Consider the following 72,089-nt stretch of genomic DNA (forward strand, 5'->3'; position numbering starts at 1 on the left):
ATGAAAATATAACTTTGTACTAAAAATTGTTTACAATTGTCATTATAGTATTATATTTACAACTTTCTGATCATGCTGATATACCATGAATTGTAGATGTAAAAATTTTTATTCAGGGGATCTTTGAGATCTGAAAATGATTTATAGGATTAATACAGGGAAACAGAGCTCTTTGTCAATTATACTACTCAGTTCATGGCATGAGATCACTATTGTTCCAAATCCATTTTTGAAATAATTTACATGTCTCTTCCTCAGTCGCCAATAGAATTCCTCCTCTCACCAAATAAAACTAGCATATTCTGGAAGATGATATTCACCAGACCTACTCTAAAAAAGCTTATAGTCTAATAAAGAAGAAAAATATTAAATAATAACATCACAAATAAATGATTATACCTTGTGGTAGCAACTATAGGGAAAGGAATCTTCCTTTCAGAATAGATTACAGAAGTTCTGTTTGACATGCAAGTGTCAGAGAAGGTTCAGGGAAGTCCAAAAAGTGGCTTTTCAGTAAAGATCTGCAGAATGAATAGGAGTGCGTGGGAAAATTTTGGATGGAAGGGTTTTTAGTGTAGAAAATGCCCGGTGGAATAAAAACACTTTATGCATTAGAGAAATTTGAGAGAAGAGTGGCATTCCCAGAGAATATTTGTCCTATATACAAATATTTGTTGAGACCTTGTCATTTTTGTTGTTTGGGAAAGAAATATTTCTCATCATAATGAAGCTTATGATGAAGGTGGACTAGAAGATTAGAGATGGCAAGGGAGAAAATATAAAATTAGTGAAGTGGTTATAGCAATTGTCTCGATAAAAGACAATCTTGAATTATGAGTGTATAGGCAGTAGAAAAGGAGAGGAATGGATGAATTTGAGATATATTTTATAAGCTCAGTTTGATATTTTTTATATTTAAGATAAAAGAAGTGAAAATGTAACAGAGAAGAAAAATGTTTTGGGTGAAATACAGGTCACAGGCTTAAATAACTTAAACAATACATATGCCAAGCTGGTTACCAGAGAAGGATGTTCAGTTTGGGGCTTTTTAAGGTTGATATAGCTAAAGGTAGTCAAGAGTGAAGCTTAAGCAGGTATTAGGTTATAAATCCTTGATCTCTGAAGAAAGATTTAGATCATATTTTTAAATTTAGAATTGCCGAAATAGGGAATTTAGTTAAAGCCATTTGAATGAGTGGGTTTTGCAAATGAAAAGTGTATAAAGAGTGAGAAAAGAAGAAAGTCCAAGACACAACTTTGAAGAACAGATGTAACGGTTTGGTTAGAGAAATAAATTGACAAAACTCAAGTAGCCAGAGAGTAAGAAGAAGCCAGAACTGTGTGTTGTCATTAAATAACGAGAAGAAAGAGAGCATGTGTTATTCAGAATGCTGTTGAAAGACTTAAAGCAGAACTAAAATTAAACATTGTAAAGATCAGTGTGAAGATCGCGTTGGCAGTGTAAAGACAATGGTAAACTTAGCAAGAAAAATGTTGAAATACTCAAGTACAGAATCCCAACAGAAGTGAATGGAATAAAGTAGCAGATATGAACATTTTGTTTCTCCGTTCCTCCATAACCACCTTATTTTGTGTTAAGTAGCTATTTCCTAAGGTATCTTTTCTATTCTCTTGTCATTTTTTTTGAACTACATATTTTGAATTTGTTTCTTCGTGGTTTCTCTGGGGATTATTACAGTAAACTATTTGATACATAATAATCTATCTTATATTAGTAACAACTTAATTACAAAAACATAAAAATATTTGTTTCTACATAATTCCACTCCTCTTTATGCTGTTATATTCACAAATTACATATTTATACATTGTGTGCCCATTAACATATATTCACAAGCATTTCTTTATGCAGTTTTCTTTAAATAAGATAGAAAATAACAAAAAAGTACAGTCATACTATCTTTTATTTTTACATATGTAGTTACCTATACTAAAGTTCCTTATTTTTTTCATAGTTTCAAGTTACTGCCTAATTTCTTAGCATTTTTTGTACAGTAGGTAAGCTGGCAATAAAATATCCCTTTTAAAAAAAATCTCAGAATGTCTTAATTCCTCCCGCATTTTGAAAGATATTTTTTACAAATATAGAATTTAGGTTTTGTGGTTTTTACTTTTCTTTAAGCAGTGAATATGTCTTCTCTTTGACATCTGGCCTTCATGATTTCTCATGAGAAATCAGGTGTAATTTAATAAAATCAAATCTTACTATGGATCCCCTAGCATGTGAGTAGTCACTTCTTCCTTGCTGCTTTCAAGATTCCCTCATTGTTTTAGCTTTCATCAGTTGATGACTCATCTCCAAATACAATAATTCTTTCTTCTGCATGCTTACAGAATATTAGTCCCTCTAGTGGATTTTTTCATTTCAGTTGTATTTTTCAGCTCAACTATTTGTGTTCAATTTCTCTTTAAAATTTATATCTCTTTATTAATATTCTTTATTTAATGAGGCAACAGTTTAATGCATTCTATTAGTACTTTTAACAAGGTTTCTTTTAGCTCTTTGCACATACTAAAAATAGCTGAGTTTGTCAAGTAAATATAATGTCTGTGGTTCCTCAGATTGTTTTGATCACTGCTATTTTTGTGTATGTGTCACAACACCAGTTTCTTTGTTTGCCTCATAATTTTTGGTTAAATTTTGGACATTTTGAATATTATAATGTGGCAACTCTGGAAATCAGAGTTTCCTTCCTCTGCATAGTTTGTTGTTGCTGCTTGTTGTATTTGTTGGTTGTTTGTTTGTTTAATGAATTCTCTGAAATAATTTTATAAATTGTATATTCTTTCTCATATATAGCCACTGAAGTCTCTCCTTTGTTAGCTTATTGTCTAATGATTTAGCAGAGTACTCCTCAAATGCTTTAAACCAAAAATTCTCCCAGTTCTGTGTGTGGGTTTGCAGAGGGGTTCTGTGTTTGTTAGGGCACACATTTAAGACTCGGCCAAGAAGTTTATAACTTTACCTTAACCTTCAAAATCTGCATGTGCAGAGTCTTAAGGCCAAACAGATGTGAGAGGTCAGGGGTTTTTTAGGCCTTTCCCAAGCATGTGCACAGCCCTGGACATGTGTATGTCCTTCTAGTTGCCCAAGAATATGTCAAGCCTTTTCAGAGGCCTTATTCCCCAAGGAATCTCACTCTCCAGCCTTTCCTTCCAAGCTTTTTGGCTGGTTTAGTATCTGCCTCTACTACTAACCATTGACTCAGCAGCAGTGACTAAAACATTTTTCTCTAAGCATTTTGAACAAATGTCCCTAGGCAGCAGCTTTAAAAAAGGAAAGTTCTGGTTTGGTGAAATAAAGACAAGCCTTTTGAGTGGGTTTTCCAGGAAATCACCAGACATATCAAATAAGGACAATTTGTGAATGAGTTTCATTCTTCTCTTACATGTCCCAGTTCTGGGAATATGGTCTGTTATTTTCAAGGTTACCACTGAACTGAGGAGCAGAACAGGAATCTAGGGTTCATTAAAACACCACAAAGCTCACTGTTCTTAAAGATATTCAATGTTTTGTTTTGTTCCAAAAGAAGTGCTCCCCACAAGCTTTTGATTAGTTTCCAAGGTTCTAATCATGTTGATTAAGACAGTTTTGCCAGGTTTTTAAAATTACTTTTGTATATGAGCTGGCTTTTGGATTTCTTACTCAGAAATAGGGCTATCAACAAAAATCACATGATCATCTCAATAGATGCAAAAAATACATTTGATAAAATTCAACATCCATTCATGATAAAAACTCTTACCAAAGCAATATAGAGGGAACATATCTCAACAATAAAAGCTATTTATGACAAGCCCCCTGCCAACATAATACTCAAGGGTAAAAAACTGAAAGCCTTCCCACTAAGATCTGGAACAAGACAAGGATGCCTACTGTCACCACTTCTATTCAACATAGTATTGAAAGCCCTAGCCACAGCAATCAGAATATATCCAAATTGGAAGAGATAAAAGAGATAAGAGATAAAAACCTACAAAAACTACCAAAACTACTAGAACTGATAAACGAATTTAACAAGGTAACAGGATACACGATTACCATACAGAAATCTGTTGCATATCTTTACACTAACGATGAAATATCAGAAAGGGAAAGTGAAAAACCCCTTTTACAATCGCATCCCCACAAAAACAAATTACTTAAGAATAAACCTGACCAAGCAGGTTTATAAAACATTTATCAAGGAAACTGAAGATGATTCAAAGAAATGGAAAGATATCCCATGCTCTTGGATTGGAAGAATTAATATTGTTAAAATGGTCATACTATTCAAAGCAATCTACAGATTTAATGTGATCCCTATCAAATTACCTATGACATTTTACACAGAGCTAGAAAAAATACTCCTAAAATTTATATGGAACCATAAAAGACCCAGGATCACCAAAGCACTCTTGAGGAAAAAGAACAAATCTAGAGGCATAACCCTCTCCCACTTCAGACAATACTACAAGCCTACAGGAATCAAAACTTCATGGTATTGGCACAAAAACAGACATATGGTTCAATGGAACAGAATAGAGAGAGCAGAAATAAGCCCACACATCTACAGTCTATTAATTGTTGACAAAGGAGGCAAGAATATACAATGGAGAAAACAAAGTCTCTTCAGCAAGTGGTGTTGGAGAATTTGAACAGCTGCATGTAAATCAATGAAGTTAGAACACACCCTCTCACAATACACAAAAATAAACTCAAAATGGCTTAAATACTTAAATATAGGACATGACCCCATAAAACTCCTAGAAAAGAACATAGGCAAAACATTTTCTGACATAAATCATACCATTGTTTTCTTAGGTCAATCTCCCAAGGCAATAGAAATAAAAACAACAATAAACAAATGAGACCTTATCAAACTAGTAAACTTTTGCAAAACAAAGGAAACCATAAACAAAACAAAAAGACAATCTATGGACTGGGAGAAAATATCTGCAAACAATGTGACTGACAAGGGCTTAATTTCCAAAATATACAAACAGCTCATACAATTCAATAACAAAAAAATGAACAACCTAATCAAAAAATGGACAGAAGATCTAAATAGACATTTCTTCAAAGAAGACATACAGATGGCCAACAGGCACATGAAAAAATGCTCAACATCACTAATTATTAGAGAAATAAAAATCAAAACTACAATGAGGTATCAACTCACAACAGTCAAAATAGTCATTAGTGAAAGGTCTACAAACAACAAATGTTGGAGAGAGTGTAGAGAAATGGAACCCTCCTACACCGTTGGTGAGAATGTAAATTGGTGCAGCCACTATGGAAAACGGTATGGAGGTTCCTTAAAAAACCAAAAATAGAGCTACCATATGATCCAGCAATCCCATTCCTGGGCATATATCTGGAGAAAACTTTAATTCGAAAAGATACATGCAACCCAATGTTCATAACAGCACTATTCATAGTAGCCAAGACATGGAAGCAACCTAAAAGTCCATCAACAGATGAATGGATAAAGAAGATGTTGTATGTTTATGCAATGGAATATTACTCAGCCATAAAAAAGAATGAAATAATGCCATTTGTAGCAACATGAATGAACCTAGAGATTATCATACTAAGTGAAGTAAGTCAGAAAGAGAAAGATACCATATGATATCACTTATATGTGGAATCTAAAATATGACACAAATGAACTTATTTATGAAGCAGAAACAGACCCACAGAAATAGGAAACAAACTTATGGTTACCAAAGGGGAAAGAGGGTGAGGGAGGGATAAATTAGGAGCTTGGGGTTAGCAGATACAAACTACTCTATATAAAATAGATAAATGATATGGTCCTAACTTTTTTTTAAAAAATAGGGACATCACTGACATCACTCTATTAATACATTTGTGTTAAAGAAACCTTAAAGATGAGTACTATAGAGGATTTTTATTATTATTATTATTTCTACTAATCTTTTATTTTTTTCCACACAGAAACAATCTTACTGAAATAAATTACACAGAGCATCTTAACCATTCTTTTTTTTTTTTTTTTTTTTGGCCATACCACATGAACTGTGGAATCTTAGTTCCCCTACCAGGGATTGAACCCAGGCTACATCAGTGAAAGTGCCAAATCCTAACCACTGGACCGCCAGGGAATTCCCTTAACTATTCTTGAAATAAGTGTTATTATTATTTATGATTGAGCATTTAAATGGTTGGCTACTATCATAGTTTATGAGCTAAACCGACCTTTCATCTTTTCTTTTCTTTTCTTTTAACTTTCATAACTTATTTTCAAACTGGTTTGGGGACAGAGACAGGTTTACCATAGTTAGGCTGTGAAAACTGGACTCGTGATAACTGTACTGCGATCTTAAAAGCCATACTGGTGTTATTGGCAGCCATGTACTGCATTTATATGGATGGTTCCACTCCAAATAACTCTGAGCCCAATTTGGGGAAATTATGTAAAATTGATGATAAAATTATGAAAAGTTATATGTATAGACATAACACATTATTATATTTTCATCAAGAAATCATTCTTACAAGGTGTGTGAGAGAATTCAATTCACGCTACAATATTTTTATTTTATGTTTTTAAAATAATTAGATTCCATGTTTTTACCAAAATTGTGTAGAGTTTCAGGAAGAATGAATCATCATATATTTAACAGAAGACAAAATACAATGATTCTTTTAAACTTTTAATACAATAGCCACAAGTTATAAGAAATTTTAATGGTTATTTCTTTTTTTATTTTTATTTTTATTTTTTGCAGTATGCGGGCCTCTCACCGTTGTGCCCTCTCCTGTTGCGGAGCACAGGCTCTGGACACACAGGCTCAGCGGCCATGGCTCATGGGCCTAGCCACTCCATGGCATGTGGGATCTTCCCGGACAGGGGCACGAACCCGTATCCCCTTCATCAGCAGGCAGACTCTCAACCACTGTGCCACCAGGGAAGCCCTAATGGTTATTTCTTGAAGGTAATTTATCAGTTACTATAAAATATATTGCTTCCTTTATCATCATCATTATTAATCATATTCATCATCATCATAATTTACATATGTAATAAGTTTGGTTTCAATCTGTATTCTTTTTATTCTGTTTGTTTTCCTAAAAACCTGTTGACAGTGGCAAGGAAATCAAATCAATAACTTGGTTACTATTTCAAATCAAGATTTTAAAATGCTAAATACTTACTTAGCGTTACATTACTAAAAAATTTTAAAGACAACACTAGAAATTTGTTTCCTGAAACCTTCATCCAAGATTCACTTTAATGCACTACACGGCACTGATATTCCTAAATTTTGTATTGCACTGAAAAACGGTGCATATGAACATCAATTCATGGACTGAATTATACAGAAAAGGAGAATGAAGTATTTACTGATTAGAACATGAATAAGTCTACAAAATGCTGGACGATTCTCAGTAAAACGTGAACTTTTACTTATCTAATCTCATTCTCTTACCAATATTTCCAGCTGTGAAATGGATGTACCTGTTTCTGACTGTGAAAATATTTTCCCTGAGAACAGTATTTTCCCATTTATTTTTAATTGCCTTTAGAGACTCTGATGAGATGCAGTATAGAAAGAGCTATATTATCGTTTCAGGAGATGTTATCACACTTTCTTAACACTGAAACTTCACAACTTACTACTATGTAGAAATGGATATTTATAATGCACTTTGGTGATGATAAAAGGCATCATATCCAATAGAAATAGAAAGAGATGTTAAAAAGATTCTCAAGAATACTACAAAGAGGAAAACTATTATAATATAATAAATTAAAATAAAAATACATTCTTGTTCTTTATGTACATTTCCTACTAAAATATTATTTAACATAAACTTGAGACTGTTGAGAGCATTAAAGGGAAAATATGTATAATGAAAACATTAGTTATTTTTTTCCTTTATATTTTTTAATGGTAATAAATATTTCCTGACTCAGTTCAGAAAATTTGGTTAACTCAAAAATCAAAATGCTTGGAGAATAAAAATGTCCAAATGTAGTTTAAACAGGGAGCTTCATGTGGAAAGAGATGGTCTATTGACAGTATTTTAGGTTGACATACTGCTATTCACACACATTTCTACTGAAAAGTAGTAGAATTAGCTATGTTGTCAGTGGAAAAACAGCTGCCACGTTTTAACTTATTCTATTAAAAAAATAAGGAAAGTCAAAAATAAGCAAGCTGCCCTAGTGAAAAAAAATCTTATCACATTTATTGCTTTAAAATGACAGATAAGAGTAAAGGTCTATTTTCTCTGTTCACAGATAAGTGAACTTCTGTTGATTCAAGGGTGAAAACTCTAAAGTTTGATAAGAAAAACTACCATATATGGTAATTCCTATAGGTTTCTGGCACTTGTGTTGCTAATATAAAAAGATGCTGATTCAGCACCAAACAATATCTATGTTTGCTGACTTATCAGAAAGCAGCATTGCATAGTGCTTACCAATGCAGGGTGCCTAGGCTGGGAATTCAGCTCTGCCACCCACTGGTTACATATAACTTGAGAACAGTTTTAATAACATCTGTGTCTCAGTTTCTTCACTTGTATAATGAAAAAATAAACTATTTCATAAGATTGTGATACAAATTAAATTAGTTAGTACATGTTAATTGTTTAGAACAATGCTTATAAGTCAGGATAGTTATTTGAAACCCTATAGACTATAGTAGCTTGAAATTGTATTTTACTTCTTTTATGTATGTAATTCTTATTTCACCAACTCCTAAGTCTTGAGGTATGGCTTTTAGTCAGAATCACATTTTTGTTGTTGTTGTTTAAATTTTATTTTATTTATTTTTGTACAGTGGGTTCTTATTAGTTATCTATTTTACACATATTAGTGTATACATGTCAATCCCCATCTCCTAATTCATCCCACCACCACCACCCCACTGCTTTCCCCCCTTGGTGTCCATACATTTGTTCTCTACATCTGCATCTCTATTTCTGCCTTGCAAACCGGTTCATCTGTACCTTTTTTCTAGACAGAATCACATTTTATGTAAGAAAAATAAATGGCTGCCTTAAGGATTTAATGTCCAGGAAACCTGAAGGTCTGAAATACACAATATTTAACAACTTTCCCTTCAATGGAAATATATTAGTTAGAGAAAAAGTACTGTCGATTTTCTTTTTTCTTTTTTTTTAATTTTTGAATTTTATTTTATTTATTTTTTTAATACAGCAGGTTCTTATTAGTTATCCATTTTATACATATTAGCATATATCAATTTTCTAATTCATAGAATTCAGTATTAAATATTCATTTCTTTTTAAGATGTTTTTCTTCTCTGATAAAATGCAAATATTTCAGGAAGCTATTGAGTCAAGCATGCTTTAATGTAAATAAACATATCACCTCCTGTTTATATATGAGAATTTATGTATTTATCTATTTATTATTTATTCAATTGTATTTAGAGAGAGATTCTCTTTTTTCTTCTTTTCTTTTCCATTTTCTTTGTGGACAATAAAGTCCTAAGATCACTAGATTTGGGACTACACAAGGTTGGCTCATTTCTGGTAGTGAATAGGGAAAATAGTGTTTCCCAGAGTAGAGTATCAGAGCCCCTGCAGGATAAGGAAGGCATCCAGTTAATTTTTCAAGGAGATGAGGCAACGTGTTGGCAGTTTACTACCAATAGTAATGATTTTACTTAGTTATTCATGGGAGTTTATGGAATAAGAGTGAAGAAATATGAAAAGTGAAGATATGAATTAGAAAACAAATTTTAAAATTTTATTAATTCATATACTGTTGCCCATCTTTCTATTTCTTTATTCCACATAACTTGGACTTCTATGTCTTATAGATTGACTACTCAATGTTAATAATCAATATGTACATACAATGCATAGATTATATTGTCTAACATCATCCTCTCCAATAATTGAAAGATCAGTATTATTTTCCAAAAGTTAAAAAAAAATCAAGCTTAGAAAAATGGGGGAATGCCAGAAAATACTGATTTCTGACCTGAACACTTTCTGTCACACCGTTTGGCCTTATGTCACTATTTAAATCACCCTTATATAGTACAATAAATAGGCACAAGGATTTAAATAATACCTCATGATATGATAAAGACATTATTTAAGAAATCACTTCAGTATGTCACATTATTGACCCATTTAAGATGAAAGGGTAATATTTATAAATTTGTGATCTGAAGTAAACCTACCTGAATTTACATTTCAATTCTAATGTTTTCTCATTGTACAATTTGGGATGATAAATTTAAACTTTCTAAGACTCAGTCATTACATCTGTAAAAGGAAAATAATAGTAGTATTTCATTCATAGGATTGTGGTAAGGATCAAATAAGTTAATACAGTTAACAAATTTAGCTCAAAATCCAGCAAATGGTATATGCCAAAAAATATAGAAATTAGTATCATTATTAATGTTATAATTAAGATAGACATTTATGTAATAATAACTGTTGGTGTATTTCTTGTAAAGTGAGTTATTCCAAAGGAGAAACACTATGAGGGAATTAATAAGTGGACTGATATAGAGGGGAAATTTGAAAAAGTAATTATATGCTTGCCTCTGCATAAATGAGAACAGAATGAGTAACATAACCAAATTTTAAGATTAATTTGTAATTTAGACTGTCTAGATTTCAATTACTTAAACTTTTATTATATTTCAGGAACAGAAATGAATTTAAATGTAGTACATTCATAAATTTTCAATAAAATTCTATAGGTGCAGCTTCTAATCATTCTTGAGAATTCTTTCATAGTAAAACTTTATAAAATTATTATTGTATCAGTAATTTTTCATACATTTAAAGCTTCTTTAATGTTTTGACTGTAGCATTATTGACATGGTGACTTAAGAAACAGTAAAAGCACACAAAAAAATTATTCTCACCAAGAAGCTACACTACGTTATGAGAACCACATTCAAATGCAATGAGAGTTTGAGATATATCTCATAGAGAAAAGGCCATTGAAAGAGAAATTAACCCAAATTTGTACAAAGATGCTAATAATTGGGTGAAGAATCAAGAGATACATTTCTATGGTGGTATCATGGCTACTAGAAACCAGATCAAAACGTAGAGAAAACTGAGATGAGTGTTTTTGTTAGTTCTGTAAAAATCTTTGATGACATACTATAGGAAACATTGTTACTGTATGGGACTATAGAATCAAAAGTAGGCTGAATTAAGCTCTTCCATGCATCTGTGCTGCTCTATGGACCTTAATTTTCTCTACTTATGTACGAACAAGAACTCTAGCACTATCTAGTTAGTAAAAGAATAGTTCACTTTCTTTCCGGCTCAGGGAATTTATGTGTTTTATCTTTCCTAAATTTATCTTTACTGGGTCTTTTACTCTAATTGTGTAATGGCGTATTTTGTAACCTGATAAAGAATTATCAGGCATCTTTGAACAGAGTGGAGTGGATATTTCCTGGTCAGAAGCCAAATATCAAACTATTATTTTAGGAATAAAAAGAAAAAGAGAACCTAGGAAATTTGATTTTTATTTCTGTTTCTTCCATTGCATCACCCTGCTAGACTCTAGTGATTCATTCTATAATATGTAATTCTAATACTCAAAACAAACTCAATATACAAAACATATTGGTAATATAAAGTATTTCATAATTATTCTAAAGAAAGACCCAGATATGGTATATTTATATGATGTGTAGATAGATTTAAGGGATACTAATTTAAAAACAGATAAATACCAAGAAAGTTGTTGAAAATTAATTAATTTAACATTGCTGTAAAAAACTAAATAGTCATTTTAAAGAAAATAATTAAAATCACACATTTTGAAGTTACCTACTAAATATAGTTATCATTTATTTTATTTATAAAAAAAAATCAGCCATACTCAAAATTTGCTACAAATAAGATCACTTTAGTTTGATTTTTTAAAAAAGATTGGAGCATAATAACAAAAGGATTTCAGTAGTTCAGGAAAAATTCTCTTCTGGAAAACAATAAACACAGAATATTAAAAAATACATTAAACATAGCATGAATATTTATTTCAATCTGGATAACTTTAATGCTATTTTTCTATATTAATAATATACATTGTATATTTTTATACTTACATTTTAAACCACTTTATACTTTGCAGTATTTTAAACACCAAAATATGGGAGGAGGTGTATTTTGTGACCATCATGATAGACAACATTGATTTTTCAAATAAAATTATCTATGGACCAACAAATGCTTTGGGGGTTGAAAAATTTTAAAAAGAACTTGTACATTTACTCACAATCTTCCCCCAAAATTTTCCTTTAATACATTACTTTTAAAGTAAATTGATAAGGTAGAAATTGTTCATGTTTTTAAGTTTGGTGCTTGGTGCTTTTTGCATGTAGATTATCCTTAATTTTTGTGAGTTTAAATCCATTTTATCAGACATAGGTAGTAACTGACACCAAGTAAATGGAACTTTATCCCCACCCAACACTTTGGAAACAATGTAAATTTTTCAGTGTCCAAAACTCTACAATAAGACTCTTTATGTAGTTTTGAAAATACCTCACCAAATCAGCAAGGCTGAGGACAGAGCAAAATGCCAGCCCTTGTCAGGCCTGACTGGCTGGGCAGCCAGTTAGAATCACTCTTCACAGTCTGCTGGTTTCCATCCCTGAAGATCAAAGGAAAATGAGATTCTAGCCACAGCTGAATTCAGAGTAACCTGTTTATACCATCTAAAGATCACTGAAATGTGTTAGCCTGACAAATAGCTAAGTACGTCAAGACTGTCTTGCTCATTTCCTTAGTCTCAACACAAATTTCAAACCCTCACTCTCCACTCTGATCATCTTATCCTCTCTCTGGTCATCACCAATTATTTTACTCTTCCCTTTTCTTTGACTAAAATTCTTAGTCTCTCTCTCTCTCCAACATGCCCTCTTAAGCTTCTTATTAAATAAACATAAACTCACTTCCCTAAGCTTTCGCTGCTCAAAATGAAATCTAGGTTTCACTAAGGACTTTGTTTCCCTAAGAGCTTCCACCAAAGGAGGCTGCCCTTTGACCACACAAAAAATAGCTCAAGTTTACCACACAAATGTATCTCAGGTTCTTGTGATGAGTTCTGTGTCATTCAGTCACCCTTCCCCTTGCTCCAAGACCCCAGGCTGGCAATTTGATAACTATTTTCTTTCAAAACAAAATAAAATAATAATCAAGAAGAATTATGATGTTGGGCTTGTTTCATTTAGTTTACTATTCTCTACTTTTAAAACTTATTTTGTTATCTACCAATAATCTCTTCAAATCTACCAATAACATTAATTAAAGGTCTTGAAATCTGAATCACAATGTCTCTCTTTCTCCACCTCCAAACTATAGACTTGATTTGTATGAATGACCAATCCCTTAACAACGATGATCATTTCCTAGATCTGCTTATTTCTTCTATTCTACATCTACCTGCCATGCCCACAGTCACCACTCCAAACTGCTAAACTTCTAAAAGTTTCAATAAGTTCTGCAGTCTTTTAATGTTATTACATTTTCTTTTCCCATCTGTCAACTGCCTTTTGGCTTGATGTTCCACTCTCTGCAGTTTGAAGTCCCTGGTCAATCTACTAACTCTCATTTGACTAAGACACCTATCATTTCACTGGGATTCTCATAGTATTCTTATATTTCAAACAAAATCCTTCTATAAATAAGCTAGGATTCCAGACTACTTGACACTTCTGCAGAGGATCAATGAAAGTAGTGGACTGATTTTATTATAATGCATACCAATCTACCATATATAATGTACATCACTGTATACTTTTCAATAAGTCTACTTTTGCCTATTCAGCTCTTTTAATTTTCTACAACTCTTTCAATTATCTTACACTTTACTTAAAAGTTTGATTTTCCAACTCCCAGCTAATTCTAAGGCTATGATTACATTGTCAAAGTAAACAGAGAACAAAAGAAACTTTCAAATGATAAATTTCTCAACATCTAGCCGCTAAATCTATAAACTACATATATCCATAAACATCCTTTTTTTCCATCCTCTTATTAAAATGGGAGTATGGTTCTTCTTTCTGATGTCATCTCTCTAGCAGTGCTCTGCAAGTAACAATTTTTCATATTCCCAGATATCTTAACATATCCTCCCTTTCTTTTCATCCTTTTCCAGTCTATTGGTACCATTTCAGTAACATTTTGTTTATTATCTTAAAAACATAATCATTAATATCAACAAAAACCTTGGCTACATATTCATTTACTAAAAAAAAAATATTTGGTAGTTATTATTTGTCAAAAAATAATCTACATCATGGAGCTACAGCAGTAGACACAGTAAATAACAATCTCTGCCTTCTTTGAAAAAGAAGCAAAATAAAAAATTGTGTAGCAATTTAGAAGGTGATGAATTAGGTTTTTTTTAAGGAACCTCCATACTGTTCTCCATAGTGGCTGTACCGATTAATTGTACCAGTGAGTTCCCACCAATAGTGTAGGAGGATTCCCTTTTCTCCACACTCTCTCTGGTATTTGTTGTTTGTAGATTTTTTGATGATGGCCATTTTGACTGGTGTGAGGTGATACCTCATTGCACTTTTGATTTGCATTTCACTAATAATTAGTCATGTTGAGCATTTTTTCATGTGCCTATTGGCCATTTGTATGTCTTCTTTGGAGAAACGTCTATTTGGTCTTCTGCCCATTTTTTTATTGGGTTGTTTGTTTTTTTGATATTGAGCTGTTTGTATATTTTGGAGATTAATCCCTTGTCAGTTGCTTCATTTGCAAATATTTTCTCCCATTCTGAGGGTTGTCTTTTAATTTTGTTTATGGTTTCCTTTGCTGTGCAAATGCTTTTAAGTTTCATTAGGTCCCATTTGTTTATTTTTGTTTTTATTTTCATTATTCTAGATGGTGGATCATAAAAGATCTTGCTGTGATTATGTCAAAGAGTGTTCTGCCTATGTTTTCCTCTAAGAATTTTATAGTATCCAGCCTTACATTTAGGTAAAAATAGAGCTACCATATGACCCAGCAATCCCACTGATGGACATATATCTGGGGAAAACCATAATTCTAAAGGATGCATGCATGCCGGTGTTCATTGCAACACTGTTTACAATAGCCAGGACATAGAAGCAACCTAAATGTCCATCGACAGAGGAATGGATAAAGAAGATGTGGTACATATATACTATGGAATATTACTGAGCCATAAAAAGGACCAAAATAATATCATTTGCAGCAACTTGGGTGGACCTAGAGATTGTCCTACAGAGTTAAGTAAGTCTGAAAGAGAAAGACAAAATCATATAATATTGCTTATCTGTGGAATCTACAAAAATGGTACAGATGAACTTATTTGTAAAGGAGAAATAGAGTCACAGATGTAGAAAACAAACTTATGGTTACCAAGGGGGGAAGTGGGGGATGGGATGGATTGGAAGATTGGGATTGACATATATACACTAATATGTGTAAAATAGATAACTAATAGGAACCTGCTGTATAAAAAAATAAAATAAAATTCAAAAAAAAAGTTCATAGTCCAAGGAAAAATTTTGAATATATGAAATTTCAATTTACATATTTTTAAATAAAGTGGTGTGATAGAGTGGTCAGCAAATGACAAGCAAAAAATGTATATATTATATGAGGATTAAATACTGCAGGTTAGAAGAATATAATTAGGAGTTCATACTGTACATAATATCACCTGGCATTTTTTAGTTAACAATCACCTTATTTCATGCCAATACTTTTTCATTTTCCAATACCTAATTCATATTCACATTTCCCCATTGTCCTCAAAATATTCTTAACAGCTATTTTTTGTGCCAAACGGGATGCAATTCAACATCATATTTTATATTTTTAGGTTTGTTTAAGTCTCCAGCAAATACACCTCCTCAAATAAGATTGTCAGGTACAATTAGGATACCTACTTAAATTTTAATTTCCAGTGAACAATGATTATTATTTTGAGAGTATAAGTGTGTCCCAAACATAAAAAATAGATTATGAAAGCATTTAGAAGGTTAGGTTTTTGGTTTTGTTTTTGTTATCATTTGTGACTATCATTATTACTACGATTATTTTGCTGCTTAATAAGTACAGAAAGCATGCTTATATCTGTTTTACATCTCTTAGCTCAAAATTGTGTTATTTATATTTCCAAAATAATTATATTTTATACCCAGGCCCCACAATTGTTTTCTCTCTTTAGTACTTAAATGTATTAAATGCCAATACTAGTCAATTTAATAAGGTCCCCCATTTCCATACTTTTTGTTACGATTCCCCTCTAGTTATGCTGGATTTTGTTATTAACATCCTTTTTTAAATTAAAATCAAGATTCACTCAAGGCTGACATATTTCCTAAATTCTTACATGATTTAAAATTTCCATCAGTTGCTTTTATGACCTTTTACTTGGATGACTATTTGATTGGGCACCAAAGTCATGTGTCATGTTTGTTCTCCCTCAAAATTTTGTAGAATTTGCTTGACAATTTTCTGGACTTGAATGTGCTCTGGGATGTTTTGCCATTTATTTAATAACAAATATCTCCAGGATTCTTTCCTTTACATCAAAATTCAGTAAATACTCTAGGTGTTTATTTGTTGCTTACAGGTTAAGTCATAAGTATCCATCAAAGAAAGTAATCAATGTGTAGTGGGTGGAGGAGACCAGAGTAGTCTGAAACTTCACCAGTTTTAATTTTCTGCCCTACCTACTACGGACCCCATCCATTATATCCTCCATTCCAGATCATCTTCCCTCATTTTCCTCTCTTTCATTAGGTCAATATAATTCACAGAAAAAAACCTTTGTTCTGAATTCTCAATATTGTGTTGTGATCAATGCTTTCTCTTCCTTCTATACTGCCTTCAGATAAGAGAAATGTCAATATACTCAGAGTGTTTTCTTCCTAGACAATGAAAGCCAGCTGGTCTTTCAGGTTCCCTCTTGCAATTCAGCTGTGGGATATTTTGCATCTCTATGAGAACAGTCTCTCTCTCTCTCTTTTTTTTTTTTCTTTCTGTTCCCTAGGTCATTCACCTGAAAATTACATTATGAGAAAGTTTGCATCATCTCTCAGTTTTCACCCAAGATTTGGTCCAAACTTTCTAGGTTTTAGAAAAAAATTTTTGTTAGTAGGGGTCATTTCAATTTTTAATTGAAGTAAGTATTTCTAGACCTTTAAAATATTCTTGTAAGAATATTTGCAATGATTTTTAAAGAAATAAAATGGTGTAAAATATCTTCATACCAAATTTTCACTACAAGTTCTTTTTGTATTATTATTATTGTTGCTGTTGTTGTTCTTAATTATACAAGCAATGCAGGCTAGTTTGACAAGATAAATAAATGTTGTGTAAAAATGAATAATCTTATCTTCAATCCAGTTCTTCTGACCCACCATCACCACTATTTCCTTTTTCATATAAACCAAAATTAAAGTTTGGTTCTTTTCTATACCTATAATTCTTAATACTCATACACATTCAAAACACATATACATACAAATATTTTTCACGTATTTTTAAAAGAAAGGTCAGAATTTAGAGACTACTCTGTAAGTTACACATTATAATTGCACACACACATGCACACATACAAATACATATATTGTCATATCTCTTTGTTACTATATATCATATGTCTAATTATTTCAATAGGTTTAGAATATGTCATTGTAGGATTGTTAGACTTTGGGACAAAAGCAAATAACCACCGAATCTCTGTGTCTTACAACAACAAAATCTTATTTCTGACTCACTTTATATGAAAGCTACAGTCAACTGAAATTCTGCTCCAGGCTGTAGGTCACTTGGCATTTAGTGTCCATGTGTACTTATTCTGTGACCTAGGCTGACTGCTGAGTCCCTGTGCTACACTGTCCTCATATATGAGCAAAGGGCACATCGTAAGTCACTGAGCCATATCGCAGGTGGTCAAGCCCAACAATGGGGCACATGTGAATACAGCATAATTACTCTAACCATTTCTCTATTATCATGCATTCAAGTTGCTTTTGAGTTTTGTCCTTTCTCTCCTTCTCACTCTCTCTCTCTCTCTTCATTTTATTTGTCTTTTTTTTTTTATCAATACAGACTGCAGTAAAAATCCTTAAATATATCTCTTATGGAGACATATTTAATTCCAAATAGATTCTCAAGAGCGTAATTACTTGGTCAAAGTCTTTAGCAAGCATAAAATTGAATAGAAACTTCCAAATTCCAAAAAAGTTGTAGAAATTCCAGTCTTTAATGTTGTCAATCTAATTAAAGATAATTTTCTTGGTTCTATGTTTCCTTATCTCTTAATTGCATTCTTACATGCCCTTTGCTCACTTTTCCAAGATTTTTTTCTTAATGATTTGTAAGGACTCTAAAAGTTGACACATAAGTAATAAGATTAACAAGTATTAAACATTTACCATCTGCCATGCATAATACTGATATACAATTTCAAACAGAGCTGTAAGTTATATATATGTAAATTATTATCCTCATTCTCAAATGAGAAACCTGACAGGCTAATTAACTTGTACATATCACAAAACAAATAAATTGAATCATTATATAAACTTATGCAGCCAATCCTAGAGTCTGTTCTTTTAAATTCAATGTTATCCTATATGTTAGTATATAACTTTAATGGTAAAGCAATCCAATTTCAGACATAAATTTTCTCCCACCTTAGAGGGGATTTTTTGTTTTAACTTATTGAATGTTTACTTTCCAGAAAATATACTATTTTCTTAAAAAGTGTACAACCTACACATCTTGATTTTACACAGTTCTTATATTTATTGAATAGATCGTTAGTTTACACTAAAATTGTTAACAATTTTAAATTTACTTTAGTACTTTTGTGGTTATGTTCTATGTTTTATTTCAGATATATATGCAATTAGTCCAAGGCATTTTTATATATGATCTCATTTTTCAATTAAATTGAAAGGTAATTTTTGTCATTTGTTATAATTTTTAATATTTATTGAGTTATTTCATGATATAGTTTAATGAATTAGGTCATGCTTTTCATTTTTCACTCTATTTAAATACTTTTCATAGAAATAAGCATGTTCCTTCATATGAACTATAAACTATTTGGCACTTTCTTGTCATATTTTCTCAAAATTTTGTGCAAACACACTTATGTTAATTTGAGGAAACTAGACATTTTTATGAAATGAAGTAATGTGATTCAAGAACATGATGTATTTCTGAATTTATTCATATCTTTTTATCTGTCTCTCAGTATAATGGTTTAGGGTGATTTTAATTTATTTGTGTATTTTTTTACAAATCATGTCTTGGTATTTTATAAACTGTAGAAAAAAACTAGGAATTTAACCACCATTAACATACTCTATAGAAATTTCTGCAACAACAAGAAAAAATATGATTAATTAGTTCGGTTTGCCTTTCTATATTTGGTCAGAAGAATGTAGTTTATTATCTATAAATCCTTCTTTATTCACTACTAATTCTTTTTTATTTTAATTGGAGTATAATTGCTTTACAATGTTGTGTTAGTTTCTGCTGTACAATAAAGTGAACCAGCTACATGTATACATATATCCCCTCCCTCTTGGACCTCCCTCCCCCCATGCCACCCATCTAGGTCATCACAGAGCACTGAGCTGAGCTCCCTGTGCTATACAGCATGTTCCCACTAGCTATCTATTTTACACATGGTAGTGTATTGTATCACACTTTTAATCATCCAGTACCACAGCTGCTTAGAGTTTTTGAACTGTAACTTGAAAAACTGAGTATTTTGGAAATTACTCAAATATTTTGAGAAATACTGTGACTATAATTATTTATTTCATTTTTATATTTGGTAATTTTTGTTAATTAATACAAATAGATTTGTACATATATGTGATTCATTATTACTTACATTTTCAATTTTAATTGATAGCAGTTGCAAGCAGTAATGTACTTTCTTTGTAAGTAAAGCATATTCAATTTAAAAACAGAATCAACTTTGTTCCTAAGCAGTATTTTTCTATGACTGTTGGAATTCTTACAAACAGATTATATTTTTTCTATACAATGAAGGTAAACTGTGGTCCTGGCCTTCCCAGGCAGTAATGAAGAGACAAGCGAGAAGAGGGATTTAGAAGAGAAGTTTTGAGTAGAGTAGATACAACATTTTTCTTCCTTTTTCTTTTTTCTAATCAATTTTTAAAAAATTACACAGTTTGATTCTTTGCATATCTCAGAGAATGCTGTTGACGACAGTGCTGACCAAACTGCTTCTTCTCAAAGGAAAACAAATCATAAAAATGCAGGAATACACTAAGTAGTACAAAATAAGGTGGATCAGCAGTGGGGAAACTGGGAAACAGGATTGGGCTAAAGTAATTAAATTCACTGGGTATGCATTATTTTTTTTTTAACCTGAGAGAGAAGGATAACAATTTTGCCAAAGTATTTTTTTCTTTTATTTTCTTGAGCAGTTTATGAAATAAAAATACAGGAATAGATTAGACACTCAGAAATCTGATTTTATTTTCAGTTATTTTTTTTCAGTTAATCAAAGAAGAAAAAGATTATTTCAATTTTCAGGCACCTTTGTGAATTATTTAATTGTATATTTTATATAGGTACTCCAAAAATATAAAAATATCAAGATAAACAATTTCCTCTACTTTTCCTCAATAAATATTCATATGTCACGTCTATATTCCTGTTATTTGAATTTTAATAAGAAGTTTTATTATAACCTCATTTCTCATTTGAGTTGTGTTTTCTAAGCGACAATGCATATATACAAACACACACATGTGCACAAACACATACAAAAATATGGTGTTGTCAAATGTGGATGATCTCCATTAATAAGCCATTAAATTACTTTATCTATACTAAATTAACCAAAAACTACAGACTATTCTGATTATTAGCTTTGATCTAGATTACAATACTAAATGTATACAGTTCAAACAAAGTAGTGCAGTTTTGAATGGGAAACCGCATGTGATAAAGTTTACTATAAAGTACATTTATTTTAAATTATCCAGTGACCTAATAGTGAGTTCATGTACTTCAGATGGTTTAGTTTAGCTTTTGCATCATTTACACAGTTAAATATGGGTGGCCTTAGGGCTTCTCTGGTGGTGCAGTGGTTGAGAGTCCACCTGCCGATGCAGGGGACATGGGTTCGTGTCCCTGTCCAGGAGGATCACACATGCCATGGAGCGGCTGGGCCCGTGAGTCATGGCCACTCGGTCTGTGCATCCAGAGCCTGAGCTCCGCAACGGGAGAGGCCACAGCAGTGAAAGACCTGCGTACTGAAAAAAAAATATATATATATGGGTAGCCTTGGATAAGATTTGAAGAGAACATATGTTTATATAGAAATTTAACATTATTATAAATGAATAAGAAAGTTGCATTATATGCATCTAGCTATTGAATGAGAGACAGTTAGTTGTTACTATAATAACTGATAAAATTTTACTATTTTTGACTCAGTGAGGCCACCAAGAAAAGCGATGATACAAAAGAATGTGAACAGTTTAGTTTTTATATTCATTTATTCTACTTATGTCTATAGATAGAAATCTATTACTTCCTCCCTATTTAAACAAGGTGATGTGAAAATTAAGTGCCATGATTAATAAGCTCTGATTTAAAAGTAAATGATAGGATGGTATGAAATTCTATTGATGTAGAATTTCTTTTCAAATTTATTTCGGTTGTTAAGTAACTTTCTATAGTAAGTTGCTTTTATTTAGAAAATAACTCTATAAAAAATTTGCAGTTCTTCACAGTGTTGTAAAATTGTTTCATTTACTTTTAAACAGCAAGTGATCCCTTTTCTGTTTGTCATTAAAATACTTCTCTGAATTCCCTAACATATCTCTGAGTTATCTTGGATATAGTTAAAATTGCTTTTAACACTTTTAAATTGTTTGATTGATATTTCAAAAATGTGTTCCAATACTCTGTAGTTGTATTGTTTTTAATAAGTGCAAGTTTTTCCATGATTTCTGGTCTGGATATTTTTGATGGCTGTGCTGCTGGATATACATCCTTTAATTAATGCAGCCTGTGTTCCCCATTTCAAAATGTTTAACATTAGTAATCTGCTTTAATGTGAATTATCTGTATTGCACCTCAAATTTTAACCCTACAGACAATTTTAGAACAGATATAATTTGAATTTAATAATTTGAAATGATTGATTATTCTGACCTTTGAAAATTGACCATACCAAAATTTATTCATAAGCATTGTTTTTCATTATATCAAGATGGCACCAGTTACTAGTGATTTTATGTATTTGTTAACTCCAAGGATGGACATTGATCAATGATGAATTTCTTTTATGTTGTTTCTTACAGCAATTATTAAATTCCAAAACTATCAGTAAGTCTGCAGTTTGTTGTACAGCTTAAAAGCATAGTAATATCGATAAATGATGATTTGTTTTTGTTGTTTCACATTCCGTTTATTACATTTCTAAAGCTTCCTCTAAAATAGCATGGTAAACATCCTATAATAATGTTTTAGATGATTTTTAGATGTTTAATAAGCAGTGATTTTTTTTTCAGACAGTGATTGTTTTTGAAAAACATCCTGAATATGTTTTTAGTTTAAAGCTATTTTTAAGAATGCTTTTGTTTGGCAAAAAATAGAGCTTTCAAGATGGTTTTGTGTTTACAAAATTAAAACATATGTATGCCCATATTGTTTTTGTGGCATGAGCTTTGTCCACCTGGTCACCACAGCTGACTCTGCCAAGGAATCTATTTTCACTAAATAGACTCTTCGTGAAACTGAGGGCACTTGTGTATGTTTCTTATCTGGGTCTGAGCCTCTGTCCATATCCGAAATGCATTTAAGTTTGTCTCTATCTTCATCCTTATTTTTTATTACCCTGAAAGTTGTATTATTTCAACATATCAAGATTAAATATGGAAGGCACTTAACTAAGATACTAGAAATGAATGGCTTTAAAATGGAATCCCACCTCACTATCATTGGCAAAAAATTGCCCATTCGGTAAAATGAATCTAGATTTTTAAAGATTTTTGTCAAGATTAAAATCTAGAAAAATATACAAGGTAATTAATAAATGGATCCTTTAGAAATTGAATAAGGTGGGACTTCCCTGGTGGTCCAGTGGTTAAGACATTGTGCTCCCAATGTAGGGGTCAGGGGTTTGACCCCTGGTCAGGGGAGTTCCCCGACCCCATGCCATGGAGCATGGCCAAAGGAAAAAAAAAATGAACAAGGCAAGGAAACAAATTCTCCCCTAGAACATCTAGAAGGAACAAATCTGGATTCGTAAGTTCAGGATGCCATAACAAACCATAGACTGAGTGGCTTAAACAACAGAATTTCTTCTTTCACAATCTGGAGGCTGGGAAGTCCCAGATCAAGATTTATTTTAGCCCAGTGAGACCTATTTTAGATTTGTGACCTTCAGAATTATAAAATAATAAATTTGTGTTATTGTTATCCACTGTAAATAAATAAATAAATAAAATTGATAAATGTTCTAAGATAAGAGAAATCTAGTAGTGCACAAACTTTACTAGACTAGACCGAAATTAGTCATTCATATTTAATAACATAATATTAAATAAGAGATACTATTGCTTATTAAGTTATATTGAAGAAAATGTGGAACACGTATTTTAAATTATAACATGAATGTAATTTGTAATATAATAGGTGAGGAGCACAAATTCATGAGAGCATAATCTTTTGTATAATTGTTCAATATATAATAAAAATAAAATATCATAATTTTACACTAAAATCACAATAAGAGTTAACATCTCAAGGCTTACTGTGTTCCCTTCAGTTTGTAAAGATTAACTATTTTATTCTGAAATAACATTATGAGATAGGTATTAATGTCATTCTCTTACAAATGAAGAAATAGTGAAACAACAAATGCTAAGTAACTTGTTGGAGCCAACCTATTAAATATTGGAAGTAGGAGCTGAAATGAGGCAGTTTTTCTCCAGTATAGAACCTCTTAACCATATGAAGATGGGTGCTGAAAATTAAAAATGATGATGATGCTGAAAAAAATACATAAACTAATTTCAAATTAAATAAAATTTATATTAATTGATTCAAGTGAGCAGTCTGGATGACATGTGGAATTTTAAAATACTTGTTGACATTTTACGACTAGACTGGTCAATCAGATATGTCCTTGGGTCCAGAAAGGGTCAATTCAGCCTGTTTGTAAAGTTAACACAAAGTAAGAAACATGAGGGCTGACATCTGGGTTGCAGCAGGAATACTCAACAATCTGTAAATTTAGAGAGACAGAATACAATTAAATTTCAAAGCCATGATCAAGATTTAGATCTTAATTCCATACTCTGAAAAAGCTGAGATGAAAAAGTAAATCATATTACAGAGCATTGCCAGGTTTCCAGTACTTATTTTTATTTTAAACAAATAAGGTCTTAATTTTCCTCACTGACTATTTCACCCGGCAGAAAGGAGAAATAATTGTGGGCTTCACTATGTTAGTAAACAAAGAGAATTCTTGACCAAGAAGAGCTGTTGGGGACTAGACAAAAACCATCTGTTATTTTAGAATTTCTAATGGCCAGAGAGAGATCTGGGCAGACCAGATACAATCCTCCCTCAATATCCTCAGAAGATTGGTTCCAGGACTCACCACCTCCACACACACCTGGTACAGATACCAAAATCCACAGATGCTCAAGTCCCTTATGTACAGTGGCATAGTACTCGCATAGAACCTAAGCACATCCTCCCATATACTTTGTCATTTCTAGATTACTTATAATACCTAATACAGTGTAAATGCTATGTAAATAGTTGGTGGTGCACAGCAAATTCAAGTTTGGCTTTTGGAACTTTCTAGAATTTTTTTTCCTAATATTTTCAATCCTTACTTGGTTGAATTTGAGGATACAGAACCCGCAGATGTGAAACCTGTGGATGTGGAGGGCCCACTGTATGTAGACTTTTATAAGTCTTGGTGGGATAAAGTTTATCCTAATGAGAGAGGTGTCATTCCATGGTTGATGGAGTGCTCTGACTAAAGTGGTGAGAGACTGTCATTAAAGGCATAAAGGGATTTTCTGCAAATTTGAATATATAAGTCTTAGGTAAATGAAATAGTCAAATTTCAACCTATTCTGGTTCCCAGTAATAGCAGTTGCAGGTTGAACTGGTTCAAATTTCCTACTGCAAACAAGGATGAACGATCAGTAAAATAGCTTTTAAAGAATCTTAAAAGCATTGAAGATTGGAAAACTAATTTCCTCATGAACACTTGTAACCAGAGATAAGTTTTATATACATACAAGAACTTGACAAATGCCCTGAGGGGCATGTGCCGATATTAATTAGGAGTAGGGCCTAAATCTTCCTTCAGTTTCATATTCTGGCCTCTTAGGCTTAAGGAAGAAAATTCAATGCCCAGATTGAGGAAATGGGCGCTCTTCTAAGGGATCCCCTGATATCTGTAACAGGGCCCTGCTCCCCTCTGCAGGCCCCCGGGCAGCTGGCCTGTGCACCAAGCTGATCTCCAGCCTCTGCTACCTCTGTATCCCTATGAGCTCCCTTGCTGACCCCCAGGCTTTCCAAAGCCTCTGTGGCCCACACCAGTTGCTGACTGGCAGCTACCCTTTTGAATTCCAGAGAATTAACTACATTCGTAGGAATCACTTACTGTTATTATATTAAATTTTATTCCTCTTCCTGTACGTATACTTTAAAACTTTTTTTTTTTTTGTACTGGAAATTTCTCTTCAGTTTGTGAATAGGTTAAACTGTTTTTCATTCTAAACAAGCTCTTCCATTATCCATTAATCCACTTAATCTACCTTCTATCACTTTTCCATTTCTCATGTAAACTTCTTGTCACTAGTTATTTTTTCTCACTTACTTGTCAATACACTTAGATCTGATTTTTACCTGCTAAATTTAGTTCTAATAAGATCACTAATGGTCTCCTGTTTTTCAGAATCCAATGGGGCATTTAAAATTCCTTTTTTTTTTTTTTTTTTTTTTTTTTTTTTTTTTTTTTTTGCTGTACGCGGGCCTCTCACTGTTGCGGCCTCTCCCGTTGCGGAGCACAGGCTCCGGACGCGCAGGCTCAGCGGCCATGGCTCACGGGCCCAGCCGCTCCGCGGCACATGGGATCCTCCCAGACCGGGGCACGAACCCGTATCCCCTGCATCGGCAGGCGGACTCTCAACCACTGCGCCACCAGGGAGGCCCTAAAATTCCTTATTTTAATTAATCTTTTGGCCAATTTTAAGTCTCTTTATCACATCGTTTTGAAATGTTTTATTCTGTTTGGTTTTTTGAAACTGTATTATGCTCCTGGTTGCTTTGGTAATATTTTTTCATGTTCCAAAAGCTTATTTCTTGTCCAGACTCTGTTAATAAACTGCTCTAAAGTAATTTTTAAAAGTCTGTCTTCTTTAAATCCATTTCCAAGTTTGTGGTCATATTTTCCCATATCAAAGACAAATATAAAAATTTAGGACCATTGCTTTAAAGCCTTTAATAACCTGGCTCAGGTATTAATGTTCTCTTTATCAATGATCGTTTATTATTTATTCATCAGAGTAAAATAAGTTGGAAAACATTGTCGCAACAGAATTTTACTGGCAACTTGAATTTTATTTCTTCTCAAACAAAAAGTAATGGTCTTACCTCCAGGACATGGTAAAAAGAAGAAATTTCAAAGTAATATGGTCAACATAGTTGACGTTTCTCCTACTCCTGCATGCGTAGGACAGCAGCACTTTGCTTTCATCAAAACCTTGTTCTGTGGATTAACAAAAAATGAAAATCAATGAGTATGAGAGAACACAGAGCTGGGGAAGTGTTTGCTATATTTGGTGTATTCGTTTTGTTTTCTCTTTTTTTAAAACTTTTATTGGAGTACAGTTGATTTACAATGTTATGTCAGGTTCAGGGGTACAGCAAAGTGACTCAGTTATACATATACATATATCCACTCTTTTTTAGATCCTTTTCCTCTATAGGTCATTACAGAGTGTTGAGTAGAGTTCCCTATGCTCTACCGTAGGTCGTTATTATTGGATTGGTGAAAAGATTCGTTCGTTTTTTTTTCTGTAAGATGGCTCTAGTAGTGCTTAGTTGTCTTTAATTCATTCAAAACAATTTTGTTAGATTGTATTGTGACAGCTGTCATATCAGTGTGTATTTTTAAAAAAACTTATCAAAATTGGTGAATTTTTGTGTAGCCATTTTAATATTGAAGATGGAAGAAAAAGAGCAACATTTTTGGCATATTATGTTTTATTATTTCAAGAACAGTAAAACACAACTGAAAAGCAAAAAAAAAAAAGATTTGTGCAGTGTATGGAGAAGGTGCTGTGATGGATCAAACATGGCAAAAGTGGCTTGTGAAGTTTTGTGTTGGAGATTTCTCGCTGGACAATGCTCCATGGTCGGGTAGACCAGTTGAAGTTGATAGTGATCAAATCGAGATATTAATTGAGAACAATCAAAGTTATACCACTTGGGATATAGCCGACATACTTAAAATATCCAAATCAAGTTTGAAAATCATTTGCACCAGCTTGGTTATGTTCATCGCTTTGATGTTTGAGTTCCACATAAGTTAAGCAAAAAAAAAAGCCTTCTTAACAGTATTTCCGCATGTGATTCTCTGTTGAAACGTAATGAAAACATTCAGTTTTTAAAACAAATTGTGACATACAATGAAAAGTGGATACTGTACAATAACATGGAATGGAAGACCTCATGGGGCAAGTGAAATGAACTACTGCCAACCACACCAAAGGCTGGTCTTCATCCAAAGAAGGTGATGTATATATGGTAGGATTGGAAGGGAGTCCTCTATTAGGGGCTCTGTCCCAAAAACCAAATGATTAATTCTAAGAAGTACTGCTCCCAATTAGACCAACTGAAAGCAGCACTCGACTAAAAGTGTCTGGAATTAGTCAACAGAAAACGCATAATCTTCCATCAGGATAAAGCAAGACTGCATGCTTCTTCTTTTTTTTTTTTCTTTTCTTATTGGAGTATAGTTGCTTTACAATGTTGTATCAGTTTCTACTGTACAGCAAAGTGAATCAGCTATATGTATACATATACCTCCTCTGTTTTGGATTTCCTTCCCATTTAGGTCACCACAGAGCACTGAGTAGAGTTCCCTGTGCTATACACTATGTTCTCATTAGTTATCTATTTTATACATAGTATCAGTAGTGTATATATGTTAATCCCAATCTCCCAATTCATCCCACCACCAGCCTTTCTCCCTTGGTATCCATACGCTTGTTCTCTACATCTGTGTCTCTATTTCTGCTTTGTAAATAAGATTGTCTATACCAATTTTTTCAGATTCCACATATATGCGTTAATATATGATATTTGTTTTTCTCTTTCTGACTTACGTCACTCTGTATAACAGTCTCTAGGTCCATCCACGTCTCTACAATTGACCCAATTTTGTTCCTTTTTATGGCTGAATAATATTTATCCATTCTTCTGTTGATGGACATTGATTACCAGGCAAAAACTTTTACAGCTTGGCTGGGAAGTTCTGATTCACCAGATATCGCACCTTCAGATTTCCATTTATTTCAGTCTTTACAAAATTATCTTAATGGAAATATTTCAATTCCCTGGAATACTGTAAAAGGCGCCTGGAACAGTTCTTTGCTCAAAAAGATAAAACGTTTTGGGAAGATGGAACTATGAAGTTGCCTGAAAAAATAGCAGAAAGTAGTGGAACAAAACAATGAATACATTGTTCAATATAGTTCTTGGTGAAAATGAAAATGTGTCTTTTATTTTTACTTAAACACAAAAGGAACTTTTTGGCCAACCCAATAATTATCTATTATATATATATAGTAGTGTATACATATCAATCCCAGTCTCCCAATGTATCCCTCCCGCCTCCCCATTTCCCCCGTGGTAACCATAAGTTTGTTTTTTACATCTGTGACTCTAGTTCTGTTTTGTAAATAAGTTCATTTGTATCATTCCTTTAGATTCTACATATAAGCAAAATCATATGATATTTGTCTTTCACTGCCTGACTTATTTCACTCAGTATGACAATCTCTAGGTCCCACTGTAACAAGTTGCACAGCCTTAGCAGTGTAAAGCAGCACCCCCTGTCATCTCACAGTTGCATGGGTTAGAAATCTGAGCACAGCGTAGCTCAGTTAGTTCTGAGAGAGTCTCCCAAGGCGGACATCAGGGTGCTGGCAGGGCTGCATTCCTTTCTGGAAACTGAGGGGAAGAACCTGCTCTCAAGGTGACTGAAGAGGTTGGCAGAATTTACTACAATGAGGTTGTCAGACTGAGTTTCTTGTATCCCTTTCTTACTATCAACCAGGGGATCATTCCAGCTTCTGGAGATGGACTGCATTCCTTGGTCATGGCTCCTCTTCTGCCTTCCTATTCTGTTTTTAGGGGTTCATGTGATTGTTTTGTACTTACTCAGATAATCCAAGATAATATCTCAACTTTTAAGTCAGCTAATTAGCAACATGAATTGCACCAAAGTTCCTTTGTCGTAGTACCTAGATCAAGAGACAGAAATTTGAGGGGATAGCATTAAAATTCTGCTTACCATATCTGGTCAAATTCCACTCTTCTAAGAGCAGAAGTGGAAGGAGGGAGTTTCACAAAATGGAAATAATAAAAGCAGAGGAGTCCTGGGAACTCATCTCATTCCTTTTTGGATTTATGTTTCCAGAGTACAGATTTAATTTGCCTAAATTTATTTTCCAATAAAAAGAAGGACTCGGTTTGCATAACATAAAAATATTCCTCAAAACTTTTTAAAATGCTTTCAAAAATGTTTATAGAACATTTATTTATAGAAAATAGCTATAGAAAAGAACTGGTTTGACTACGTAAGGGTATCATATTAAAGAAGGACATGAATTACATATGAATCGCCTCAGCCTCCAAAAGCTGTGTTCTAATCAACTTTTAAACTATATTCTAGATAGCACCTTCTGCAAAAAGGTGCTCATTTTCCACCCCATGCCCCAGATTCCATTAATTACCTCATCAGACTACTTCTATAGTTCCTTGTACATACCCCTCTTGATATAGAGTGCTTTTCAAGCTGTTATTTGTGCAATTTTGTTGCCCATCAGAATAATACCTACTTGAGACCATAGCTTTATCTCTTAATTACTCATTGTTTAAATAAGTGCATCAAGTACTGCAGAAAATATGAATGGTAGAGATATAAAAATCTGGATCTCGTCTTTTATTCATTGCCTTCATTTCCTAAGAACATATAAATAAATGGTCTTTATATTCAATGGTGAGTGCAAGGAAATGGATGAAAGTATATGAAATCTGAGGTTTTTAACTGATGTTCTTATAGATTTTTGACATCAAAATCTGTTAGCATGAGACTGTGATAATAATGGTGCATTATTGTCACATATATCAATCACTGCCATATCCAACTCCTACTAAAAAGTCTAGTTATTATTCACTATTTCAGAAACTGTAAGACTATTAGAGGAGATAAAATATGATCAGAGATTGAATATTATGTATGTGTGTGACAGATCCCTTTAAATATCAGCTAATAAAAGATTATTTCAAACATCTTTATAATGCTGCAGACTGCAAGTTCGTGGTGAAATCATAAAAAAAACCAAGCCATCAAAAAGAAGAAGACAATATATAAAAAACAACAACCAGAAGAAGGTGTCTATGAACATTGTAGAAACTGAGAAATTTGCAAAAACCTTCCCACCCTACCTCCTTACAACCTTTTGGTGTCTTCTTGCCAGCCAGGGCTTACAACTTCTGTCACATGCAGTTGCTATTTTATTAAAAAAAAATCATCTCGCTTTATTCTCTGTTTCCCCTAGCTATCAGTATTCCTCTCGTTCATTCCTGAGTGGGCTGTGATAGGATGAATCAAGGCTGTGCACAGGATTAGCACCTCACAAATGTCAGTTACAGATTTGGGACAGCTGGTCAAGGACCAACTTGTCTGGACCTTGGATGGCAACGTGGAGGAAAAAGTTACACTTTTCTGCTTCATTCCAGGCACTTAGCTCCTCAAAGCAGAGGTTAGAGTTGGGAACTACCTGACTATGAGCCTTGGATTTTCTATGTAACAGAGAAGAGGCTTTGAGCCCAAGAGAAGCTGAATTACATAGATGTACTTTCTGTGATGCCAGGGTAACCAGTGGATGGCTATAGGAGCTGCTGATTGTTGGCTTTTATCACAAGCTATTAGAAGCACAAGTAAAGGTGTTCATCACTAGCAGAGTGAACTGAGTCTGAATGAGGTCAGTAAATGTTTGCAATATTTTATTTTATGCAATTGGAACCTAATGTGTTATGTCTATTTGCATAATTCTCGTGTCATACATAATGTGTTCCTGAAAATATGTATGAAATTATGTGTTGATTTCAAACTAGAGAGAAATTTATCATAATATTAGCTCTTTCACCTCTATAATTCTACTTACAAATGAAGTTAGTATCTTGGATAATATTGGCACCAATTTGGGGGGATAGAGGAAGAGACATGGAATAATCGAGATCTTAGATGAGTGAATTAGAATCCCCAAAAGATTTTGTCATATTGGGGTGACATAATGGGCCATATAAGATGAAATTTAGCTAGACTGCGAAGTCATTTAGAAACTTTAAGCTCCAGGCTACTCTATAATCTAAAAAAGAAGAAGGAGAAGGAAGGGAAGGGGAAGAAGAAGAAGGGAAGGAAGGAGGAAGGAAGGAAGGGAGGGAAGGAAGGAAGAAAAATAATAAATTATAGATATTAAATATTTAATTTATTATAGTATTAAAATAAGATGGGATCTAGAATAAAAACACTTAGAACACTTATCTATAGCAATTTTCAGAGTTACAGCAGTATTGCAATCGCACCTCTGGGCCACAATTGGTAGCAATAATTATTGAATTCTGAGGGAAGGAACTAACATAATGAATATACTTAACACTTCTCTCACAAATTATCTTTGTAAAAGAACTGTGATTAAGATGTGAAGAAGTTCTTATCATTCAATTTAAAATTGGTTAGATGTCCACTAGCTAGGATAGTTTTTTAAATCATATTATGATTTAAAATAAAAGACTAAATGAACTTTGGAACATATTATAATTCTGATAATAAAAGTATTATTCATTCATTACTTAACTCAGATATACAGATGTTTTGTGAGAATACAGTTATTTTCATTCATTCATTCATTTATTTATTTGACAGTTATTATTGGGAACTTACTCTGAGTATGTGCTGTTCCAATCCCAGCAAATACCAGAGTAAATAAAAGAGTCAAGGAATCTCTTGTTGAGCTAATGTTCTAGTTGAGGAAGACATAAATGCAAAATATTTATATAATAAGGTAATTCCAAATAGTGATTAGTGCCACAAAGGGAAAGATCTGCATAAAATAACAAGTATTTGTCTGTATGTTGGAGAAGGTAACTAATTCAAATAGCATTTTTGGTGAAGGTTTCCTGAGGTGAAGAAACTTGAAGGATGCCAGCAAAGTGAAGTTACTAGCAAAGAGTTACTAATAGAAAGAAGAGCAAGTGATACTAAGCCCTGAGATGAAAGTTAACTTAGTGTCTTTATGGAAAAATCAGACATAAGTTTGTGAATGGAACTTAGTTAAGGAGTTGGTTATGAGACAAGGTCAGAAGAATCCAATCATACAGCACCTTGTAAGCTATGATTAGGAATTCAGGTTTTCTTCAAGTGAATTAGAAAGCTGTTAGAGAATTTCAAGCTGGGGCATACTATGAATTGAATTATAAGTTAGAGGACATTGCTTTATAGAGGATGGATTGTAGAAAGCCAAGAATGTCAAATAACAAATTGGTAGACTGGGAGAGGAAAGTTGTTGAGATAAGGGTGACAGCATTGAAGATGCAGTAAAATGAATGAATCTGGGGTAATTGTGGAAGCAGAAATTACAAGGCTTTCCGAGGTCTGTATGTGAGTGACAGGGGAAAGAGTTAAGGGAGAGATAGCTAAGAAGTCATGACTGGCAATCCACTGAAGGATAAATTTAAACACAAGACTTCTCTGTGACCGTGCTGTAACAGGAAATGAAAAAAGGGGGAAGGAAAATATAAATAATCTGATTAACCTTATTGCAGGCTGTACAACTGGTATTATAAGAGATTCTAAGATAGAGTCAAGACTTCTTAAATGCCTATATATATAGTGAGAGAAAGAATAGAAAATTATGAAATCCATGCCACTAGGCATGGTATCCAGAAGGCAACAATGAGGCATTACCTGTCAGCATTCAAGTTTCTTGAGTTATCTGATGCATCCACTGTGAGACTGAGGTTAGCAAGACATCATTCTGATGTCATTATCTGATCATGTGTAAAAGTCATACATTTGTTGTTTATTTCACTCATCAGTGCATGTTAACTTTCTATATTAGTTAATAATTTTAAACAAACATAAAAGAATCACCTATTTCTTTTCTGATTAGTGACATTTAGAGAATCTAAGTGTGAAATCTTTACTTGTTATCATAAAATCTGAAATGACTTATAAATTGGTAGAAACCATATTCTTATTTAGATATCTAAATTCTGTATAGAATACTGTTTTTAAGCACATTTCTTGGATTTCTTCCTTTTTGTAACTTCTTTAAAATGTACTTGCTTGTTTTTCATTTAAGAATGTGAGTTATGGATTAATATATTTTCATTTAATAAAGCACTCTTCAAAGTTACTAAACTGTGTATTTAAAAAAAATAATTCTTCCACTGTAGTGGTGCTTGCCATGATTTTCTTAATTTACTACTTTTTTTTTTTAAATCCACAAAGTCACTTTACAGGCTTCCAAATTAAAACTTGTCATTCAGTGTTTCTTGTAGCAACTCCTTAACCCTGAGGGCTTTCTGTTAGGAGATGACAATAAACCGATAACTGCACCACTGTCTTTTCTTTGTTCATGGATCCACCGATATGCCTTACCTCCCTTGTGAAGTAATTGTTCCCTTAAGTTCTTTTAAAAGCTAAACTCATGACTCTATGTACCTGGAAGTCGCCCATATTCTCTTGTGCCTGTTTTCAACTTCTGTTCGTACTTAATGGCCATTTCCCAACAATGGTTTGATAGCAGTCTCTCAGGACATGGATAACATCTTGATAAGAACAGATAATGGAATTGTAATCTTCTCTTACCCTCTGGAATTACTAAAAACAACTCTTGAGGGACCTTCAAGATGGCGAAGAAGTAGAACAGGGAGATCACCTTCCTCCCCACAAATACATCAAAAATACTTCTACATGTGGAACAACTCCTACAGAACACCTACTGAATGCTGGTAGAAGACCTCAGACTTCCCCAAAGGCAAGAAACTCCCCACGTACCTGGGTATGGCAAAAGAAAAAAACATAGACAAAAGAATAGGGACGGGACCTGTACCTCTGGGAGGGAGCTGTGAAGGAGGAAAGGTCCCCACACACTGGGAAGCCCCTTCACTGGCAGAGATGGGGGATGGGAGGGGGGAAGCTTCGGAGTCATGGAGGAGAGCACAGCAACAGGGGTGCAGACAGAAAAGCGGAGGGATTCCCACACAGAGGATCAGTGCCGACTAGCACTCACCAGCCTGAAAGGTTGTCTGCTCACCTGCTGGGGGTGGGGGGGGAACTGAGGCACGGACTTCGGAGGTCAGATCCCAGGGAGAAGATTGGTGTTGACTGCGTGAACACAGCAATAAGGGGACTACTGCACCACAGCTAGCTGGAAGGGAGTCCAGGAAACTGTCTGGAACTGCCTAAGAGGCAGGTGACCATTGTTTCAGGTGTGCGAGGAGAGGGGATTCAGAGCAAAACTTAAGCAAGTTTCAGAGATGGGCACGAGGTGCAGCTATCAACATAGACACCAGAGACGGGCATGGAACTCTAAGGCTGCTGCTGCAGCCACCAAGAAGCCTGTGTGCAAGCACAGGTCACTATTCACAACTCCCCTCCCAGGAGCCTGTGCAGCCCACCACTGCCAGGGTCCTATGATCCAGAGAAAACTTCTCCGGGAGAACACATAGCATGCCTCAGGCTGTTGCAATGTCATGCTGGCCTCTGCCACCGCAGGCTTGCCCTGCATTCCATACCCCTCACTCCCCACAGTCAGAGTGAGCCAGAGCCCCCTAATCAGCTGCTACTTTAACTCTGTCTTGTCTGGGCAGGGAACAGATGCCCTCAGGCAACCTACATACAGAGGCAGGGCCAAATCCAAAGCTGAACCCCAGGGACTGTGCGAACAAAAAAGAGAAAGGGAAATTTATCCCAGCAGCCTCAGGAGCAGCGGATTAAAACTCCACAATCAGCGTGATGTACCCACCATCTGTGGAATACCTGAATAGACAACGAATCAACACAAAATTGAGGCAGTGGACTATGGGAGCAACTGTAGACTTTGGGGTTTACTTTCTGCATCTAATTTGTTTCTGGTTTTATGTTTATCTTAGTTTAGTATTTAGAGCTTATTGTCATTGGTAGATTCATTTATTGATTTGGTTGTTCTCTTCCTTTTTTATTTTTATGTGTATAGATATATTTTTTTTCCTTTTTCTATTTTGGTGAGGGTGTATATGTGTGCTTCTCTGTGTGATTTTTTTCTGAATAGCTTTGCATTTAGCATTTGTCTTAAGGTTCTTTCTGTCAGGGTTTTATTTTTTTAGTAATTTTCAGCACTTGTTATCATTGGTGGATTTGATTTTTGGTTTGGATGCTCTCTTCTTTCTTTCTTTCTTTTTTATTACTTTTTATTTTTAATATTTTTTATTATTTATTTTAATAACTTTATTTTATTTATTTATACATTCTTCTTTCTTTCTTTCATTTTCTTTCTCCCCCTTTTTTTTGAGCCATGTAGCTAACAGTGTCTTGATGCTCTGGCTCAGTGTCAGGCCTGAGCCTCTAAGGTGAGAGACCCGAGTTCAGGCCATTGGTCTACCAGAGACCTCCCAGCCCCATGTACTATCAAACAGCCAAAGCTCTCCCAGAGATCTCCATACCAACCTTAAGACCCAGCTCCACTCAATGACCAGCAAGCTACAGTGCTAGACACCCTATGCCAAGCAACAAGCAAGAAAGTAACACAACCCCAACAATTAGCAGAGTGTTTGCCTAAAATCATGATAAATTCACAGACAACCCAAAACACGCCAGCAGACATGGTCCTGTCTACCAGAAACACAAGATCCAGCCTCATCTGCCAGAACACAGGGACCAGTCCCCTCCACAAGGAAGTCTATACAACACTCTGAGCCAAGCTTACCTACAGGGGGAAGACACCAAAAACAACAGAAACAACAAACTTGCAGCCTGTGAACAGGAGAGCCCAAACACAGTAAGTTAAGCAAAATGAGAAGACAAAGAAATACACAGCAGATGAAGGAGCAAGGTAAAAACCCAGCAGACCAAACAAATAAAGAGGAAATAGGCAATCTATCTGAAAAAGAATTCAGAGTAATGATAGTAAAGATGATCCAAAATCTTGGAAATACAATGGAGAAAATACAAGAAACGTTTAACAAAGAACTAGAAGAACTAAAGAGCAAACAGTGATGTACAACACAATAAATGAAATAAAAAATTATCTAGCAGGAATCAATTGCAGAAAAACTGAGACAGAAGAATGGATAAGTAACCTGGAAGATCAAGTAGTGGAAATAACTACCACAGAGCAGAATAGAGAAAAAAGAAGGAAAAGAATTGAGGACAGTCTCAGAGAACTCTGGGACAACAATAAATGTACCAACATTAGAATTATAGGGGTCCCAGAACAAAAAGGGAAAAAGAAAGGGGCTGAGAAAGTATTTGAACAGATTATGTTGAAAACTTCCTTAATATGGGAAAGGAGGCAGTCAATCAAGTCCAGAAAGCACACAGAGTCCCATACAGGATAAATCCAAGGAGAAACGTGCCAAGACACATATTAATCAAACTATCAAAAATTAAATACACAGAAAAAATATTAAAAGCAGCAAGGGAAAAGCAACAAATAATATACAAGGGAATCCCCATAAGCTAACAGCTGATCTTTCAGCAGAAAGTCTGCAAGCCAGAAGGGAGGGGCAGGACATATTTAAAGTGATGAAAGGGAAAAACCAACAACCAAGATTACTCTACCCAGCAAGGATCTCATCCAGTTTTGATGGAGAATTTAAAACCTTTACAGACAAGCAAAAGCTAAGAGAATTCAGCACCACCAAACCAGCTTTACAACAAATGCTAAAGGAACTTCTCTAGGCAGGAAACAGAAGAAAAGGAAAAGATCTACAATAACAAACCCAAAACAATTAGGAAAATGGTAATAGGAACATACATATTGATAATTACCTTAAATGTAAATGGATAAAGTACTCCAACCAAAAGATATAAACTGGCTGAATGGATACAAAAACAAGACCTATATATATGCTGTATACAAGAGACCCACTTCAGACCTAGGGACACATACAGACTGAAAGTGAGGGATGCAAAAAGATATACCATGCAAATGGAAATCAAAAGAAAGCTGAAGTAGCAATTCTCATATCAGACAAAATAGACTTTAAAATAAAGGCTATTAGAAGAGACAAAGAGAGACACTACAAAATCATCAAGGGATCAACCCAAGAAGAAGATAAAATAATTGTAAATATTTATACACCCAACATAGGAACACCTCAATACATAAGGCAAATGCTAACAGCCATAAAAGGGGAAATCAACAGTAACACAAACATAGTAGGGGACTTTAACACCCCACTTTCACCAATGGACAGATCATCCAAAATGAAAATAAATAAGAAAACACAAGCTTTAAATTATACATTAAACAAGATGGACTTAATTGATATTTATAGGACATTCCATCCAAAAACAAGAGAATACACATTCTTCTCAAGTGCTCATGGAACATTCTCCAGGATAGATCATATCTTGGGTCACAAATCAAGCCTTGGTAAATTTAAGAAAATTGAAATTGTATCAAGTATCTTTTCTGACCACAATGCTATGAGACTAGATATCAATTACAGGAAAAGATCTGTAAAAAATATAAACACATGGAGGCTAAACAATGCACTACTTAAAACCAAGAGATGACTGAAGAAATCAAAAAGGAAATAAAAAAATACCTAGAAACAAATGGCAATGAAAACATGGTGACCCAAAACCTATGGGATGCAGCAAAAGCAGTTCTAAGAGGGAAATTTATAGCAATACAATCCTACCTCAAGAAACAAGAAACATCTCGAATAAACAACCTAACCTTACACCTAAAGCAATTAGAGAAAAAAGAACAAAAAGACCCCAAAGTTAGCAGAAGGAAAGAAATCATAAAGATCAGATGAGAAATAAATGAAAAATAAATGAAGGAAATGACAGCAAAGATCAATAAAACTAAAAGCTGGTTCTTTGAGAAAATAAACAAAATTGATAAACCATTCACCAGACTCATCAAGAAAAAAGGGAGAAGACTCAAATCAATAGAATTCTAAGTGAAAAAGAAGTAAAAACTGACACTTCAGAAATACAAAGGATCATGAGAGATGACTACAAGCAACTATATGCCAATAAACTGGACAACCTGGAAGAAATGGACAAATACTTTAAAAAAGCACAATCTTCTGAGACTGAATCAGGAAGAAATAGAAAATATAGACAGACCAATCACAATCACTGAAATTGAGAGTGTGATTAAAAATCTTCCAACAAATGCTTCCCTGGTGGCGCAGTGCTTGAGAGTCCGCCTGCCGATGCAGGGTACATGGGCTCATGTCCCAATCCAGGAAGATCCCACATGCTGCAGAGCAGCTGGGCCTGTGAGACATGGACGCTGAGCCTGCGTGTCCGGAGCCTGTGCTCCACAATGGGAGAGGCCACAACAGTGAGAGGCCCGCATAGCGCAAAAAAAAAAAAAAATCTTCCAACAAACAAAAGCCCAGGACCAGATGGCTTCACAGGCGAATTCTATCAAACATTTAGAGAAGAACTAACACCTATCCTTCTCAAACCCTTCCAAAATGTAGGAGAGGGAGGAACACTCCCAAACTCATTCTACGAGGCCACCATCACCCTGATACCAAAACCAGACAAATATGTGGCAAAAAAAAGAAAACTATAGGCTTATATAACTGATGAACATAGATGCAAAAATCCTCAACAAAATACTAACAAATAGAATCCAACAGCACATTAAAAGGTTCATACACCATGATCAAGTGGGATTTATCCCAGGTATGCAAGGATTCTTCAATATATACAAATCAATCTATGTGATACACCATATTAACAAATTGAAAGAGAAAAACCATATGATCATTTCAGTAGATGCAGAAAAAGCTTTTGACAAAATTCAACACCCATTTATGATAAAAACCCTCCAGAAACTAGGCATAGAGGGAACTTACCTCAACATAATAAAGGCCATATGTGACAAACCCACAGCCAACATCGTTCTCAATGGTGAAAAACTGAAATCATTTCCACTAAGCTCATGAACAAGACAAGGTTGCCCACTCTCACCACTATTATTCAGCATAGTTTTGAAAGTTTTAGCCATGGCAATCAGAGAAGAAAAAGAAATAAAAGGAATCCAAATTGGAAAAGAAGTAAAACTGTCACTGTTTTCAGATGACATGATACTGTACATGGAGAATACTAAAGATGCTACCAGAAAACTACTAAAGCTAATCAATGAACTTGGTAAAGTAGCAGGATACAAAATTAATGCAAAGAAATCTCTTGCATTCCTATACACTAATGATGAAAAATCTAAAAGAGAAATTAAGGGAACACCCCCATTTACCACTGCAACAAAAAGAATGAAATACGTAGGGATAAACCTACCTAAGGAGACAAAAGACCTGTATGCAGAAAACTATAAGACACGGATGAAAGAAATTAAAGATGATACAAACAGATGGAGAGATACACCATGTTCTTGAATTGGAAGAATCGACATTTTGAAAATGACTCTACTACCCAAAGCAATCTACAGATTCAGTGCAGTCCCTATCAAATTACCAATGACATTTTTCACAGAATTAGAACAAAAAATTTCACAATTTGTATGGAAACACAAAAGACCCCAAATAGCCAAAGCAATCTTGAGAAAGATAAATGGAGCTGGAGGAATCAGCCTCCATGACTTCAGACTATACTACAAAGCTACAGTAATCAGACAGTATGATGCTGGTACAACAACAGAAATATAGATCAATGGAACAGGATAGAAAGCCCAGAGATAAACCCACGCACATATGGTCACCTTATTTTTGATACAGGAGACAAGAATATACAATGGAGAAAAGATATCCTCTTCAATAAGTGGTCCTGGGAAAACTGGGCAGCTGCATAAAAAAGAATGAAATTAGAACACTTCCTAACACCATACACAAATATAAACTCAAAATGGATTAAAGACCTAAATGTAAGACTATAAAACTCTTAGAGGAAAACATAGGAAGGACACTCTTTGACATAAATCACAGAAAGATCCTTTATGACCCACCTCCTTGAGAAATGGAAATAAAAACAAAAATAAACAAATGGGACCTAATGAAACTTAAAACCTTTTGCACAGCAAAGGAAACCATAAATAAAACAAAAAGACAACCCTCAGAATGGGAGAAAACATTTGCCAATGAAGCAATTTACAGAGGACTAATCTCCAAATTTGACAAGGAGCTCATGCAGCTCAATATCAAAAAAACAAACAACCTAATACAAAAATGGGCAAAAGACCTAAATAGACATTTCTCCAATGAAGATATAGATTGCCAACAAACATATGAAAGGATGCTCAACATCACTAATCATTAGAGAAATGAAAATCAAAACTACAATGAGGTATCACCTCATGCCAGTCAGAATGGCCATCATCAAAAAATCTACAAACAATAAATGCTGGAGAGTGTGTGGAGAAAAGGGAACCCTCTTGCACTGTTGGTGGGAATATCAATTGATACTGCCACTATGGAGAACAGTATGGAAGTTCCTTAGAAAACTAAAAATAGAACTACCATATGACCCAGCAATCCCACTACTGGACATTTAACCTGAGAAAACCATAGTTCAAAGAGTCATGTACCACAATGTTCATTGCAGCTCTATTTACAATAACCAGGAAGCAACCTAAGTGTCCATTGAGAGATGAATGGATAAAGATGATGTGGCACATATATACAATGGAATATTACTTATACTAAAAAGAAACAAAATTGAGTTTTTTGTAGTGAGGTGGATGGACTTAGAGACTGTCATACAGAGTGAAGTAAGTCAGAAAGAGAAAAACAAATACCATATGCTAAAAAATATATATAGAATCTAAAAAAAAAAGAAAAATGGTTCTGATGAACCTAGAGGCAGGACAGGAATAAAGACACAGATATAGCGAATGGACTTGAGGACACGGGGAGGAGGAAGAGTAAGCTGGGATGAAGTGAGAGAATGGCATGGACATATATCCACAATCTAATGTAAAACAGATAGCTAGTGGGAAGCGGCCGCATAGCACAGGGAGATCAGTTCGGTGCTTTGTGTCCACCTAGAGGGATGGGATAGGGAGGGTGGGAGGGAGATTCAAGAGAGAGGAGATATGGAGATATATATATATATATATATATATATATATATATATATATATATATATATATATATATGTATCAATAGCTGATTCACTTTGTTATACAGCAGAAACTAACACACCATTGTAAAGCTATTATACTCCGATAAAGATGTTAAAAAAAACAGTCTTTCAGGCAGAGGAGGCACACTTTCAACTTCTTGATAGAGGCAAAACTCCCTCTTTGCTTATTCAGTAGAGTCTCTACAAGTGGTCACAAATCCATCAGCACAGTCAGCTTGCACAATTGTAGAACAAGTGAACTTATTTTACAGTAGTCTTTGGTTATTTTTGAAGCAATCTGTCCACCAAACGCAAGAAATTTTACACATCCGAAATTGTAGATTGCCTATTTCATCACAAATTTCATAGTAAATGTCTAAAGAGATAAAGGAAAGGTATATAAAAATGGAATTTTTATTCCTAAAACAAATTGAAATATACATCTTTCTATGTAATTTAATTACTTTTCATTTAAATTCATTTTTGAGGGTACATTTGTAATAAATAACAATCTTAGTAACAATCTTGCAGAGTTAGGCTTTATTAAAGGTGTTTTCCCTTGGTGACACAATTCAAGCTAATGTGCCACACAAAATGTAGACTAATTAGTACAAATGAAGGAAAAGAGTTAATTAGCCAAGAGGGAATAATGAGCAAAGGGAACTGTTATGTAAATCTAGATTATCCTGAAAACTTCCAGTCGGGAAGCAGACAGCTAGATGTAATCACCTGTTATTCAAAACACACCTTGGAAAATGAGGGTTCTAATTCATCCTTAGCTTGACTTTAACTTGCTGATATTTACTCAGGATTATGAGCTTGAGTTGATATTTTTATTAGTAACTGGTATGATCTATAGGCCACACAGATTTTTAGTAGAGATATGTTATGCATATTATCACAATTTTCATTAAATATGTGATTAAAAACACTACAGTATTCTAAAGGGTATTAGCAAAAAATTAAGACTGAAAATGCGTAACACAACAGAAACGTATTATTTATCATACTGTGATCTATATTTAAAGAAAACAGAACAAATATATTTAGTTTACCTCATCTGACATTTCTTGAAAAATCTCTGATATTAGCTCTTCAAAACAATATATTTGAATGATACATGATACATGCAATATATTCAATATATTTGAATAAAGGCTTCCCTGTTAGTCTTTTTAGTCACAGTTGATGATTTTGGAATTTTGGAATTTTTCAATTCCTCTGCAATCTAGAGGAATATTTGGAGGCAAGCATAGAGAATGAGAAAGGTAGAAATATTTGTCTGTGTTTTTCCACTACCCAATAGGAAATTATGATGTTCTGTGAATGAGATATCAAGGGATATCAAAGAGATGAGACACCAGGACAAAATAGACACTGGAAACCTCCAGTGCAACTTGTTATTATAGTATTAGGAGAAGGTGGAATTGGGGAGAGTATTTACAATACACTTGAGGTCTATAAAATCTGAGAAGTGTTCATGAAGCCTGGCTCAGATTAGGGCGTTGGTTGACTCACACTTGGTGAATGTCACACTTGCTGAATGTCACACAGCCAATGCATTTCTAGGACTTTACCACAGGTGACCCCTGCCTCCTGATGTGATCACCCAATCTCAGAAGGCCAGTACCACTTGGGGTTTGAGTCAATTCCAAAACCTCTTATGTTGGTAGATAATCGTGGAAGTTGAGAATTTATCATTTTTGGCTCAAAGACATGGGAGTTTTCATAAGAAACTCACACATTTTTATAATATTAGAAAATACATGAAAAACTATGGTTTTCATCATTTTCCTTTTTGCACTAGTGTTATATAATGGTCATGAGAAGGATAATAATGATGATAATAATAATAATGACAACTACCTGGGGAAGTGAGACTACCCATTTAATTGATGAATTTGGAAAAGTAAACTGGGAGTATTTAGCCAACGCACTTTCTTTCTCCTTTCCTAGAACCCAATGTGTGCACATAGAAAAGGAGTTCTTGCCAAATCCACGTCACTGGTCTTCTGTGGGCAAGTCCTCTACTCAAGGTGAGCTCTACCCAAGTTTAGCGTCATCTCTAGATGGATAAATCTGCCTTTCTGGGAAGCAGCTGTTCCACTGGTTTAGCCTTTATTAGTAACAAAAGTGACAGTTTGGCTTCTATATGCCAGTCTTAATTCTCATTTTCTTTTTCAGAATTTAGGCAGCAAAGTGGTATGCTGTTTTTGAGGACCCTCAGAGACCCCAATATTTAGTACATATTCTTGACATATTTAGATATGAGTGGACCTTAGGAAAGCACATTAAATGTATGGAGAAGCTTTGAGTGAGTCTAGGGCATGTGGCTTTTAGGTTTGAAATTCCATGTGTGGCAAGATGTTTGTGCCTGGGTATTTGGTAGAAACTAACATTTGAAGAACTGCAATTCTACAGATGTGTGGTAGACTTTCGATGTCTGTGGACTCAGCATGGTTGAGAGGGTGATTACACACCGAGTGGCCTAGCTCTCACTTGAAAATCTCCTCCTAGAGAATGAGGACTACAGTGCCTACAAGTGAATGATACATGAACTATGATGACCTAAAACAAGGGTGGATAGGCCATAGCAATGTTAGGGCTCAGGAAAGATTTTCAGGCTTAGTAACATCTTGAAGCTCAGGAGAGATTGAACCTTTGAAAATTTTGCCGACTATAAGGGTGACCTTGGCAGACATTGTCTACAATTTTCAGTCACCTCTGTCTCAGCAAAAGCATAAGACTTTAGCAGGAGGAGATGATCCAAAGGGTTCTGGCTGCTTAAGCATGACTTGAACTATATTTGATATATGTATTTGGACAGCAAGGGCCTCACCAAGTATGTGGGAGCCTTGGAATACAGTTTCAGCTTTTCTCAGCAGGTATAGCTGAGAAATATTGTGATTATAGGAAATATAAACGTTCTATATATAGGACTTTTCAGCCCTTGGGGACATAGCAATATGCTTGCAATCTAACTACAAGGCAGCTGACTTCCTTGTGAGCTACAGAGGATGGGATCTAGCTTTAAGTTGTTATTGCCAAGGCTGGGAGGGAAGTGCTGGCTCAGTAGTTTAAAATCCTGTTATGTAATCAGGGCCAAGGAAGGAACTGCAAAGGGACTAACTTTGAATTCCTGTGGTTTCTTCCGGGTTCCAGATTGGAAAATATCACAGTAATTCCCCCTCACTGGGACTTCTCCAGTTTCTAGATTCTTCCAACAATAGGAGCCAACCTTGCCATGTCCTCTAACATTTATAAGAGCTATTCTCCCTTTGCCTGGATAAAATATTTTTCATCAACTAAACATGAGTAAGATTCCCAAAATCTTTTCTAGCAACATTCTACAGTGGAAAAATTTTATAATAATCAGTAAGTCCCCTACACACAAACCTTCAAGTTGCAAACTTTCAAAGATGTGAACATGCGTTTGCATGTCCAATCACATAAGTTAGTTCACGAGTCTGGTGTACATTGACACATGCGTGGATCCTCTACAAGTGGTTGTTCTTTTGTGTACTTTACTGTACAGTACTGTATAGAGGGCAGTAGTACAGTATCTTTATTTAAAGCCCAGGATGTCCGGAAGCAAGTGTGAAAGCAGTGGTATATAGCCGATTGTGTTAGTTGGGTACCTAGGCTAACTTTGTTGGACTTAACGAACAAATTGGACTTAACGAAAGCACTCTCAGAACGGAACTCGTTCGTATCTAGGGGACTTACTGTAACCGCTACTTATCCGGTCCACATGACATTTTATTGCATGTATGCCTTAGAATAAATCTTTTAGGTACAAATACTAAGGCACACAAAATTCTTCTTATGAACTGAAATACAAGAGCAATCTAATTTTACATTGTTACATCAGAAAAGTTAAAGTACATCCCTAATTGCTTAAGACATCACTGAAGAATGACATATATTTGAGTTATTATCAAGAACATGAAATTATAAGAGATGAACATTAACTTGAAAAAATTGAAACCAAGTTAAATCCAAATATTTTCTTTTGATTACACTGCCACTGGATAAATGTGAGCTGATTTGAGTCTTTCCTGAAAGTATATATACATTTCTAAATTGGAACAGGCCAGAATATGAATAAGTTTTCTAAATTCCTTTTCAACTAATGTTCTTTTTAAGTCCTGGCATATTATATAAATATATTTAAATTATACTGAAATGCCTTGGTTGAGATGTATTAAAACCTAATCCTAATATATTACTGATCTATTTGCCAATTTAATACAGAAACACAGAAATGCTTCTGTGTGCAGAAAGATTTACTCAAATGTAGAAGTTTATAGCATATTATATGTATATTATAGTAATACATTAGTCGGAGAAATAGTATTTTCAAATTTTTTGTATATTTTATATTGTATGTTGTATATCGGGAAGTATAGCAAAGCACATTTGCTATTGTAACGTACTTTTTGTACCTGCTTTCACAGAAGTTAACATTTCACCAAAAGCCGCTTTACTTCTATTTGCAGAGAAGTAAATATTTTAGTGATAGCATGTCTGAACACAAAAACTGTTTACAGCTACTATTATAGTCTTTGTTCTCAGATTAGTAGTTGCTGGTAAATTTATCTTAGTTTTTTTCTTTCTACAAGTACTTGTAAATGCTGGTTATTTGTCTAAGTGAACTCCTGCTGTTTTGTAGAAACAAACAATTAATTATTCCCAACCCCAAACATTTTATTGTCACTATAAAAATACACAGTACTTTCCCCTTTCTTTGCTTATATTTAAGCCAGATTTTAATAACACTTTGTACGCAGTAGAGAGTCAGTGCATCAACTGAAAGTTATATTATAGCAACTTTCTATGTTCTGCTTCATCTTGACATGGTGTCACATTCATACATGATGGAAAACATCTCTATCAAATGGGTCCCTTTCCTGATCAAATTGAGAAGGAAAGACTATAATAATTGTTTAAAGTGTCTCATTCAATACTTTCAAGACAAAGACAAAAATGAGGTTTGTATGTTATAAATTTTCTTTCAGTTAGATGATGCAGTGAAATGGTGAATAAATATTTCTGGAAAAGCATGAGGTGTAATTTTATTTAGTCATATTTATGTCCTTTTATATTTATGCTTTTATTAAGCTTGCCTTTTGACACCACGACTTTAAACAGCAGTTTCTACATGGTTAAACAGGAGAACTGAACAGAAAGGCATATAGAAAAATAAAATCTTGCCAAATGACCATAGAAAATATATTTACTGCAAATTTAGATTTTAAATATTCCACATGCAAAAGACAAAAATAGCTGGAACCAATCATAGATATGCTTATACAATTATCACAAAACACAGAAACTGCAAAGTGTTATTATTGGATATTAACAAATTTACAGAAACTACCATGGATAAGTGCTCCAGACAAAAACCCAGGGTGTTCTTCTTTGCTTTGGTTTGTGCCTTAAATATTTTCAAGTTGGATGCTACAAATCAGGAAATGTTGAATCCAGATCTATGAAATTTACCAAATAGAAATTTAGCATAGGGGAAAAATGACAACAGTTGTATATAAAAAATTACAAATTCCTGTCCATGAGAATAAATGTATGTGAAAGTTATCTGCATATTAATTGTACATCTCTAGATATCTGACATTTACTGATGCAGGAAAAAAAAACTCTGTATATCTATATACTGTACATTTTTTTTAATATGGCATATATATATACATATAGACCCTAAATATATTCTGGAAAAGTCACTGAAATTATACATGTGACCAAGGACATGTCCACTGTGGTGTAGGCAGATGAGAGCAGTTATAACTGTCCCCCCAAACTGTCCTACATATCCAGGTGCTGACTGCGTGTGTGTGAAGTTACCTTAGAAATATCAGCAAATATGAGAGCACATTAGAGATATTCAAACAAAAAAATAATGTTTGGACATAGTATGCCAGACCCCAGAATATTATTTTGGTGCCTGAGTTGCTAATACTGTCCTATATTTTTCTCTCTTCTTTGAGATAACATAATGAAAGGAAAGAGAGCAGTGTTTAAATGGAAGAAAAAATACCTCTGCTGATCTCTACCCTTTGGAACAAAAAATCTTAATAATACCTGTGTTCCCATTTGCTAGGGCAACAGCAGAAAAATTAATTTCAGTTCCTACTCAATAAAAGGGCTTTATATGTAGTACATAGAAATAGAAGACTGCTGTCAGAAAAAGTGCCATGTGTGTCAAAGCACGTGGGAGGGAGGACTATGAATGGCTCCAATGAAAAAACTGACTTGAATGCATGGCATCTTTCATTAATGACAATAGAAGTGGAAATACTTGTGTGCATGTGTGTTTCTAACACTAAAACTATTTTAAAGGGCAAAAATCATTTGGAAGACAAAATTCAGACATCAGATTATGAAAGATTACTGGCCTGGATGTTTCAAGAAAAGGTCATGAAAAAAACGTTTCTCTCTTCTCTCTGTATCTCTGTCTCTCTGTATATATGTATATATATGTATTGAATATATATATATATACATATACATATATATATATATATATATATATATATATATATATACTGTATATTTAAAAAGGCAAAAGTAAAATCACAACCAAATACAATGTGTAAAGTTGGATAAGATCTTAGACTGAGAGGAGGGATAATTATTGGGGAAATTAAAATACAGGCTCATTATTCTGTGAGATTATTGAATTATAATTTAGGTGTTATATTTTAGGGGTTATGACTGTATTGTATTTATGTAAGAGGATGCTGAATTTCTTAGGAGATATGAACTGAAGCATTTGAGTGAAGAGTCATGATGTCCATAGTTTTCTTTCCATTGGTACATATAAATTGAAACACACACACACACACAGAGGCAGTCCTTGTTTTGTACAGTACCACATTAATTGAGACATGCAGATCAGAATGCAGTCCATGATTTCCAAGTTTTAGTGGTAATTAAGATAATATTCCTGTTACCATCTGACTCTGCAAAGTAAGGACTGAGTATATATCAAAAGTAGCAGAATATTAGTAATAGGTTAGTCTACTTGGTGGATATATCGATGCATTGTTTATTATTTTTTATTTTTCTGTATTTATAAAAAATTCAAATCAAATATAAAAAAATAATTTATTTGACTTACCTATATTCAGATAAAATCTGAAAAATTATCCCTGTGATAGGCATGCTCTCTCTCTCTCTCTCTCTCTCTCTCTCTCAGGGGAGGAAACAAAGTTAAATAGATATTAGAGAAAGTATAATTATCATTACAAAAACTTATTAGAGGTATATATATAAAGCTTCATGAAATTGCTATTACAATAATTTGCATTAGTGAATACAAATAATTTGAGTTAATTAGAAATATATATGACTCAAACTTGTCAGAAAAGTACTTGCATAGGAGTCACTTCCATGTAAATACTTATTTATGAGTCAGTTTCAAATGTGTCACTGTGAATTAGAGCTATATTATCATGATCATTTAAACCAATGGATCAAATATAAAAATTTAGAATCATGTAGATAATGTTATCTGTGAAATTTTTGTCCTAAATACATCCTTCTACTTATAATGCCTTTCCTCACTCTTATTTGCATTTCCACCTAAACACATACACATACTTCTATGTGACAGAATTATGTTACAGAAATTTTTTTTTAATTTAACTAAAACTATAGGTCTTGCAAAATTGCTAAAGGTAATGAAACATATGGAATATATAAAGTGGTCATAAATAATTTTATGTAACTAAATATATCAAATGCTGAGGAAAGAGTTTGTTATAAACTAGAGAACAAAAACAGGCAAAATTATTATATCTCAGCTTAGTCTAATTAAATATGGAAATCCCAGCAAAATTAGGAGAGGAGGAAAACTGAACTTGAGTCAAAGAATGTTCATTGCAGGTTACGTTCTCTGAGATGCCAATTCTGAGATGGAGTTTAGTGTGTAGGATAAATATTCAGAATCACCCTTGAGATCAATACCTATGGATGGGAGAGGGAGGGAGCAGGTTTGGACAAAGGAAGAGTTGAGTTGTCATGCAAGCCCAGCAGCCTTGGACAACCCATTATGAACTGTGAAGCTAGAATGGGCCCTTCAGAGTTGACCTCAAGGTTAGAATGAGATGGATTGGTCTTTAGACTAGTACACAGATCACTTGTTAGACTTGATCCACCCCAGGAAAGGGATGTGATTTGGGGCAAGGCAGATCTGCAACTGATGCAATTTCTGGAGGGAATGACAGCTGATGTTTAAAGGGTGGTGCATCACAACATCCCCCATTTGCAGTTTTTGAATCCACAACTTCAAATATGCTCTGAAACTTCAGTGGGATTCCAGTGGACTCTCCTCCTGGAGGAATCCTTTGAGAGGAAGATTAGCACTTTGAAAAACATTCACTGCTTCTGCAGTTGGCCAAAACTGACATTCATTGTTTCTCTCCTTCATTATCCCCTAAAGTTTCCCCTCCTCCTCAGCTGTCACCTTTGCTGGTCTCAATGGCTTACCTCTGGTGTGACTTAAATGATCATTTCTAGGTTCTGAGCCCATGCATGCCCTACTCAGGCCAGAATTGCTACACTTTCCCATTGAAGATCAAGCTACAGCAAGGACATAAGAACAAATACCTAAATGAATCACCTGTGTGAAAAACAAATTCCTCCTTGAACCCAGGTATAACAGCAGTCCTAACTCCTCTTGGTAAACAAGGTCAATTATCTCTTCAAGGATATCACATATCTCACATCTTCTTTCTGATTGTCATTTGTCACAAGTAGCCCAGAATGAAAAGTGACACTCTAACCTTCTAGTTAGATGGGATTCTCCCTGGGTTTCCTGGATCCAGTGGACATGTTCCCCTTTTGAGAACCAAGATGTCTAAACCTACAGAACTTAAAGTTCAAGACACAGGAAACACAAATGTTCTAAGTGGGTTATTGGGAGTGAAGGTAAGTGGGGCCACTCCTATTTCAACTCTTTGGTTCCCAAACCCATGATAGAAGATCCATGTAGTAAAGTTATCCCTACGTGGCCTACTAGTATGATCAAGGAATGGTGCCACAATGGGGACTGAATGTTGGTATTTCTTGCTGCCAGGTTGGACATTTGACAGCAGCAGGAGCTACATGAGCCTTGGTAAGCAAAAGTCCATCCTTCTGGGTCCATGCATAGCCTCCATTTCTGCCAGCACTGTGATGGCCAATGAGAGAGGCCAGCTGATGTTAACAGGTTGAGTCACTTTGTCTAGTTGTTTATTGCCTGTTCCATGGTAGAAGCTCTCTGGTTGGCATTAACATGTGATATGAAAATCTTCATAGTTTATGCCCACTCTCATATATAATACATTTTTCTCTAATCTATACCTTTTTGTCCATGATCTTTCATGTTTTTCCCCTACCATTTGCTAGCATCCACAAGTAAGTATAAATTCTAACCTTGGGCTACATCTCTTTCCACACAAAGTAGACACCAGGTGATCTGCTCATTAAGGGAATTTTCTCTTGCCAATGTCTTTCAAGGTCCGCACTGGGAGAATCTGTAGAGAATTCCATCTATTTTTGGCTTACATCCACATACGTAGTTTTCTTTTTTTCCTCCTCCATCAGGTCATCATAAAAGTCCCTGCATACTGCCATAAGTGTTAGCTGGAGAAGGGGAGCTGGTACAATAATAGTGGATCATAAGGGACCCAGCTTATGCAGTTACTTTCTTAGCCCACATCTGGTACAACTATCACTGGGGTTATTCCCCAGAGAGCAGACTAAATTGAGATGAAGTTTAGTGTATTAGATATTTCCTAAGGCATGCCCTTCCTTGAAATCAGTAACTGTGGAAGAGAGAGGAAAGAAACAGATTGGGCAAAGGGAGATGTCACACTGTAATGCAGGTCCAATGGCTGCATCACCAAATGCACTGGAGTTATGGAACTAGAATGGTCCTTCGAATTGTTCATTTGAATTGAAATGGTCAGGAATTGATATGTGGTTGAGTGTGGGGTGCCCCAGGAAGGAGCATGATCTTGAAAGAAGCGACTCTCTTCAGCTGAGACAATCTCTACAGGGAAGTTGAAGACTTTTGGCCATCAGAGCTCCAAAGAGCTAGATCAACAAACATTTCATTGAAGGTAGATCTTAGTGGCACATCACAGAATCCAATACAGATTAATGACAGACTAAATGTTTAGGCTCTATAAAATTAAAGTAAAAATGAGGGAAAAAAAGGGGGTCTTACATTATTAAAATGTTGCATAATTTTAAATGTGATTTAAGGAATTCTTTCTAGGCATAACCCTGATGGTACATTAAATGAATATTAACATTATCTTCATTTTCTGGTATACTAGGAAGAGAGAGCAATCATAGCAGAAACTCTGAATTGAAAAATTACCTCTGCCACTGTTTAGATACTTAGTCTTAAGCAAATCTCTTAAATTTGTTTGAGAACCATTTTCCTTTTCTGTAAAAATATATACATCTACTAAGATTATACAAATTATGCAGAGTATAGCACTCACCCCCAAAAAGCATACATATACAAACACACAAAGATAAAGGTGATAATATTACCATGTGCAAACACTAGAGGAAAATTTGGCCTAATTCTCTCATTATGTGGAAAGTATGTATTTGAAAATAAATACTTCTTACATACTTCAAGTGTTTCTTCTCTTGTACTCTACATTTATTCAAGATAAATTTATCTTAATCACTTATTTTAATAGTTATCTGTCTGATAGATTTTGTGTTAGATTTCATGCTAGAGATCTCTCATGTTCATGTTGTATCATCAGTGTTTTGAGCCTGATGCATAGTTATTTAATAGATTCATGTTGAATGAACAGATGAAAAGAATAAATAAATGAATAAGTAAGATAATTTATTAAAAAGTAATCATTCTAATATCATGAGATCCAAAAGAAGCAAGCCTGGCAATTAAGGAAACACAGATAACTCCAACAAGGCAATGTCAATGATAAGCAAGTCATTATTTGATTAATGATTTTTAAAATAAATTTATTTATTTATTTTTGGCTGCTTTGGGTCTTTGTTGCTGCGTGTAGGCTTCCTTTAGTTGTGGTGAGTGGGGTCTACTCTTCATTGTGGTGTACAGGCTTCTCACTACAGTGGCTTCTCTTGTTGCGGAGCATGGGCTGTAGGCACGTGGGTTTCAGTAGTTGTGGCACACGGGCTCAGTAGTTGTGGCTTACGGGCTCTAGAGTGCAGACTCAGTAGTTGTGGCAAACGGGATTCGTTGCTCTGCAGCATGTTGGATATTCCCGGACCAGGGCTTGAACCTGTGTCCCCACATTGGTAGGCGGATTCTTAACCACTGCACCACCAGGGAAGCCCTGATTAATGATTATCTTCCCCATACTGTAAGAACAATAAGGCTAAGAAAAAAATATGATTTTATACAACTTTTTGTCCTCACAACCTGTCTGTGTCTGGCAATTCATTGGTAATCTATAAATATTTCTTGAAGAAATGGACAAATGAATAAATTAATAAACTGAGTCAGGAACTACAACTGATATGTAAGAATTTGAGAGGTTAACTGCAATGACTAGTTATTGCCAGAGGAGGGAAGCAAAGTGTAACAGAGCAGCTGGTACCCCTCACAAAGTCTTCAAAAAAGGAGTTACCACGTGGCAAGTTGTGGTCAACAAGTAGAAGAGTGGTTTATGTGACCGGGATTATGTAAGAGTCAAGAGGAAAGTTCATCCCGAAAGCCAAGTCAAGCCATTAGTCAAGACCAAAGAGCACTGTGTGAAACTGGAAAAGGAAGACTAAAAATATGACACGCTGAGTAAGAGCCATGCATCAGACTATAAAACAAGGAATAACAAGGCTTCAGAAATGTAGTCAGGTGAAACATCTCTTCTGACAGTTCTTGCATTGTTCTGTGAGTCTTTAAACCTCTTGGTCTGGGCTTAGAACTAAAATCTCTGCTTCTTAATGTTAAAGGATTCCAGATGTATTCTTGGGGATGATTATCTAACATAGAGTATATAGTTTGAATTTTTAAGATGTTAAATATTGAAGGAAACAAGAGTTAAGGAGTTAATCTATAACCCTTTGATTATAGATTTAAGAACTTCTGCAAAGAGAGAGAATGCTAGCCATCAGAAACCAATGATGAAGTTTTAGATCAGAAATCTGGGAAGATGGGCCATTTTACCTAATAGTGCTTATCCCTTCTGGTTGTTCTCAAATGGAATAAATGGAGCTCAGTGTCTCCTGCAGATACAGTGACAACTGCAAACAAGGAAATGGGTTTATAGAAGATTTGTTTGAGTACAGACTTTCCCCATAACCTTGGCTGTGCTTCCTAATTTATAAATTCATTTATTTATTTATTTGGTTGCATTGGGTCTTCGTTGTTGTGCACAGGCTTTCTCTAGTTGTGGCAAGTGGGAGTTTGGGCAGTGCGCGGCTTCTCATTGCAGTGGCTTCTCTTGCAGTGTGCCGGCTTCTCATTGTGGTGGCTTCTTTTGTTGTGGAGCACGGGTTCTAGGCACGCGGGCTTCAGTAGTTGTGACATGCAGGCTCAGTAGTTGTGGCACATGGGATTAGGTGCTCCGTGGCATGTGGGATCTTCCCGAACCAGGGCTTGAACCCATGTCCCCTGCATTGACAGGTGGATTCTTAACCACTGCGCCACCAGGGAAGTCCTGTGCTTCCTAATTTAAATAGCTGTCACTCTGACTAAATCTGGTTTTTACTCTTGGTTTCTTTATTTCTAGAATTCTGATGTAAACTTCAAAATGCAGTTTAACTTTACTGTAATTACATTCAGCACATGACTGGGTCCATGCATGAATTGGAAAAAATGATGCTGATTTATGATGCTGGCTCCTTTCAAATCAAAGGAAATATTTTTGATGGAGACCCATAACCAAAGTTATTCCTGATATCTCATCCCATGTCCCTGATTCTTGGACACCAAAACAAATACAGATGAAACTTTGAGTTCATCACTTCATTTTGGATAATGATTTAAACTTGAAAATTCAAAATTCCTAAACTAGAATCCCAGCTCTATTAATGATTAATATGACTCTGGATAAGTCACATGGCCTTTCTTGGCCTACACTTCATTATCTTTTAACTGAATATTTAGATTGGGTCAGAAGTTCTTAAGTTGGAGCTTTGGTAGGAAAGACTAAAATGAGGGCTGTGTTTGGGCAGAAGTTATTTTAAGTCTTCCCTTTCATCTGTCCCATTCTGAGGGGGTTGGTTAAGTCTCAAAGAGGGAACGAAAGGGCTTCTAAGTACTACTTACAGCATTTTGTGTAAAAACAATGTTATAGGTCCAATCGTGTACCTAAGAAAATACTTTGAATTCCTAACTCCCAGTACCTCTGAATATGAATTTATTTGGGAATGGAATCATTGCAAATGTAATTAGTTAGGATAAAATTACACTGGAGTAGGATGGGATCTAATCCAATATGACTGGTGTCCTTGTAGGAAGAAGAAAATTCCATGTAAATACAGAGACACACAGGGAGGAAATCCTGTGGCCAGAGAGGCAGAGATTAGAACAGTGCAGATGCAAGTCAAGGAATAACAAAGTTTAGCAGTGATCAGAAGCTAGGAAGATGCAAGAATCTCAGAGGAAGGATGGCCCTGTTGATACCTTGATTTTGGACTTAATGCTTCCAGAGCTGTGAGAGAATATAATTCTGTTGCTTTAAGCCTGGTCTGTGGTACATTGTTAAGAACAGCCTCAGGAAATGAATACAGGCAAAGACAATATTAACTTATTTGTGCAAAAACAATAACAATATTAACTTATTTATGCAGAGGTGAAGATGTTGAGGAAAACAATAAAAACACATTTTGATTAAAGATTTAAGAAACTATACAAAAGAGAAGTTAGTTTCAACCCACATGTCCTTAAAGACCTTTTCCATATACTGTTGGCTGTATTGATCAATTTAAATCAATGATATGCTGACAATTTTGTTTTTTAATTTGTTTTGAAAGGTCTAAAGCAGGAGAAAGTGGTTAATGTGATAGTTCTAGTTAAGTTGCAAATAAAGCGTTCATCAAGTCACACACAGACTCATCAATATAAGGCAGAAGCCTTACCTGTATGGGGGCTTAAACACAATCTCAGAGCATATACTAAGTAATAAGCTACTCTGACCCAGTGGCAACTCCTGTAAAGCCAATTCCTATAAACTCTTATAAATAAAATCATACTCACCCTTGGCAATCTGGAAGACTCAGGGAATGTCCAAGGCTGTGTCCTCTCTAGAGTGTTTGAAGAGGAAATATACAAACTACTAGGCCTTGTCTTAAAATGGGACAAACACAGCTCCTTGAAGTGTAATAGTAGCCTCCAAGGCATATACATATCCAGTGGTAAATGGTAAAGATCTAACTGGTTAAGGAAGTTTAAGTATAACCTTTGACCAATAAAAAGCTCATATTTACCCATGAGTGAGCCCTAAGTAGCCAAGCTAAAAATTTTTTAAAAAGCAACAGAGAACAAACAGGTGGTTTTCAAGGGGAAAGGAGTCAGGGGAGGAAAGAAGTAGGTGAGGGAGATTGAGGTACAAACTTCCAGTTGCAAAATAAATGAATCATGGTTATGCAATGTACTGTATGGGGAATATTGTCAATAACTATGTAATATATTTGTATGGTAACATATTGTAGCTGGACTTATCCTGGTGATCATTTTAAAATGTATGGAAATATAAAATTATTATGTTATGTGACAGGAACTAACATAGTGTTGAAGGTCACTTATACTTCAAAAATAAACAAACAAGAAAACTCATAGAAAAACAGATCAGTCAGGGGGTGGGGAGAGAGAGAGTTCAATGAGAGTAGTCAAAAGATAATAACTTCCAGTTACAAGACACATAAGTATCAATACTAAGGATGTAATGCACAACATGATAAATATTGAATAATACTGTTATGTTATATATGAAAATTAAGAGAGTAAATCCTAAGACTTATCACAAGGAAAAATGTTTTTTTTAAACAATTTCGTATCTATATTAGATGACGGATGTTCACTAAACTTATTGTGATAATCACTTCATGATATATGTAAATCAAATCATAAATGTATACAGTGCTGTATGTCAATTATACTTCAGTAAAACTGGAAGAAAAAAATGAATAGGGAAATCGGAATTATACAAAAAAATGCAAGCTGAACGACCACATTATAAGTGAAGGTATAATTTGTAATGCACGTTTTAAAAATTTGATGTATTACATAGATTAAGAAAGTGCAGATTGTACAAAAGCTTTCAGAGTTTGATTCATGTTTATAATTAAGCACAGAGTTGGTTGTGATGATTCTTTCAGAGGATGAAGGTTTCAAATAAAGAAACTTACTAAACCAAGAGAGCCAGAAGGGGTTTATTTCTTCACTGAATTAGAGAAAAGTTCCAAAGACCCCAGGCCTAACTTGATCTACAAGTAATTGAAGTGTTCCTTCAATAGAGGCATTATACAAATATACTCTGCTCTGATTATTGTTCATAGTATTAATATAATTAACATTGATTATAAAGTAATAATAATAAAGCAATCCTGCAACTAATGGAACCTGTAATAATGAAACTGCTGACTAATGATGACTTGCAATACATGGGGCAAGACTGGTTGGTCTGGGGAAAAGGGGATATAAAAGGAATAGAGATGGAGCAGAGCTTATATGTTTGTTCACTTAGGAAGAAATGTAAGCTTGATGAGGATAGCTTTTTGTGCACATTACCTTCATTTGTGAGACATTTTGAACAAAAGAGCATCGTGGAGGTCTTCCCTGGTGGCGCAGTGGTTGAGAGTCCTCCTGCCGATGCAAGGGACACGGGTTCGTGCCCCGGTCTGGGAAGATCCCACATGCCGCGGAGCGGCTGGGCCCGTGAGGCATGGCCGCTGAGTCTGTGTGTCCGGAGCCTGTGCTCCGCAACGGGAGAGGCCACAACAGTGAGAGGCCCGCGTACCAAAAAAAAAAAAAAAAAAAAAAAGAACATCGTGGAGTTTAATGCCTTACTATGTTGTCTCCAATGCACAGTTCATGTCTGAAGCATGAAAAGTTGTGACAACTTAACTGCCTTCATGGGGCCACTCTCAAGATTGACTTAGTAGATACAGTAGTAAATAAAAGATATGAAAATCCTGGACTATTTTCATGGGCATTGTTCAAATGACTAATAGGAATCCACTTTTGGCATGTCAAGAATTAATGATGTAATGTTAACTGTCTTTGAAAGTGGTACATTGGTGAGGATCTGAATTTTACAATAAGGAGGCAGAGACAAATCACTAAGTATAAAGATGTGGGAGAGTTGGAAAGACCATACACTCTAAAATTAAAATCTTCTTTATTCTAGCAGTTCTAGGTGATGATGATATCTGTGATATAGCTATCAACAAAGATAAAAGAATATGATTTGGGGACTTCCCTGGTGGTCCAGTGCTTATGACTCTGGGCTTCCACTGCAGGGCACATGGGTTCAATTCCTGCTCAGAGAACTAATACCCTGTATGCCGCATGGCATGGCCAAAACATAAAATAATAATAATAATAAAATAAAAATAACAATTGGACAAAAAAGAATATGATTTGGATGAAGTTCTCCTGTATTTAGGAAGTTGCAGAGCTCTGAGATCAATGAATCACGAGGGTCATCAATTTCCATGTTAGAGGTGTTAGTTGTTAAATGGAAAAGTACTTTCTTATTTCTACATTCAGAAAGCAAACATGTTTGCACACACAAATACACACAAATCCATCTCAAAGACTGAAAGCTCACTTGAATTTTGAAGAAAATTGGATTTAGAAGTTAGTACAGGTTTGTATTCAGTTAAATTATTAAAGTGTAAAATGAAAATGTGTTAAGAACTATGGTGAGAATGATGTCATAAAAAGAGTAAAAAATATTAGGTTTTGTTTTCAAATCAGAAACTCATAAAAAGAGATTAATTTAACCAAATTTACTATAGGTAGTAAGCTCAATAAGTGTGTGTCAATGAGAAATTCTTAAGTCTGTAGCAACAAATTAATACATCATCAAGAATGGATCTAGTGAGTATGTATTGGTGGACAACCAGCAAGAGTATAGCACACAGCTGCAACAGCATACAATTCTGATTGTCTAGACTTGGATAGCCCATAATTTTCCTCTTTTTCTGTACAGCTTTGAATAGGTCAATGGCATCACGGTGACATAAATACTGTCTGGGAAACTTACAGTAATGTTTTCTAGTCTTCTATACTGAGGTTTTTGTTCAAAGATTCATTCTCTGCTTAAAGATATTACTTCTAATAGCCAGTGCTCTAACTTTTCTGTGTGTGTTTTTGTGTGTGTGTCTTTTTTTTTTTTTTTTTTTTTTTAACTACAGTTGCCTTTTACTCTGCAGTTGCAGGGCATAGAGATATCTATTCACATACAAAGAAAACATTCCAGTTTTACCTCTGATTTCTTGTCTATTTATAAATTTTTTGTTGCAGCTATCTTAACCTTACTGTTTGATAAGTCCATCAACTGATGATTTGGAAGCCTAAACCCCTTATCTCTTATTTTGACTTTTACATTAAAATAAATCCCAGTCTCTCCTAACCAAATTATTAATGGGACAACATTACTTTCATTTATCTTATCTTTTCATCTTAACCTGTTATTTTTCATTGTTCATTATCATGTATTATTATTTTTATTCCTTCCCAAAGTTGATTGTTAATGTCTTTAAACCTTTTCTCCTTTATAGATTAATCTCAAGTTATTAGGAGAATTATCTTCACCCAAGTGCTCAGCAATCCAAATCAAGAGATTTAATTGAAAAAGAGATTAGACTTCTCAGGTATTCCAGAATATAGATCTATATCTTCTTTTCTTATGTCCATTTGCAGTAAAATGTTATCTTCTCTTTTTCTGTACTCTAGGTTATACATGTCAATTCTCTTGATTTAGGAATACAATGGAGTTACTTCAGCTATTTCCTCCATATAAGTAATAATATTGAATGTAATAGATGGTGCTTTTTTCTATCTATACAGCACTAGACAGTGAACAAATATATTTTTAGTTTAAGAAATGCATTATATGACTTTTTTACCCATTTTTGAACTAAATAAGAGGAACAGAATATAAATGACCAAAAGTGTGTAAATGATATTCAGTATTATGAAAAGTTGAGAAATAACACAGCTAAATCAGTAGTCTGGATGTTCTTTTATCAGTGCAAATAAAACTTAAAAGATGAAGGCTAAGACAAGTATCATGAGATGTGGGATACTATTATATGTACAATGGTATATTAGGAAATGCTTCTCTCTTTTTCTGTGTTTGATAACTAAGTGATAGCTGAAATATACTCCAGTTGTGATCGTTTGGTAGTTACATTTGTTTTATACTTGAGACTATTACAGTCTGTTAATGCTAATAATGATAATAGAAACTTAGCAAATTTATTTTTGGCCTCTGTTATCAAAAAGTATTTTTCTCATAAAATGCACTGCACTACATTATTATAGTTTCATAGCACTTGACTATTGACTGTACTTTTTAAAGAAATTGTACTATATTATTCACATTACTCATTTAGAAGATAGTATAATTTGTCCAAAATAATGTTTAAGTGTTTGTGACATAAACAAACAAAAAAGCGCCCTCTCCTTCCATCTCCCACTTTCACCTTTTGGGGAGATAAAGAAAAATCCAGAAGGGAAAAAAAAAAAAAATCATTTGTTCTTGTAGTTCCCAGTGACTTCCACCAGGTGGCGGATTTTCACAGACATCTTCATAATACTTTTTCATTTATAGTCTGTCTAAAATAACTCAAAAAAAATGTGTATGTAAAAGAGGCTTATAAATGATTCATGTTATTTGACAATTCCTGTAAAGTGTAGGTGAAAATAATAAATTAACTTTCCTTTCTTCCTTTTTCTAATGTGCAGCGTGGTGGCCGACTCTTTCAAATAAAAAAGTAAACATGTCATTTAGCAGCTTTTTTTTCTTCCAAATTCCAATGCAGTAGGATTTTGCTACATTTTTATTATCACGTTTAAAACAGTGATATAATATTTTAACCCAATAACACAATGGAGTTTATTTTCTTATATATCCACAAGGCAGGCACAAAAATTTCTGAAAGTCTATTCTAAATCATATTGAATGAAACAAAATTCTATTGAAAACATCAACATATTTCATTATTCATGAACATAATACAAATCAGTTGCATTTTAAAAATTTTATTTATTTATTTATTTTGGCTGCACCAGGTCTTAGTTGCAGCATGCAGGATCTTGGTTGTGGCATGTGGGATCTTCTAGTTGCAGCATGCATGCAGGATCTAGTTCCCTGACCAGGGATTGAACCCAGGCCCTCTGCATTGGGAGCGTGCAGTCTTACTCACTGGGCCACCAGGGAAGTCCCTCATTTACATTTTAATAAACTACATTCTTTAAAAAATTGAGGTGTCTGACCACATTACCCTATCTTCCTGTACTCCAGAGACAACAACTTCCATGATTTTATGTTTTTATTCCTATGAATTTCCTAATATTTTTCCACAAATTTCTATCCCTAAACAACATATTGCTTAGTTTTTCATATCGTTCATTTATTTTAGTGTAAAGTATCATCTATGCCTTCTTTTTTACTCAATATTGAGTTCTTGAGTTTCTGGTATATGTTGCCACAGTTCTTTCCTTTATGTTAATGTAGAAAACTGTGTGAATATTTATCCATTTTACTTCTGTTGGACACTTGCATTGTTTCTAGTTTCTTAGTTAATACAAACAAGGTTTCTATGAACATCCTTATATGCTTCCCTTGGTGCACATATGCAAATTTTCAAGTCATAAGATAGGTATATCATCAATTTTGTGAGATAACAACAAATTATTTCTGAAGGTAGTTGTAAAGGTTTATGTACATGTTAGCAGTTTATCACAGTTTGTTTCCTGTTTAACACGTTATCAGACTTTTAATCGTTGTTGACATAATGGTTTTGATTTTGCACCAAGATTGCTAATATAACTTCATTTTTTCCAAATCTTTTTTATCTATTTCTACAAGATTATTTGTCTTTATTAAATATTTATGTATTCCAGATATTAATATTATACTTAGGTTAATTATATACATTTTCAATTTCTTCTTCCAGTTTCTGCCCTTTCCCTCTCTTTCTTTCTGAATATGATCATAAGCATTATCCAGAAAACAGCTCTAGGGTAACATATCTTGGATTACCTGGTAAAGAGCTGGTTGGAAATGGAGGACCCACCTTCAGCCCAGCAGGAGAGTCTGCACTCAACCCAGCATGGGACTGAAGGCTCCTCTGCCAATAGAGGGCGTTGCAACTCTCCACAGACACACTTGTTTTCCAGCAGTTGACTTCACCTAGCTATTGGTAAAACGGAATCACTAAGCTCAGGTTGCCTAGCATGCAAGCAGTCTGTTGGATACCGGGTCACTCTCATAGTCACCCACAGAAAGAAAAAGCTTTTGGTGGGAGGCTTATGAGGAGAAGCTAGTGGAGATTCTTTACTATAGCAGAGTGCTTCCAGCTCAGTTCCAGCTCCATTCACACTCGATATCACGTCTATGCACAATGTGTAGAAATCAGGAAATCTACAAACAACATCAGTAGTATTTATTACATATACATCATCCTTTTCCCCAGTGGTGTTCACCATCTCCCCAAAGTTGATCACTACCTTCTCTCTAATAATGGGATTTTCACATATTCTTCAGGCTATTTTAGCCTCTCTTTCTTTTTTTTCCCCCTGTTGCAGTTGGCTTAATTAGCACAAATACTTTACTGTCTTCAATTTTAGAGTTACAGGTGATTTCATACCTGATATATGACAAATAATTTTTCTTCTTTTTTCCTATATTTACTTTTTCTTTTGCTCTCTCTCTCTCCCTCGTAGGGAAATCACTCTTTTTCAGTTTTGTTGGTTTTAATGAGAGGAAACAGATAACAGCGGTTGAAATTTTTAATATGAATCAATGGTAGTTGAAGAGAACCTACAAACCTGGATCTCTTCCTAGGTTAGAAGAGCCTGTTGCAGACCTGAGAGGGAGGCCTAAACAGCCAGTGTGGGAATAATATGTTAGAGACTTCGCTTCCAGAGAAAACAAGTGCTGATAACTGCTGAAAAATTGTGCCCTTGCACTGTAGCACATCACAAGAAGATTTGACTCTAATAATTAGAATACGGCAGACCTAAAACAATTCTCATGAGGCCACATAGTTTATCTAATCTAAATTTATAGAAGTCTACTATTTTCTGCCCACAATTTCTCTTTCCAACTTCTCCATTTTGTCAATTTAAAAGGACAGAAGCAACATTCACAAAATGCATAGATTGTATCTGAAGAAGTTGCAATGTGTATCCAAGAAAAATAGCTCATTTCTCTTTATGTAGCTCTCCAAAATCTTGATCATATTTAAAGTAATATTTTCACCAATATTTGTTAAAACCTACCATTTATTTGCACTTAGAAGTAATTATTAACACTAATATTAGAGTTAATCATGATAGTAAGTGAATTTGAGCATTAATTTACTTGAGGGAAATTCATATGCAAATATTTATTAGTTTTTGTATAAACTATATTTTGTAGGAACATCATTTTACTAACTTAATATTATAATACACTTTACATTAATGCACATCTTTAATTTCCTTCACCATTAATTATCTCCACAACATTGTTAGTTTAAGTTTCCTAGAATATAAGCAACTAAAATGGAAAGTTTTCATTAAAGTGTAATTTCATATTTGAGCACTATATTTTAACAATGCATGTGTATTTTAAATTAGAATTGTTTGATACTGACATGCCAGAATTATATTAATTAGTAAAAGCATTAAAATGTACCTGAAATCATCTATTTAATTAACAAAGAAACAAATAGTCTTAGAAAGTAACAGCCTAATGTGTAGAAAAACACAGATTGAATATGTGATGGGAAATGAAGGTAAAATTTAATTATCAGTGTAATATAATTAAAATTGTAAAATACATTCTATATTTTATGAATTAAGTATTATAATTAATAAATGCCTCTTAAAATCCTCATAAATAAAATACACTAGCTACCCTTGAAAATTAGAAAATCATGTCTTAGTTTCAATACACTTAAAGAGCATGCTTTGATTTCATTTGAAATTCATCTACTATGATAAGCTTAACCTTATGGAAGGATGCATGAATGAATTCTCTGAATCCCACAGAAAGAGGCTTCGTAAACTATATTTGAGTGAAACATAGGTTTTGACGTTAAGAATGAAATAGAATCCTTGACCAGTTTTGTATTTTTGAGCTAGTTTGAACAATCAATTTGAAGTGTGTCTTTGGGGAATGTCCCAATGTGAATTTTCATTTTATTACTTTTACTATTGGGAATAATAATAATACGTTCACCAGAAAAAGATATTTTGATATTTAGAATTAATAAAGTGAATTTATCCACAGACAGTGAGAATTGTAGTTTTCCAGGTTCCTACAGAACCCGAAATGGACTTTCCACTGAAAACATAGTGGTTCCTTACCATCATCTCTCTATCAGAATTTGGTGTCTGTATGTCTTCGTGTGATGGCATGGACAGGATCTACCATTAAAGATTCAATTTTCCACTGTTATTCTGTTGTAACTATTTTGATATGATTTTCCCTTATGCAGACTTCATTCAGATTTAATTGACTACTTATTATGCTCTTAAATGTGTGACGCTAAAATGCGTTCAGAGCTTAGGTGAGCAAAATAAATGTTAGACGTTGCAAAGGTGACTAGAGAGTATATGTTCCACCTGAATGCATAAAATGTCTTTTTTAAAAGTTGTTATACTGGCTTTAATAATACAGGTCAGTAGCTGCCAGTGAGAAACACCTGTCCATCCTTTTTTCCTACACTTTGAACTCTGTATGCTATTCCTGGACTGTGCCTTTTTTCTTGCTGGAATGACTTTACTTCTATCTGTATATGTCCAAATAGAAATTGAATCAATTAGGCTTGACTTGGCTGTATAAAAGTGAGAAGTAATAAAAAGAATATTTAAACCAAGAAGAAGTTTGCTCTTCTCTCTCACACACAAATCATAGAGAAGAATACAAGGTCAGTGTGGTAGCTCTATGCACATGAGAAACCAAGTCTTTTAATTGTACACTACTGAGAATGGCATGAGACTCAAACTCAAGGTTGCTTCATAAGATAATTGTCCACAGACTTGGCAGAAAAGAAGTAAAAAGAGATCATGAAAATAGTGCCCTTTCAGCTGAGTCAGAGCATACTTAAATAATGTTACAATAAGACTCATCCTAGCTGCAATGGAAGCTGCAAAACAAAGCCCTTAATTTTGCCACTTGGTTGCCTGGAATAAAATTGGAGCTCCATTTTTAAAGAAGGGGAGAATGGATATTTCCTAGGCAACTAGTAGTCACTGCCACAGCATCCACGCACACACACTTCTGCTGTCTGGAATTTCCTATACCCAATTCTCCAGGTACAGATATTGAGAGTCCCTTGAGGATTTCACAGCTACAGGAGTCTATAATGGGTTTGCTCTTCATTCTTGTTCTAAGTAATACAGCTGTCTAAGCTAAAAAAGATCTTAACTATATCATCTTGAAATGATCTAAAAATTTGTGTCTGCCACTAAAGGTATCTGAGTATGCAATATATATCATCCACTTTCTTGGGAACTTTCAACTTTCTGTTTCAACGTGCCATGGATATGAAGGTGTGAGTAAATATTTGCCAGATACAACTAACCACTTTTGGAGACTTCAGAGTGACTTAAAGTCGCACTTGTTGATATAGCCAACATTTTCACAGTGTAGTACTTCTAGACAGAACCAGAACATAAAGGGAGGAAGGAGTTCTTTTTTGTTTTGTTTTGTATTTGTTTCTTTTCTTTTCTTCCTTTCTTTTTAATTTTTTTTTTTTTTTTTTTTTTTTTTACTTTCAGGGGCTTAATGACTCTGTATTTACAAGTTTTGACTTTGGAAATTGGACCCTGTTGGCATTGCTACTCCTACTATCCCCAATTAACTGGTTAGACATCAGTCATTACAATAAGAGTAAAGTGGTACAAATTCCTGACAAATCAGACGATCAAAAGGCAGGTGATATTGCTAAGGAAAAAAAAGAAAACACAAGGAAGGGTTAAGAAGAAAGTGAGGGCACCTGAACGAAGTCATATGATAGGATTTTTCTATGCTTACTTTATTTTTTTAAAATTTTTATTGGAGTATAGTTGCTTTACAATATTGTGTTAGTTTCTGCTGTACAGTGAAGTGAATCAGCTATATGTATACATATATCCCCTCTTTTTTGGATTTCCTTCCCATTTAGATCACCACAGAGCACTGAGTAGAGTCCCCTGTTCTATACAGTAGGTTCTCATTAGTTATCTCTTTTATACATAGTATCAATAGTGTATAGGGGTCAATCCCAATCTCCCAATTCCTCCCACCCCACCCCTTTCCCCTTTGGTATCTATACGTTCGTTCTCTACGTGTGTCTCTATTCCTGCCCTGCAATAAGATCACCTATACCATTTTTCTAAATGCATATATATGCATTAATATATGGTATTTGTTTTTCTCTTTCTGACCTACTTCACTCTGTATGACAGTCTCTAGGTCCATCCATGTCTCTACAAATGACCCAAATTCGTTCTTTTTATGGCTGAGTAATCTTCCATTGTGTATATGTACCACATCTTCTTTATCCATTTCTCTGCTGATGGAAATTTAAGTTCTGTGGCTGTCAGAGGAGGGTGAAATGGCCCATCTATGCTTACTTTATATATGATATATATATATATATTATATATATATATATATATATCATATATATATATATGATATATATATTGTATATATATATATTTTTAATCCATTTTACTGGATTTGAATAGAGGCAGGAAACTCTGAGGTGTTGAAGCAAATCTATTGCCACTAGCTATAAGCAGCTGTCCATTGTCTTAACCCAAATTTTTATTCTGCCAGAATCTAAAGATTCATAGGCCTGAGGCACTGGTATTTACTGGACACCTGCAGAGCTTAGGAACTAAACTGACTCCTTGTGTTTTGATCCTGTGATCCTCTGTGCCCTTGTCCTTTCCAACACCGCCACTCGATCCTAAGATTTAGCTGACAATTGAATAAAGCCTTATTTTCTTAATTTTTCTTTGTTTTTTCTCTAAGAAACATTTTTTCCTGGTAAGTATAAAAGTAGATCTTTCATACTAATGTTATTAGAAGAAATCTATTTATCTTCTAGCATTTAAAATTTTTATAAATGTCCTAAATTTTCCTTTCTGTGAAATTCCTATTCTCATTCTATGATTTTGGCTTTTTAAAAAAATACACCTGTGTAATTATTTTTTTAAAGGACAACTCTGGTAATAAAAACACTGTAGGGCTTCCCTGGTGGCTCAGTGGTTGACAGTCCACCTGCCAATGCAGGGGACACGGGTTCGTGCCCTGATCTGGGAAGATTCCACATGCCATGGAGTGGCTGGGCCCATGAGCCATGGCCGCTGGACCTGCACATCCAGATCCTGTGCTCCACAAGAGGAGAGGCCACAACAGTGAGAGGTCCGCATACTGAAAAAAACAAAAAATACACCTCTGTAATTATTTTTTTAAGGACAACTCTGGTAATAAAAACACTGTGCACTTAGGATAGGGAAACATAAGTATATATATAAATTCCTGGGGCACAATGTTATACTGGTTAATGGTTTGATACAGATAGTTTTCCTTGGGCATTTGCTAAATTCAATGGCTAATTCATTTTAAAGAGTTTAAATGCATAAGTAATATATTTATTCTTCTAGAGCTCTGATACAAGTACTTTCTTTTATTTGAAATAAGACATTTGTTAATTTCATATTTAATCAATATTTTGTTACATTATATGTACACATGTATGATCTCACCCAATATAACATATACTGTATATAAGATAAATATCTCATATATAGTCTGATATCAAGTTATTGACATTATATATAATATAGTTATAAAATTATCTATACATTATTGTAGATATAGTTCATAGAACTCTATAAATTTTCTAATAAATATACAGTGGTTTATCTGGTTTCAAATATAGCACATTTTAACATCAAGTTATAATGACATCAAATAAAAATAATTTCACTGACCTGAGGCAACTACAAAATTTCCTAATATGATAAAGATTAAACTGAACTTTATAAGATAATTTTAATAGACCAATGCTTTGGGTAGTTCATGAAAAAAAATTTCTTAATGATGCTATTACCCTCCATCCTCTCCAATCTCTTCCTCTTCGTATTTAACCTCTTTCTTGTGGATCTGCCCATGGCAATCTGGATTTAACCTCAATAATTCTCATAAAACAGCTCTCTACAGTTTGCGATTATGTTCAAACTGAAAAACCCTGTAACATTTTCTGTTTGATTCTTGTTATATCTCTTAACATTATTCAACACTCGTAGCCACTCCTTTATTTCTTGAACCATTCTCTTTTCTTGCTTTTATGACTTTGCATTCAACTGATTTTCCTCCTACCTTCTTGCTGATCCATCCTCCTTCTCAATTTCCTTAGTAGGCTTATTTCATCTCTCAGATAAGTGTTTGTATCCCTAAACGTTTAATAGCAGTCTTCCTCTTGTCATTCTGTCTTCTCCTTGTAGATGATGTTACTTGTGTCCATGACTCTGATGACCACCTACATACATGAATTATCTTCGATCCAAACTTCTCCTCCAAGCTCTAAATCCCTATATCCAACTTCTTATGTGAAAAATCTTCCTAAATATTTCACAAGACCTTAAAATCTCTGATGGACTTCCCCAAACCTGGCTGCCCTCTACTCCATTCTGATTGAGTTGAGTCATTTAAGTCAGAATCTTAGCATTCGTTCTCTGGACCATCGCCTCTCTTCTTTCACATATTCAAGTCTTCATCATGACATCCTGCCATCTTAATCCTCTAAATGTTTTTTCAGTTTCTCTATTCTCCGTTTCAGTCATCACAATCCTAAACCAAATTACCATCTTGCTGTGATGGTATCATAGCTATCATAGCTGTCATAGCTGTGACCCCATAAATGCCTAATTGATGCAAAGAGATTTATTCTTGCCTTACTCAAATTCATTCTCTACACTGAAATCAGAGCGATGTTTATAAGAATGAAGCCTGTTTATGTCACACTTAAATGTTCTTATTACATAAATATACCAATCTCCAAGTTTAAACTGCTGCAATTGCTTCACAATAGCCTTAGGGGGGAAAAAAAAACAACTCTTTACCACCATTCCCCTTCTTCCCTCTTTAACATCATGTCACACTAATTTTCCTCTTTGTTCTAATTTGCTCCAATTTGCTGCAATTTCTTTTACCTGACATGCATCACTCAACAAGAGGTATTTACACATCCTCTAGCCCCTGACTGGAATTTTCTTTACACTTATCCTTGCTCGGTATACAGATCAAGGAGACTTTTGCCTAGTGTATCAATAATTATTCTCTGCCACTTTTCTCAGTTTTATCATAACCAAGTAAAATAGAATCTTAATATTGCCAGCATTTATATCAGGTTACCTTTGCATTATCCCAAATTTGGAGGAAAATGAATACATAATACTACAGCCTAAAATTTCCAAATTAAAGTGCAGAAAAGGATTACTTCACAGCAGTTGTTACTGTAAAATGACTATTATAGTAACACACAACCACTTTGAAAAATATGACTAGCTAAAATGTCACCTTTGCATACCACATCTGCAGAACAAACTATTTAAACATGAAAATTATTGCATATCCTACATTGTTTTATTCATGAATTTTTCTCTCAAATTGTTGAGTGCAAATACTTTGTAAAGGCTAAATGTGTTAGATTTGAAAATATAGGAGAACACGAGTGTTATGGATGGAATGTTTATGCCTCCCCCCCTCCAATTCATTATGTTGAAATTCTAGCCCAGGTTGTGACAAGGTGGAGTCCTCATGAGAAGGATTAGTTCCCTTATAAAAGGGACCTGAGAGAGATCTTTCACTCTCTTTCTGCCATGCAAAGACACAACAAAAAGACAGCAGTCTGCTACCCAGAACAAGACTCTCACCAGAACCCAACCATACTGGAATCCTGATCTTGGCCTTCCAGTCTCCAGAACTGTGAGAAATAAATTTCTGTTGTTTATAAGCTATCCAGTCTATGGTACTTTGTTATAGCAGCCTGAACTAAGACAATGGGAAAACCTAAAAATAAAAGCGATTCATTTGTTTATTGATCTGGTGGTTAGAAATTGGAGAATAAAAAAGAAAATATAAGTGTCACTTTAATGGAAAGAATAAAATACCATACAAAATGAGAAAATTTTCAGTAACAACTTCAATTGTTTTTTTAAAAATTGTAATTTAGATAAAATATTTTAAATGTCTGTAGTGTAAAGTGCCTGACAATTAGCTTTTTTGATTGTAAGGCAAGTGCCTAACCTTAAGCTTTTGTTTGCCCAGGCATCCACTCAGAGACACCCATCTTGAATAAACACATTGCCAGCTACTTAACTAGATAAAGAGCCAGTCTGCCCCACCCATGAAGTTCCCCTTTTAGAAACCCATGCGTGACCTAGATAACTGATCATTTGTTTTTCCCTTCCTGCAAGTTAATTCTTTCTCTTATGTATTAAATTAAACAATAAACAGTGAACACCTGAAACTCCAAGTACCCCAACCTCGACCTGAAGAACCAGTCAGACCATAACTTGGGCTCTGGTGGGAGCGGTGTGAGGGAAGGTCTCTGGGGGCTTACCACGAATAGTATGAGTCCAGGGGTGTTCCCTCCCCCAAGCATCTCTAGCTGATAGCACTGAAACTGAGCAGGACCCTATGGGGCTTCTGGGCACAAAAGCCTTTCTGTGTCCCCTTCTCTGAGTCCCAAAGAGCAGGTTTAAACAGTTGATAATCAGGGAAGAGAGAGGATGTGGAGACCAGGGGGAGCAGTCAAGAAACAAGAGTCCAGACTTGCGGGCAGGATCCTGATTCCCCCTCAAAGTATATAGTCATAACAACATATTTGAGGTCTCCTGCAGAACTAAAACCCCCAAGATATGGAAGATGCTAACTAGTAGATGAAGCACTCTTCATTCCAGAAGAGGTCATGGATCGCCCATCACCACCTGATGCCAGATGATCTGTGGATTGAAGGAATGCAGGCCATGCATGCACCCTGTTCCTCCTCAGTGACCCAACCCTGGACTATAAGACTCCTCACAAAGCCCCCCAAGTTGAGACACAGTTTTGAGGGCATTAGCCCTCTGTGGCCCCCTTTGCCTGGCAAAGCAATAAAGCTATTCTTTTCTACTTCACCCAAAACTGTCTCCAAGATTTAATTTGGTGTCGGGGTACAGAGGCCAGATTCAGCTTTAACATCACTATCTAGCCTAAGACCTATACAAAACAATTTCTCTTGGTGAAATAATACATTATTTAGAATACATGTGTCCTGTTGAAATAATTTATAATATTTTAAGAGTAGCAGTTATATTTTATGTGGGCATTTCTAGGTATTAACATTGTTTTTATTTTTCAATTCACTTATGCCTATTGAATAATTCTCATTTAAACACTATCTGCTGAAGACAAGATCTGTGGATTTTGAATTCTTTGATGTGGGAGAAAACCAATTTAAAGAAATACTTCCTTCAAATGAAGAAAGTACAACTAGGAATTGTAAGCCTTAATAAATTGTTTCTCTGGATATTAATTTACTGATGACAGATTACATTGTATTAAAAACATAAAAAATATATATTTTTAGATTATGAAAACCTATTATTCAAACATTGAAAGTAGTATTTCATGTGAAAAATAAATCTATTTTTTCCCAGACAGCTAATAAATCATTAACCAAAAAATGAAAACACCAGACCAAGATGGGCTCACAGTCAGCGGGGATCAGTGGTATCATAAAAGTCAACAAACATTTTGGTACAGTGCATGCACATCAATTAAATACTTAAATTTCCCTTAAATATCAACTTTATTGTTATACATTTATTTGCATTAAAATAATTTATTGTAAATCTTTAAAAATCAAACTTTAAAATAAATAAATATTTGTAAATTTCCACTATATAATAAATTTAAAAACAACCACAGCAAGATATATGTTCTGAAATGGTATTGCTTAGTCTCTACTTTCTACATAAATTTCCTGTACAGTCAACGTAGAAGCTCCTACCTTGCCCACTGATCCCCTCTGACTACCCAACTTGAGGCTCCATGCATGAGCCAAAGCATGACTAGCTGGTGCATCCAGTGACTGGCAGGGGCAGAAAGCATGATCCCACCTCTATGTCATATCTGGGGGGAGCTCTAGCTCCTCCTCTCCACACTGCTCAGCATACTGTCTCTAGAAGGAAGCTTCAGTTTCATTGTCTCAGGAAAGGGAAGAGTAAACAAGAAATGGGTACATCTTTC

The sequence above is a fragment of the Mesoplodon mirus genome (assembly GCF_964341445.2).
Source record: "Mesoplodon mirus genome assembly, chromosome: 2".
Lineage (NCBI taxonomy): Eukaryota > Metazoa > Chordata > Mammalia > Artiodactyla > Ziphiidae > Mesoplodon > Mesoplodon mirus.